Source organism: Pleurodeles waltl, chromosome 5 (genome assembly GCF_031143425.1).
Source record: "Pleurodeles waltl isolate 20211129_DDA chromosome 5, aPleWal1.hap1.20221129, whole genome shotgun sequence".
Classification (NCBI taxonomy): Eukaryota; Metazoa; Chordata; class Amphibia; order Caudata; family Salamandridae; genus Pleurodeles; species Pleurodeles waltl.
This window is the reverse complement of record NC_090444.1, coordinates 1456522120-1456594208: the sequence shown is the minus strand read 5'-3', so window position 1 is coordinate 1456594208 and position 72089 is coordinate 1456522120.

The window sequence follows — 72089 nt, the reverse complement described above, 5'->3', positions numbered from 1 at the left end:
ACCTACCTTGTGGAAGGCTGCGCTCCCTAGCAGTGCAGCCTCTGCCAATCTTTTGTGTGGTGGAGGTAGTAGCACTGGTTATTTACATACAGCCCTATCCCCCTCCTTGCTGGTAGCAGGCAGCAGGCCTGGCAGCAGGTACCCCCTGCGGGAGCATCGGCTGCATTGGGGAGTGTGCACAGTTGTGTGTGGTGCATCAGCCAGGTCCAGCACATTAGCCCGCAGCTGACACACCACTGGGCGAATATTCTCAACTGGGAGTGGGACCTCCTCAACCTGCTAGGCATCGAGATCCCAGGGCTCAGTGAGTATTAATTATATTATTTGTTGTGTTTGTTTTCTACAATGCTAAAATGTTTTACGAATAGTATGCTGCTCACACTCAGAGGTAAGTTACATTTAGTTTTTGTTAAAAATATTATTATGTGATCCAGTTTGAGCTAGGCAGGTTCTCGGTGCTACATTTGTGCTCACTTTGGCTGACAATTTAAGAAGCCATTGCTATGCAGACTCCCCTGTCCTCCTGTCACAATAGTGAACTTAATGATATCAGTGAGTTAGCATTATCTGTGACATTTATGTAGCTCGTCCAGTCCCAAACAATTTCACAGTGATGTGTAGCACTAGTATGCATCTCTGCTCTGCAAAAAAGGGAGACTGAGTTGGTTCATCAAAGGGGTTGAGAAATAAGAACAGAATCAAAGATCATTCATTGCTATGCATTAGTTCCAAATGTAGATTTTGTTAAGGAAATTTGAAATAGGGATTTTCGGATTAGTATAACCAACTCAGCGATAGTTGATACTAGCATCATAGGCAATCTGATTTAGATAAGGACACTGTTACTGCACCTGCCAGTTATAACAATTTTGTGAAGATTAACTGCACCAATAATCTATGCTATTTTTTTATCTTCTTTATTTCTTACATCAGCACCTAAGGGCAAGAAGAGCGGCAGAGCTGAGGTGAGTCCATGAAGAGCTTGGGAGGAGGAGGAGCTCACCACCAGTGACACAGCTGAGAGCTCTGCTCACCCCAGTAAGTCCTATTGTTTATTACTAGTATTTCTCTAACTTTTACCTCTGCCCATTACTATACTACTTTTAATTTTGCCTTCTCTATTTTTTATACTGTTTTTTTCCAACTCCTCTATCCCTATCCAATGTATGTTTAATTCCTGTATACCCTGTATTATCTTTTTTTTTTCCTTCTCTCATATTTTTATGTGGTAGCTGACTTTGTCCGGTCGGTATTAGCTTGTAGATTTCTTCTGCTAGGCACTCTGCTGTCTACCATGAAGATTGCCAGCCCAAACAATCTGCCATTTAAAAAATATTCACCATGATGTGTGTGTTGAAAAGGCTTCCTTGTTCTTGCTCTTGCTCTAACATCCAATGTTGTGCTATGTAATTTGTTTGTAGAGTATACCAGCAGATCCCATGACAGTGCAGCATTGCTGGAAAGTATGAGGTTCTATTGCATTTGTCAACCAACATCCTATGTCTTTCATTGGCCATTATTATTTCACCCCTTCATTGCTCTTCAATGATTCAGAGTCATCACCATCATAGGCTATAGCGCTGTCCTTCCATTACGAACATTTTTGGTTGTCTTGACTATCTGGTTTTTCTTACATTGTGAATCAAAACATTTCCAGAGTGATATTTTTATAGAAGATACTGCAGTGCTACCTGAACTGTAGTGAGTATTGTGGTTGTATTTTTCATATTACAAAAATTAAGGCGAGGCGTATCTGGCACCTAAAAAATGTATAATGCTTTTTTCTAGCCACGCAGAGTGCTGTCGGCTCAATGGTTTTTGCAAGAGGAGATTGGTAAGTCATAGTGCTTGCTTATTGACAATTACTATTATACTCACTAGCTCCATGACTCATGATTACGAACCTCCCCCCCGCTTTACCAGCTACAGTGGTGGTTGAGTTATGGCCTCTTCTATCTGCAAATCAGAAAAAGCTCACATAATGTACACTAAAAATAATGGCTTCATGGAAACAGGAAAGAACAGGAAGAATGATGGGATGATTGAATAGTTGCTTGGATGAATAAACAAGGGAGCTCTTCTGAGAGGGGCAAGCTGCTCACCTACTTTGCTAACTTTGTTTTATGGTTATCAAAGTTATGGTTGAAAATTGGGGATATTTAAATTTTTGATCTAATCCCTTGACTTACTGTATTTGTTAAGTGAGGCAGATATGCATCTGACCTATCGTCATTCATCAACCACCTCCCTACCCATAGCAGTTTGCCATCCATGATAGAATAAAGTGCTGTAGGGCTCAATTTGTGACAGCAGTGTTTGCTATGCAATGTGCGTCTCATTCAGTTGACAAGGCATGTACAAAGTTTACAATTAATTAAATTCTCTGACTCAGTCTCCTCTTAGTACTACCCTCCTTTATTAATGCTTCTCAGATTAAAAAAAACAACTTAAAGAGTCTATTGGAGAAAAGATCCAGACTAGATTTGGAAGCATTGTGAGTAGAAAATCTAATCCAAAATGTTAATACTGCATCTTCAGATTGTTTTTGTAGACTGAATTGTAACGGATAGAGCCTTTTGTTCTTAAGGCGTGCATTTGACTTTTTACAAGACTTCATTACAAGTTTGGTGGTCGGACCGCCAGAGCGCCATGTTGGTGGTCCTAAAAAGACCACCATGTCTTCCTGACGACCGATTTCTGAGTCATGCAAGCAGGACTACTGATCGCCAATGGAAAGAAGGGAGACCGGCATCTGTGCAGAGGTCTGGAAATATGCGGTCCGACCTCCAGTGCTGACACCACTGCATCTAACCACTGACCATGTTACAAGTATACAGTTATCATACCAAAGTAATGAACAACTGTACATTAGATGAATTTGAAAACAACACAGCTGACACACATTGCCTCAGTGGACAAACCAGCAAAGGACACTTTAAAACACGCCCCTTCACAGATTACAATCCTTTGCATTTACAATGCAACACAAAGAAGCTATAGTGATTTTTTTTCCACACAGTATAGTTACTGGGCACCACGTTTTTTCACCATCCCATACAAAACCCTGCACACACTTTTGTCCAGTCACACCATTTTGCACTTTCCATCTCTAGTAAGTCACTGTCACCCTTTTTTCCCACCATGGCACATTTAAAAAGTCCCTGTTTCTCAGAGGATGACTTAAGAGTTATGGTGGATGCAATCATAAGAGTAGAGCCCCAATTGTTTAGAGCACAAGTTGACTATACTCCTTTTAGTAGATAAATGGAAATGTGGGACAGAATCGTCGAGCTGGACACAACCACCGCTTGAAAGATTTTGTCCATGAATGTACAAAAATAAAAACAAAAGTTGACATATGCGACTGCAGCTCAATAAACGAATTGCAGAATAGTCAGTTTGATTACAACAAACGGCTACAGAGTCACAGCACAGATTCACTTTTGGATACAAGCTAACACATGTCACTGATGCTTAAATAGACATACTACAGCCACAGCCCGCTTAAAACGTGTAAGCAAAGTACTTCACCTGACTGAAGGAGTGCACCTTGCCGTTGTAACTTAAGGGGTCTTGCTCAAAAGGATTAACACCCACTGCAATCCTTTTCACAGGAGCTCCGGGCTCTTGCAGAATTGACACGCCCCTAGCAGGCCGTCAAAACCCATCTCACTCAATTTGTTAGTACTATAATTTTCACAATGATGCTCCGAGCGAGACGAGGAAGCAGAAAGGGAGAAGCCGTAGTGAAGCCAGCCTTCTGCAGCATCCAGCAGCGATGTCCAGCAGCAGGGGAGAGGGGTGGCAAAGTGCAGCCTAGCGGCCATGCGCTCCAGTAGCCAAGAGGAGGTGGCACTGGAAAAGTCAGAAAAGGTGCGGGGAGTTGCATAGAGATAGAGAGCCCTCACTCCCCACCACATTTAGCCAAGTCAGCCTGCCACAAGCTGCCACTTGCATTTTACTGCTCCCTGTTCTCTACTTTTGCCATGTTTGTTCTGACTGGTGGCCTCTGGACAGGATTTTGTTAGGTGCTCCCCACTTCCTGCTGTCTCACTTTTAACATTGCTGAGAGTCGGCAGACAAAATAGCTTTTGTCTAGTAGCACCAGGAGGCATTGTTGACCCACTGCTGCTAAGATACAGCAGTTTGCCTTCACTTTCCAGGTCTCAGTGGTAGGAGTCATTGGTGTTATTGGTGGCAGTGGTGAGGTTGAATCCAGGGTGGGACCAGGAGACCCAGGATAGGACCAAGTGAGGTGAGGCTCACAGCTGCGGGTGTCTGGTGGTGGGGCAGAAGTGGATGGCAGTAGGCTAGTGTGGCTTGCCCCCCAGGGAGGCCCACCCTCACTGGTCTTCACCGTGAGGTCTCACCTAAAGATAGGTGATAGGGGTTTTAATCATTCACCTAAATATTATATACATTGTTTGCCAGTTTCCTGCAGCACTGCCTCCAATTTGGGCTCGGACTCCGAGGATCCATTGATACCAGACTGACAGCTAGACGTCTTCGTATGGGCAGATGTCTTCTTAACAGAGCATGCAAAAACACAAAATCCAACCCATTTAGAAGCAGGGGCATATGCCAGCTGCAGATAAAACACTCTTATTATATTCTTTCCTTTTTACATGAGACGCCAGATAATCTAGTGGCCAAGAAGGTTTGACTGGTTGCGGATACTAATGCTAGGGGACCTGATTTTATTGGAAAACATGTCTCTCCTATCTTGCCTGCTGGAAAGCTTTTAACATCAGTGGCAGAAAAAGTGAGCAATATATGTTTTGTTTATATGTTCTCAGGCAACCCTTATATAGGGGACTTTACTCTTCCAGATATTGATGTAAATGTGGCTTTAGGTGCCAGGAGCTACCCTTCCTATGGTGGAACCAAGTCTCGAGTTGGTGCGAAACAGTCCTCTGGACTGAGGCTTTTCAGCAGCACACCATCTGATCGAGTGTCTTCAGCACTACAGTCAACTTCAACCCTAGATTTTACAATTCCTGGGAATTTGTCCTGTGAGCCCCCGGATCAAAATATTTTACTATCTGAGTACTTCAAATGTCCAGAAATAATGTTATTTTCTATCTTAGTGTTACTAGAAAAATCAGTGAATAACTCTGACCATACACAAGATATTTTATTGGTCATATTGAAAGTACTGATGGGTCAAAAGGAGGTGGGGTCAGCTCTGGATGAGAATTTTTTTGCCGTTAGCAATGAGGCCTGCAAAAAATTGGGGTGCCGAGTTATCAGCCCCCTTCAGTGGTTCAGGACATTTTCCCTGCAGTAAATTCTCAGAAGCAATTTAAATTTTCTGATCAGGGAACTTAGACTGTTCAGCCTCAAGTTCCTCTTAAGTCCACTTATGCTAAGAATGTCTCTCAGCAAGATAATGCTGTCTATTCATTAAAAAAATCTTTTCAGAATCCCGCCCACCCGTTGCACAGCTGACTGTGATATTCCAGACTCTGAAGTAGACCATTTTCCAATCTTTTGATCGACAGCTAGATTACACACTGAACCTGTGGCATTGGTAAATAATGGAAATTATGGACAGAATGCCAATAAAAGGAAGAACATTGGGAAAAAAGGCAAGCTGCACATTTTGAAAAAGGAAACAAAGGAAAGTTAGATTCTTAGAACTTGGAACCTCAGCAGCTTCTCCTCTAAAGAATAAACTTGAGCTGACTTCTACGCAAGAACAAGACATGTTACAACCCTTTCAGGAAAAGCTTTCCATCCGAGAGAGGGTATAATCTTCTTTGAATCCAAGTGCTGATTCTTTCTTTCTGGCTCCTAACGCTGTGAAGTCAAACATTGAGTTATCTGACTATTGTCTGGTCATTGGGAGGAGGAGACTCTGCATCCAAGGACGTTGGCTTTATATGGGCCACTGGGAATAATGTATGTTTTGGAGTTTATTATATTATTCGACTCAGATTTAATCTTGAACCGCACATTTTTAATATCTTGCTTTTCAGATAGTGATGAGCTAAAACTGATCAAAAGTAAAGATATTTCACATGTATATTTGACGCATACTCCAGGAATAGTGAAGACAAGAGTCTGGTTTCACTCTAAAATTATTGCAAAATTGATTCTAGACAATTGTGAACAGCTGAAACAGAGGTATGGATGTGATCCCTACATGGAAAGAAGAGCCTCTACTTATTAAATATCTTTCTTCTCCATCTCCACAGCAGTATGGAGGTGGGCTATGTCCTTTGTGAAATATATAATAAGATCTTCTTTAGAAAATCTATGGCCCATATTTATACATTTTTAGTGCTCCATTTGCGTCATTTTTTGATGCAAAAGCGGTGCAAACTTACAAAATATAATTGTATTTTGTAAGTTTGTGCTGCTTTTGCATAAAAAAATGACGCAAATGCAGCACTAATAAAGTGTAAATATGGGTCAATATGTTTCCTTCTGTAGTGGAGTAAGAGTTGTAAAACATGCGGCAATCACCTCTCCCATTGGGTAGAGAATGAACAGGAGAAATGGAGTTGGCTAGCTGGAGCTTTAAAGAGTTTCCGTGTGGTTTCCTGGAATGCAGCTGGAGTTGTGCAACTGCCTGATCATCTTTGCACTTTACAGGCTCATTTAATCTGCATCCTGGAGACTTGGTTTACGGATGATTTTTCTCATCCAGGCAATACGGTGTGCCAAAAGGCGCAACCCTCTGTGAAAAGTTACGCAAAAGGAGGAATCACTATGCTTCTCAGTAATAAATGAATATGGGGAAAAAAAAGTCTTACTGTCCTTGCCAATTTCTAGCACATATTGAGAGTTACTCCTATTATGGAAAGTAGTAGAAGAGTTTCAATGTTAATAGTGAACACATATATTCCCTCTGGAGTGTCATGACAAATCCTTAATAGACATGTTTAATTTTATCTCATTGATTGAGTTAAATGAGGTAGTAGGTGAGGGGCTTTTAATGGGTGACTTAAACTACAAAGCTGCTATCTATCTGCTTCTTTATTTTGCGATGCAGAGAGGGAATCCACTTTCAATATCCCGCCTTTATCATTCCCTTTAGGAATTAGACCCGATAAAAGGTGAAATAACATTTTAAAATGTATGAGGGAATTCAGCTATGTAATTCAACTCGGATTCACCAGCAGAGTTAACACATAAATCCCAACAGGGAGGCTCTATCATCGTCTATTTCATTGCCTCTCATGTTATGGCCCAATCTGCTGAGGATCTGACAGTTGTAGATATTATGCTTAGTGATCATAAGATTATTAAAGCTGAACATGTTGGCTATAGAAGCCTGGAATTTAAATGGCCTCAGTACTAATTTTAGCAGGAAAACAGGTAGAATCCACTGGTCCTCTTTAAAAATGTATATTTTTTTTAAAGTATCGAAAGGGCTATATTACAAATTGATAATTGGAGTACGGCCCTCCTTCATTGCTTTTCTGAATTTATGAGTGAAATAGTCCAGGGTAATCATTTAAGGCGTCCTAAGTTACTCCAAAAGAAGATAAGTGTAGGAGGCTGTCCTGCTTTATAGTGAGTACCAGGTCCAGTTATCCCTTATTAGTGAAATGTAGTCAGTGTCTAGCAGCTAGGTTGTCCAGAGGTAGCTTGTAGCAGAGCAGCCAATGCTGAATTAGGAGACATGAAAAGTTCTTGCAGTACCACTGTAGTCACACAGTACTCACACACGTGAAAGAAAATACTCAGTGTTACAAAAATAAAGGTACTTTATTTTGGTGACACAAATGCCAAAAATATCTTAGAGACTATACTCCTTTAAGAGGTAAGTAATACCCACAATATATGCACTAGTAGCCAACAACAGGTAAGTAAACAGTTAGAAAACAGTGCAAATAGGGAAAATTACAATAGGTTACAATGGGCCTAGGGGGGGCACAAACCATATACTGAAATAGTGGAATGCGAAAGTCAGTTTCCCACCTAGGCAAGTTTAGTGTGTAGAGGGGCACTGGGAGTGTAAGAAATACCAACGGTAAGTAAGAGATCCCACCCCAGAGCCCAGAAAAACAGGAGTAAATCACAGTAAGTTTCCTGAAACACACAAGAAGTTGTGATAGACGATTATACAAGAACCAGAAGAGACTGCATCCAACGATGGATTCCTGGACCTGAAGACCTGTGGAAGAAGGAGACCAAGTCCAAGAAGCACTGAATAATTCAGTGAGAACATAAGCCCCTGCTAACCCACATGAAGGTGCAAAAGAAGTACCACCGGTGAGAAGACACAGTCAGTTATGCATCTAAGAAGACAGATACAGGTTCCTGGTTGGTGCAGTAGATGTCCCACACCAGATGGATGATTGCAGTCAGGTTTGTATTGCTGGATGCTGCTAACAAGCCTTGGCACATGCAAATCTCGTAGTTAGCAGAAAATGTCACTGCCCGGGAGCAGGAGGGACCTGGTGGCCTCAACCCAGAAGGGGTAGGCAGAGGGCGCTCTCAGCAACTCAGAGAGCCCTCAGAAGACCAGGCAGCATGGGGACAAAGAAGGTGCAACCAGAGGCCAACACAGCATGACACAAAGGGATCCCATGCTGCAGGAGAATCACTCAGGAAGCTGTGCATCTCAGGATAGAGCGCTGGGGCCTAAGCTGTGCAATGCATGAAGAACATCTTGGAAGGTTGCACACAAGCCTGGGTAACTGCAAGTCCCTTGGTTCACGGGGGTACTGTCTTGTGTGGGGAGGCAAACTCTTACCTCCAACAAAGTTGGACAGCTGGACCTTGGGTCTGTTGGGGTCACTTTAGTTCACAACCCATGTTGCTGGATCCATGCTCGTCATCTGGAGAGGGGACCCATGCAGCGGTCACTGCTGCAGCGGTCGCCGCTGAAGAGAGGTGCTTGCCGAAGCAGGGAAGTGACTCCATCACTCCACAGGAGATTCCTTCGGCTCTTCTGGTGCAGGTTGAAGACAGGCAGTCCTCGTAGGATGCACGACCTGGAAACTGCTGCAGTTGCTGGCAGGAGCTAAAGTTACAATGTTGCAAAAGTCATCTTTGCTTCTTTGTTGCTGTTTGTAGAGCTCCTCGAGGGTTCAGCTGCAGTTCTATTAGTAGATGATGAAGTAAAGGATGCAGAGGATTCTTGCTGGAGTCTTGCAATCCGAATCTGCAGAAACACCCATAGGAGAGACCCTAAATAGCCCTGAAAGGGGAATTGGTCACCCAACCAGGTAAGCACCCATCAGGGGAGGTCTCTGATGTCACCTGCTGGCACTTGCCACTCAGATTCTCCCAGAGTGCCCCACCACCTTTGAATCCAAGATGGCACAACCCAGAGACACACTGGAGGATCCCCTGGAATGGTGATGGACAGGGAGTGGGTCACTCCATTTTCCTTTGTCCAGTTTCGCGCCAGGGAAAGAAACGGGGGTCCCTGAATGGTGTAGACTAGATTATGCAAGAAAGGCACCATCTTTGCCCTTGAAAGCATTTCCAGAGGTTCTGGGAGGCTACCAGTTCCATGCCTTTAACACCTATTTCCATAGGGAGAGGGTGTAACACCCCTCTCCCAAAGGAAATTCTTGGTTCTGCCTTCCTGGGCTTGAGATGCTCAAGCAACAGGAGGGCAAAAACCTGTCTGTGAGTAGGCAGCAGCTGAGGCTGTCTGGAAAACCTCAGAAGGCTGGTATGGCAGTCATGGGGGTCCACCGTGGAGCCCACAGAGTGTATGGGATTGTGCAACCAAAACTGGAACCAGTATTGGGGTACAATTCCCAGTTGTTAGACACCTTACATGGCCATATTTCGGGTTACCTTTGTGAAGCTGGACATAGGTATTGACCTATGTCCAGTGCACACTTAAAATGGCATCCCTGCACTCAGGAAGTCAGTGAAAATGGTTCTGGACGATGTTGGGGTGCCCTCACACACAGGTACTTTGCACCCAGCCTTCAGGGTTGGAAGGCCTGGCATAAAGGTGACTTATAATTGACCTGGGGCAGTGTAAATGGCTATGAAATGGTGCATGCACCATTTCATGCAGGCTGCAATGGCAGTCCTGTAGAAGCCTTTGCATGGGCTCCCTAAGAAAACACTTGTAAATACTGGGCAATTATTTCAGAATATTGTGTGTTTTGCAAATCTTCTTTCGGCCCCCCCCCCCCCATTGCTGAAACAGGATGGAGAGATTATGTACTTTCCCTTTATTCTAAAAACTTGGAAACTGAGCTGAGTGAATGGATATTCGGCTAGATTATGATGCTGATACCGACAGTTATGACCCCCCTACAGTGATGGAGATTGAAAAGTTTATAGGAACCCTGCAAGCTTCTGGAGCAATGGGCCCTGATGGGGTCCCTATTTCAGTGATTAAACAGGAACCCTTGCTTTGGACAAACATCCTTCATCCTGTATTTCAGTTCTGTTACTAAAGGGTGCAGTACCGGTGTCTTGGGTTGGGAGTGTTATAGGCCCCCTATATAAGAAGGGTGATAGAACTTCCTCAGTAAGCTACTGGCATATTGCCTTACTGGATGCAGTCGGCAAGGTATTTGCTAAAAGTCTATTAGAGCATTTAAAGTCTTGGGATGAGGAAAATGCCATACTTATTATGGAACATGCTGGCTTTAGGAAGGGTCATAATTCTCTAGATAACATTTCAGTAATGCGGCTCTTAAATAAACAATATGTACAGATTCGGGTGGTGTTGTATATGCTGTGTTTATAGACTTTTCACCAGCCTTTGAAAGGGTTGATCGCAAGATGCTGTGAAGGAAACTATTTATTCTAGGTATCCCCATAAATCTGTTATGCTTGATCATAGCCTTGCATTCTTCGCATGGTGTAAAGTACTGTAAGGCGGGGATCGGGATCTGTCAGTTGAATTCTCAACTAAAAATGGATTCAAGCAGGGGTGTCTTTTGGCACCGCTGTTATTCTCATTGTACATTGATGACTTGCCTGTCGACTAGGGAAAAACTATGGCTTTGCACCTAAGATCGAAGGGCGCCAGATATCTTGTCTATTGGATGCAGATGACATTGTAGCTATTGACTTCACTATGAAAGGATTGAATAATCGCCTGGCAGCCCTTAATTACTATGCTGATCAGCATCATTTAAAAATTAATGTCATGAAATCACACTTAGGCCCATATTTATACTTTTTTAGCGCCGCATTTGTGCCGCTTTTTGATGCAAAATTGGCACAAACGTACAAAATACAATTGTATTTTGTAAGTTTGCATCGCTTTTGCATCAAAAAATGACGTGAATGCGGCACGAAAAATGTATAAATATGGGGAAAATTATGTCTAATTAACTCAGCGATCATGAACATGTATCTAGTAATGTGGGAAAAGCACAAGGATTAAGCACATTTTATAAGGCAGTCGGTCAGCAACACTTTGCTCATCAGACTGGTTAGACAGAACAGAAGGGCAAATCTTAAGAGGCTTGATTCCCTGCAATATCTTGGCATCTACTGCTGCTCTAAGGCTGGATTTTAGCTTTAAGAGTTCTTTTGTGCATGGTTTAGCACAAGGTTCGGAGGGCTTTTTGCCTATGTCCCAATGATGAATTTTCCTTAAGGCATCTTGTTTATAAAGAAGTTTATGGAACATTGAGAGAGAAATCTCAGTTTTTCAGAAGTTATAATTATATGCCTTACAATTGTTAGAGCCAGACTCTAATTCAACTCGGACTCTATTGTCTCCTCAATTCAAAATGAGTTTAAAAGAGGTTACATATGCGAAGGTTTTCATATATATATGGAGCTTTGTAGCCAAAAGAGGAGATTTGATGTTTTGATTATTTCAGCGATTCCAAAAAAACACAGCCCTACATTTCTTGGAACCTTTCACAGGGGGTGATAAGTTTTTGTATTCTGCTGCAACTGAACATACTGCCAATAAAAGACTTAACCTACAAATGGTTTGGTACTTGGAATGTGTGTGATTTGTGTCACGGGAACGTTCAGGACCATAAGCATGTCTTATTTGTTTTTCTCTCTTTATTATCAGAGAAGAAAACTTGGCTGAAACCCTTCTTCTTTAAATTTAAGATACACTCAGCAGGTGAAGCTCTCAAACTATTGTTTAACCCTCCAAATGAAATATTTCATCTTAGGATTTTTACATTTTTTAAAGCTTTCCTAAATTTATATTGATTGTTTTATAGTACAGGCAGTTTTATACAAAGAATGTGCTTTTATTCAAATAGATTCATGGAGTTTATTAGATTATATACTGATGGACTGTATAGAAAATGTACTGGAACACACCTAAGTGAGCTGATATATGGATGCACTTTATTTGTAAATAATATAGACTATATATTTTTGGCATGTAATTTGTATGATATGGTAGATTTCATTCTATTGAGTATATTTTATTGTTATTTTATATACATTGAATTGTTTAAGTGGACCTCTTCTCATGAATAAATAAAACTTGAAACTTGATCGTCGAAAGAGTCAATGCTGTAGGCACCACCCTGCTCACGAGGAAGGACATTAAGAAGAGGAGGAACGACCTCAGGGGCAGTGTGCATTCCCAGGCCTCCAGGCACCAGCTGCAGGCCAAGAAGACTGGTGGTAGTCCTCCTAGTGGCCCATAACATATTTTTCCCTTGGGGGAGAAGGTCTTGCCCAACCTGCATCATGAGTGCTTGACAGGAATAGCTGGGGAAGTGGAGTCTGTTAAGTCACAGCACAATAAATGCCACAAAAATCATGAATACTCATATTTCACCTTTCGCAACTCTGACTGTCACTACACTCACCAGCCCAGTGTCCACCAGTCCAAAGTCCTCTATTTGGCAACTTACATTTGAAGTGTACTCACTTGAGGAGATGACATTTCTATAGTGTGTGTAGTACAGGGACTGACATGACCCCAACTCCCAGCAGGCACTGTTCTATAACTCCAAACACCATACCAGTGATCACTTCTTTAAATACCCCTGATTGGTACCCATCAATTTAAGGGTATACACCTGGGGAGATAACATGTGTCTAGTGTGTGCAGTGCAAGCACAGACATGACTACAACTCCCAGCAGGCTCTATACCTGTATCTACAAACAAGAGCACAGTGGTCGCATGCTACAGTACAAATGTTAGCAAACTCTCAATTGAAGTGGACTCACTTAGGGGAATAATATTGGTCAAGTGTGTGTACACTAGAGAGAGTGACATGACTGCAACTCAAAGGAAACACTGATTCAAGAACTCCAAACACCAGAACAGTGCTCACTTGTCCAAAGACCCCTGTCTGGCAACTCACAATTTAAGTTTGCACAGTTGGGAGGATAACATTTGTCAATTGTGGGAAGTACAGGGAGTGACATGACTACTAAGGTCAGAAAGGCCCTGTGTCTGCAAAACCAACCTTCAACCCAGTTTTCTCTTGTCCAAATACCATTGTTTGGGTCTCTCTATTGAAGTGGACTCACCTTGAAAGATAATATTAGTATAGTGTTTGTAGTACAAGGAGTCACGTGGCTGAAACACCAAGCAGCCCCTGTGTCTTTAACTCAAAACACCAGCAGAGTTTTCAAATCTCTCCAATGCTATTCACTCACCTGGGAGTACATCATTTATCAAGTGTTGAAAACTAGAGAGAGTGACATGACTGCAACTCCCAGCAGGCTCTGCATCTATAGCTTCAAACACCTGACCAGTGGCCTCTTGTCCAAAGACCCCTGTGTCTTAGCTCTCAATCAAAGTTTACTCAGCTGGGAGGATGATATGTGTATAGTGTGTGTAGTATAGAGAGTTAAATGCCTGCAACTCACAGGAGGCATGAATTCACTAACTCAAAAGCCCAGTCTAGTGTCCTCTCCTCCAAAGACACATGAAGTGTACTCACCTGGGAGAATAATATTTGTTTAGTGTTTGTAGTAGAGGGACTGACATGACTCCAACTCCCAGCAGGTCCTGTTTCTTTAACTCCAAACTCCAGCACAGTGGTCACTTGCCCACATACCCCTGTTTGTCATCTCTCAAATGAAGTATACTCAACTGTGGGGAGAATATTGGAAGTGTGTGTGAACTAGATCAAAATAACTTGATTGCAACTCACAGGAGGCATTGTTTCAGCAACTCAAAACCCCAGAGTAGTGTTCATTAGTCGAAAGACTCCTGTTTGGCAACTCTAAATGTACGTTTACTCAGCTGGGTAGATACCATTTGTATAGTGTGTGTAGTAGAGGGACTGACATGGCTGCTAAGTCCAGGATGGTCTGTCACTGCTACTTCTGTTGCTGTCACTGTTTTCCCCTTTGCCGACTCAGTCTCCTCTTAGTACTACAATCCTTTATTCTTTCCCATGTTCTTCCATCTCAGCCTACCAAAATAATTGAAAAATACATTCTTGGCCTGTGTCACATTTTTATGGCCATGTAAGGTGATTCCAAAATATATTTTATGGTTTCCCATAACAGATTTATTTTAGACCTGTTCAGATTGTTCCCTTTAGACTTTCATCTATTACAGTGACTGAGTAAGCCAAAGCTTAAGCACATGACGAATTGATGATCAGTGACACCCCTCTATTCTATAGCAAAAGCTCTACCTACCCTCTTAATCCCTCTACTTTACCCTCAGTAGAGTAAGTCAAGTTTTTTTCCTTACTGCCCAGTGAATTACTTTTTGGAAATAATTTTGGGTGGTAGGCGAGGCCAGTGAGTAAAGTGGGACTAACTGCCTGATTTGACTTAAAATTTGGCGTAAGTGACACAAAAGTGTCAAATACAATCTATACAGCCCATGCTTTTTCCTGTAGTGCAGTGCATTATTTTTTTCTCTGTCTACTTATGGCAGACAGGATAACAATATCCACATTTTACAAGTGACGTACTACATTATCTATCATTAATCTTCTTGTTTGGAGTTAGGGAATAAAGTGAAAGGCCTTTGGAACAGAGCAGGGCCATTGGAAATAAAGATAGATAATTTTCCACTACAGCTGCTTCAGCTGCAGATAGTAGCAAAGTTCCTGTAGCATAGGCTAGCATTCCTCTATTAACTTAGCACAACAACTTGTACACCATACTTAGTGCATAATGTCTTTCCAACAAATGAGAGGTAATTTATTTTTATTTTTCCACTTAAAGTGCCTGTTTAGTTAATAGAAAAGCCTTTAATGGAAAATAAAATAAAATCACTGTTTTTTGATCTGGTATTATTCTGCCTTAATTCTTTTCTACCAGACAATCAGTGCTTTTTATGTGAGGCAGGTGTGGGTAAGCAAATAAAATTGGCATGGTGACTCTTCTAATGATAATTACACAAAATTCCAATGTCCCTAAGGGACCAGAAATGTCCTGCTACTGTGTCACCCACTAAATGTTGAAAAAGTGTTTGCACAAAGCATTGTTTACAATTTCTTTCTTTTAGTTTTTCTCAATATAGCTACTCCTGCTGGTCCACCAGCACCACCCACCAGACAGGAGATAGTGGCCCGTCTGCAGTGGCAAAATACTGGCAGCTAATGGTCCTGGAGGATAAAGATGGCAGAAATAGGGTAGAAATAGTTCCCTCTGACCTGAGCCCCAGTTCAGCAGCACGCAGTCCCAGCCTTCAGCCTCCCAGCCAATATATCACCGGTGCCACTACCAGTTGTCAAAGGCCTGACTAGAAATGCTGCAGCCCCCTGTCCCTTTGACAGGGTATTGCTGGAGCGCATCCTGGATGAACAGTATGGCGAGCTGGCTCTGCACGATAGAGCAGACCCTGGACAAGCTCTGGACCCAAACAGACAATGCCCTCTTCTGTGCCCTTTTGTATTTTTTTTGTTTTGGTGGGAGGGACTTGTTGTGGGTGGAGAGAATGTTAATGGAGCTGGGACCGGGTTTCACTTTGGACTTTTGCTGGACTTTTTGGGATGCGCCCATTTGCATGAGGAGAGGAGTGGGCCTGTTGTGGTTATAAAGGGTGGGTTTTCTATTAGTAACAAATAAAAGTGGATCATTTATTTTACTTTATTTATGCCTCATATGTTTATTTCGGTGTTTTAGTTTGCACTGCTGTCTTTTACTGTAGTCTGTTTTTTTGAATCTGCTAAAAAAAGTGTATGCCCTTTACTTATACTTCAGTAGACGTTAATAACTAACCAAACAAGTTTACTTCAATCCATAGTTCCTCTCTTACCTGAATAGATGAAGTGATGGCTGATACCTGAGTGTTTTTACTGCAGGGTTAAGGAAGTGTTAGAAGTAGAACAGGCCAGAGCACGAACAAGGAAGACAAAAGGGGCCCGATTTAATAAAAGCGGTGCTGCATTACATGTAGCGCCACTTTTTGTGTGGTCCCCTATGCCCTATACCGCCACCATGAGTGCACCATATTAAAATACGGAGCACCATGGCATAGGGTAGGGGGCAAAATGTTGGTGCTTACTCTGAACAATACATAAGGGCCTATTGAAAACAATGGCATGCCCCCTCTTAACACCTGCTCTGAGCTCTGAGTTAAAAATTCTGAACAAATGAAGCAAAGAACTCTTTAGATTACTTTGTGCCATTTTTTCAGCCCCCTTAATGGGGGAAATGCCCCCTTCCATACATTATGCCTGGTGCAAGCAAAATGTGGTGCAAGGGATTACAAAGTGGCACAATTCATGCATTGCACCACTTGGTAAATATGGTGTGGCAGTTTTGGCCTCGTTGGGCCACATTGGCATAAAAAAGAATGATGCTATGTGGTGCAAGGAGGTGCTAGGGGCTCCTAAATATTCCCCAAGGTGCCACTCCCACCTATGCAAACTCCAACTGCAGAATTAATCAAAGGGTTATCCATCACTGTCAGTTAGTTAGTGGGTCATATATTATATCATAACTGTAGGAAGACTGAGACCAGACTACTAAAATGACAGTATTTGATACACAACAAAGAAGACCTGATATGATATTAAAATCTAGTAATGTCAACTTCTTCTGAGGAATTTAGAGCTAGTATTTAATAAAAATTAAACTTAGGAAATGAAATCCTTGAGTCAGGAGAAGTGGTCTCAAAGTCAGGAGTGGTTGGACGGGGTTGAGCGTTTACATAGCACAAGGCCTTGATGATGATGATGGGGCTGTTTGGAATATTGCTCAGATAATAGAAGGTTATGCAGTAAGTTGATGTCGCTTTCACCACATCCTCCCTAAGAAGTGTGTGATCCATTTATGTTGTAAAATTAAGTCACACCTCAGAAAATCACATGGCCCAGGGGAAGTGGGTTAGGGGCTTGATGAATGGATGGAAAAAGGTGTGACAAAGACAAACACTACAAAAAATAAATCACAGCAATATTCACTGAGGCACAGACCAACACGCCATCATCAATCTGTTGTGGAAAAAAAACAATGAAGGGATAAGTATGACACAGCTAAATGCATTGTAAACAGTCCTTCTGCCACAGAGAGACCCAAGATAGTACATGTGATGCTTTCTACATTTGAAAAAAACAGATTATGAAGCATTGAAGTTAACCCATCCAGTTCTAAAAATTGTGATTGTTTAAAGGAAAATGATACTGTATTGCCAAATTGGGCATTGCAGCTCCATTCTTCTTGGAATGTCCGTCACTCATGGGTGCCTGGCTGAACCTGTCCAGTAGGTAAGCTGGAGTGTTGAGCTTTCCCCAAGTTTAGTTCATGCATGAGAGGACTAGAAGAAGGCCTGATTATTGAAAAACAGTAAATGTATTATAGAGTAAAGGGGAAGGACAAAAGGAAGCAGGGTAAACTTCATGAGGAGCCAGGAGTATACCAAGAAGACTCAGAGGCAGAGCAAGAACATAAAAAGGAGTTTCATGTTTGAGCAAGAAATGCAGCAAACATTTACCCAGAAAGAGGCGGGGCTTAGCAAGATGGCCACCTAGATGCATCCGGCAGAAGCCTCCGTCCCGATCAGAATATTTTGCCATAATCTTTTGCCCCCTGGCCCCCTGACTTATTATTAAAAAATGGCAGATGGAGTGCCTGCATCCTACCCATTGAACCTGAGTCAATTTCCCCCTCCCACCCCTGATCTGAGGGCGACACCCACGGGTCGATGAAGATCGCACATGCCCCAGGGCAGACCAATGTGAAGGCAGAGAACAACTAGGAGTGGCGCTGGCGATGGTACATCGTCAGGCATGTTACCATGGTGCCTGCCTTCAGAGGAGACTAAAGTCACAGCACAGTCTGTGAATTGTAGGTTGGGTGACTGCGGTAGGTGAGATGAGGCGTGTAGCAGCAGGCCGAGTACATCCTGAGGCCTAAACAGAGGTGGGGCCCCTGCAGGGCTTACCGGCCCGCTCACAAATGACCAAGACTGAATAATAGCAGTGTATTGGGCCGGGGCAAACACAGAAGTGCTTTCGGAATAGGGGACCCTGGCCCAACTCTCAGCGCTCCTGATGCACCATCAAAAAAGTTTGCAATGGAGTCCTGCCGAACTGCATGGCAATTATAAGGTGAGCAACACAGAGCGACAGGTGAAACCTATGTATCCATGGGCTATAGTGGTGGGACAGAAACAAGATTTCTTGCACAGCCACATATAGTCTCAGAGGGCTAAGTGATAGTGAGAAAGGATTACCACAATGGATACTTGAAATGGCGAGATGAACTGTGCGGACTTGCAGCAAGCTTGGACAGTTCGCAAAAGAATGCTGGATAGTATGAGAACTGACTCCACCCCCTCCAAGAAGGAAGACATTCCCTCACTGGGAAACGCAGAAGCCCCTGTTTCCTGCATTGCAATGGTAAATCTTTTCACAGGTGAGGTGCTAGCAAAAACAGGGTTTGAGGGCTTCTGAGCTGTAATCAGGGTTGGGAAGCCCTGGTGTGAGGTCTAGGCAATGAGTCCTCCTATAGGACAGCAAAATGCAAAATAAAAGAGGGGAAAAAATGAAAATAATAATAATAAATAGTTCTCCATTATGGCACAGTGACAGTTCCTCTGAGGAGCGTGCCTTTGATTTGGCACGGAGCATCCACCATGGACAAAGAAAAAACAACCAAAGGTGTTCAATTAAATAAGATCATGCAGAACACTACCCTTCGCTGTGGACTGGGCACTCTGGAAGGGCAGGGCTCCCCAACAGGGACCTTCACAAGACACTGCCAAATTACTAGAGGCGATAAAGGAGACCCGAGAGGCCCTTGAAAATAAAATGGACACTATGGCAATGGACATAAATCACCTCTGACTCAACCTCTGCAAAGTGGCAGCGAGGGTTACCAACATGGAGGGGGAGGTGACTACACTACCAGCCATGGTTCCAGAGCTATACACAGCAGCATCCGAACTGAAAAAAGTGGTCATCGAAACCACGGAGAGACTGGGAGACGCAGAAGGCTTGTCGCACTATAATAACCTCTGAATAATGGGGTTTCCCAAGCGAGCGGAGGAACCATCCATGAAACTCTTTCTTGAAGGCTGCTTTGCTACTTCCCTGCAGCCTACACAACATGGTGGAGAGCGCACACAGGGCTCTGGGCCCAGTCCCGATACTTGGTGTGCCACAACGTGCAATTAGAGTGCGCTCATTTAACTACAAAGATTGGGATTTTATCCTATGACATGTAAGATACTGAGGCCCCCCAGGCTACAAGGGATCATCCATATTTATATTTCTGGATTACACAAGGAGTGTCCAGGAGCTCTGGAGAGATTTCCTGGGTGTCAAAAAGAGATTGAGAGAGAATAATATCAAGTACAGTTTTCTTTCCCCAGCTAAACTGTGGGTACAACATGGTAAGGAGGTGCACTTCTTCGAGAATCTGCAAGAGGCCTTCGATTGGGTGGAGGCACAAGGCTTCTCACGAGGGGACCATTCTTCTGGTTGGAGAGCCTAAGCAGGGGAAGGTCTGACAGCCTTACGGGGATGCGCGACTACACGCTGACGCTGTGAGGAGGAGGAGGGGCAGTCCCTGAGGCCGGGAGCCCTTTAAATTGTGCTTTTGTGCTCCCGCTCGCGGGACGCGCCCGGGCGAAGCACGGGCCAAGGGCGGGCCTGTCCTTGCCCGTCATTGCCAGGAAGAGGCAGGGCCCCCCCCCGATATCCCTCCAAAGACTTCAGGATTAGGCGGCACATAGTAGCGTGGCTTCTTTTGCCACCCTGTGATTGGACCTGACTTTTTGTATTAAGTAAAGCAAAACTAAACCAGCAGCATTTAGTTATTACAACTAGGTCAGGTTGGATTTTCATATATTGCTGCAGTATTTATATCTTCTTCTTCGCCCCTTTTTCCTTTTGTGACAACCAACCTGAGGAATTCTAACAACCTATCAGGATGGGAAAGAGGAAAGCCAGTAGTAATCCCACTGAGCAGAGAGGGGCAAAGAAAGTACCCTGACAAGCTGCCGAAAATTGTACACTGACCCAAATTGATGATCTTATAGAGGAAGTGGAGAGTTTGTTAGCTACCAAACCTTCAAAACCCCACAAGAAAGGTGTTACGGTTACTACTAATGACATAAAATCCTTTTTTGCCCCTGTGAGTAGAGAATCACAGTTACTTGTAGAATCTAAAAGGTCAGAAAATCCAAACAACCTAAGAGAGAGCCCTAAACTGAGCCTGCCTAGTCAGCAGGGTGGTGTGTCCCCCCTTATAAATTGCAATAACCGTTTTTCACCTCTTGCCCTATTGGCGCCATTTGAATCAGAGAGGAGTATGCCAAGGGAGATATAGGAGTCAGTACCATTTTCAGCTATTCAGAAGGAACATCCTGCTGAATCACAGCTAGTACAGATAAGAGCTGAAACTCTGAGTCTTAGAGAGTACCTCACATCCTTTAGCCATATGATGTATGAGAAGTTGGACGGCATATCTGCGGTAATTGGGGACATAAGGAAATCATCATCAAAACCTGACCCTAACTCCCTGGCTAAGCCAACCCAATTAGCCGAAACATCTATGACAGGGTTGTGTAGGGGAAAAAGGGCTGGAGTGGTAACCCAGAACATTTATGGGGGCGATAGTGTACCTCCTGTAGTGGGCGTCTCTAACAAATGCGATAAAATTCTGAATAAGTGAGCTAACTGTGAGGTGCATAGAAATGAACTTTTAGATAAAAGGTCTATATGCCCTTTGAGAAATGCCCCTCTAAGTCAGATCAGACATAGTGATTACGACATATACATGACAAATGTCCCCAAGCTAAGCAATGGTCAAAAAGAGCAAGGGGATTCTCTTAAAAACAAAGTAATCCATTGGATAAGGGGGACAAAGAAGTGCAGGTCCATTATAAGGGACAACATAGTTACCGCACAGAGATACACAAGAGTAGGATTAACAACAGATCTTATAGGGTTTAAACTGACCAGCCGGAGCCTAGTAAAGGGCCTTCTGGCACTTGATGCAAGAGTGAGACCCGGTACCTCATCCCAAGTGTCACTTGCCCAAAAACTCCCCCAATAACTGACAAATCTGTTTTTCCAAGAGAGACATAATACCCCAACGCCCAGCACATATGTACTCATAGAAGGGATCAAAAGAACAGCCCAACCTCAGCTATAGACTGATGTGAAGCCCCCACAGTAAAGGCTGGGAGAGATGGTATACCCAGTCTAGACCCCTCTACATCAAGCAACTGGATATTATACACCCTGGAAGCGGATTCAAAAGCACATTGCAGTGATTTAGTAGAGGAGAAGGACCATGGCGTAACGCCTCGTCTAAATGAGACCAGAGAAAAGCTGCTAGATATGGGGGATGGAATCAATCGACCGATTAGGTTTCTAACTTTGAACGTGGCATGGCTGCTTCAGAAAACAGCTAACCATGACTGGTGCAGTTTTATAGATCAACACCATATTATTTTACTACAGGAGATATGGGTTTCATCTGCAATTAATGTAGAAGGCTATTGGACCTTCCAGAAGACCGCGCTTCCATCACCATCTAGCAGGGCTTCAGGGGGTTTGATAATCTGGTTAAAACATGATCTGTTCCCAAAGGTGAAGGAGTTAGCAACCCCTATAAGGCATCTATTAGCTGTCGAGGTTGAACTTAGCATTGTTAGAGCGCCCGTTAGTATAGTAATTGGAAATATATATGTCAGACCTGGCACCCAAAGGACTCAGACTGTTCTGATGAGTATGCTAACAGACTTCCTTAACTGTCTACCCGGAGGGCAGGGTTTAATTGCCGCAGGAGATTTTAATATGCAATTGAATTGCAGAGATGACAACCAGCAAAGAGGAATCCAGTTTGCAGATCCATGGGATAGATCTGGGCCGGTTCGAGTTACAACTAAGAAAGAAGTGGGAGCATTAGATCTATTAGAAGATCTAATAAAAACAAAGGGGTTAAGAATAGTTAATGGGAATACCAGATCAGACACCCCGGCGTCGCCTACATATAGGAGAGGTCCATACTCTAGCCATCTGGATTATGTTTTAGTAGATGACGTTCTCTGGAAATCTCTTATCGACATGGTTGTTCTTCTTCGTAATGATAGTGACCATGAAGCTCGGAGTACCTCCTTTTCTACTACTCTATTTAGCTGTAAAACATTGACAACATGGGCCAAAAGCAAAGTCCTAGCTATGACCAATGATTATAAAAATGTGAAATGGGAATGGGTGGAAGATGATGTAAACTTCCAGTTATTAATTTAAAGAATATTTGTAACAACGCTTTTCCCACTGAAGCATATAAATATTATATTGGTTGATTTGATTAATTTGCATAGCATTTTGATCAACCGGCTAAAACCACATTTTCAGGTAGCAAGGAGGCGGACAGAGACTAGAACTAGAACGTTGAGGTGGTTTTCTAACTCTTGCCGTCAGGCCAAAATACAGCTATTGGGAGCACTGAAGGCAGGGAACTGCTGAGAGATAAGAAAATCCAGGGCTGCATATAAAGTTGTACTAAAAAACGCTAAAAAAGAGTGGGAAACTAAATATTGGAATAGGCTGGTTGATGCACTTTATGAGATGGATTTTAAACTATTTTGGAAACTAGTGGCAGACAAAGGTAGCTCTCAAGGTGTGGAGAACTACCCCGTAATTCAGCCAGAAACTTGGGTGATGCATTTTAAAAATGTATACAGAAAACCTCAAATTAGTAGTACCACTATTCCTCCATTAAAACCTAATGAACTTCTTGCCAATACTTCAACTGATGGGAGAGTTATGCTACCCAAATTCGACCTGGATCGTTTCTCCCTAAAAGAAACAACTCTGGCTCTTCAATCAATACGTAAAGGGAAGGCCCTTGGTCTGGATGGCCTCCCAGGTGATTATATCTGTCCCGACCGACAACTTGGTCTCTGTATCTAAATGCGCTCAGTAATGAGATATTGAGGGGGGGAGGACTTCCCCCCACGTGGCAAGGAGCAACCATAGGCCAAGGGAAGAACCTACCAACTATAGGCCAATTAGTCTAATTGATGTTAGTCAAAAAATATTCAGCAAGCAGGTATTGAATAGACTAAAGGCATGGATAGAGGATTCTTATATTCTCTCCGATTTCCAGGCATGATTTAGAAAAGGAATGAGCACAATAGATCAGGTATTTAGGTTTAACCTTCTCTGTTGGAAATATTTGTCACTTAATAAGAGCCATCTGTATGTAGCTTTTATTGATTTAAAAGCTGCTTTTGACATGGTACCACGGAATCTATTGTGGAATGTTATGGAGAGTTATCAACTTGATGGAGAACTACTAAGACTGATTAGGTATCTACATGAGGGGACTTATGCTCAAGTGCGTTGGTCACAAAGTGGCGATCTGACGGAAGCTATACCTGTCAATAGTGGGGTTAGGCAGGGGTGTATTCTGGCACCAACATTGTTTAATCTTTATATCAATGGTGCGGCAGACCAACTGTTATACTGCAACCATGATGCTGCAAAGCTAGCTGGATCCTCTGTCCCCATTTCAATGTTTGCTGATGATGCCTTATTAATCTCGAGAACCCCCATGGGCTTACAAAATGAACTGGATGCTTTTTATAACTTTTGTTTTAATAGAGGACTTGAAATAAATCCAACAAAATCAAAGTTCATGGCTTTTAACCCGCATAAATTGTTTAGGGGGAAAATGACCATAGCAGGCCAATCAGGGGAGAGAGTCAGCCAATTCCACTATCTGGGGATTAGGCTAAGTGATGACTAACATTGGTCGGCGCAGATTGGGAAGAGTCTGACAGCTCTTAGGCAGAGGTCAACAGTGATAGGGAGGAAAATTGCTAATATTTCGGAAGGGGAGATATCACCCGCCATCACTGTTTATAAAGCAGCGGCAGTTGCAGCTTCAATCTATGGCGCTGAGCTTTGGGACACACTAGGTGTTTGACCACGGTAGAAAACCGTTTCATAAGTAATTTTCTGCAGCTGCCGATGAGTACCCCTCTCACCCCCCTTAGATTTGACCTAGCCTTAAATGAGATCCACAACAAAATTGCACTAAGACCACTCATGTATTGGGTTCGTCTTTGGACTTCGGAGTATCTGTCCACCCTCCATGTAGTATTAGATGAGTTTCTCGTAGGTGATTGTGCATTAAAGATCCCTTGGTTTAGACACATCCGAGATATGTGTAAACTCCTCAAAATGGAGGAGGTGTGGAGTTCTCCTCATAACCTGACCAAGGAAGTAAAAGAGCGTATAAAAAGGTGCTACTGGGAGAACATCTTGGTTCAAATCTGGTCTAAAAACCAAGGCAGTCGGACCCTACAGTTCCTAGACCATAAATGTAGCCCCAAATTTGAGGCCTATATGGACAATGTAAACCCTCCCTACACCAAAACACTCTTTCATCAAGTTCAGATTAGGAATCCTCCTGCTCAAGACATTTACAGCGAGATGGAGAGTGGAGGATTGTAATTCAATATTCTGTCATCATTGTCAAAAGACAACAGAGTCACTTGCGCACTTTATGTTTTTTTGTCCTAGATATTTGGTACCTAGGAAGAAGTGGATTGCTCCGTTATGTAGGTCAATGGGGATTAGGGAATGGAATATAGCATTACGCCTTTTGACAACTGACACAAATGATAAAATAGTTTTTTCAGCAGCGAGATATTTGCAAAGTACATGGGCTATAAGAACCAGAGAATTGCCATAATTGTGTGTTTTAACATATTGGTCTTAGATTATATCTATTTAACATAACAAATTTTTAACTGCTTGGACTTAAGATATAATGGCCTAATATTTTATATTGAATATCTTGAGATTTTAAGATTTTAAAAACAATGTTTGTTTTGCCCTGTTTTTACAACTATGTGATCTCATAACTTATTCAGGGCTCTTAAAGTATAACGTGGCATTTCTTGTTTATTTTCTTTTATAATTGACATGTTGCTCAATCATGATATGGCGCTTTATTGTTTACTTTTATGGCTTTTAGCCGAAATAAAGTTACTATTTGATTTGATTTGACACCCTTACTGTTCTTCTCATAGAACTAAAGGCCGAGACCAAGCACCACCACAAACTGAGGTGAACAGATTACTGGCAACAGAGGGCGGAACACTCTGTACTGAGATTGATATTGAAATGACCCTGTACCTCTTCCTCCCAGTGACTCACCTTTCAGACCCTCAAGACACTGATCGTTTGTCTGAATAACTACTAGGGGGGTGGAAGTGACTTACATTTATCTGACTCCTGCTATGGGGGCTGCATTGTTTGCTATACATAATTACCTTTTCAGAGATTCCTGTATGGTATAAATATGAGGGCAGCAGGGGAGCAACATACAAAATATTCAGGATGGGTTCAGGTTGGTCTTGTAACGAAGGGACACGAGTGGTCCTGGACAGATTTTCAAAAAACATACTTTCTATTGCATAGTTATAGTTCAAGTTTACAGGAGGGCTACTTGGGGCAGGGTTTCTGATCCTCTTGGTAATTGGTATACCGGGAAAGCTCTGCGACGACTGCCTGTAGGTGGGGGAATTGTGGTACTGGAAGGGAGTTTTCATCCCCAAGGTTGTTAAGGGTTTATACTGCTCTTTCTTAACAGATGCAGGGTGGTTCCTGTTGTTACTACCAAACTGGGCATAATACAGCATGGCGTCCATTGGAGAGAGACTATCCATTGGAGAAATGTACATCCTCTCCTCCTCCCTGTGTACCCCACACAGAGGGGGAGGCCACAATGCTACCTAACTACACATGGCAGGATTAGGTACTAGCTATAAAATCTTGGCAAGGAATGTGCAAGGTATTAATAACCCCACTAAGAAAAGAAGGATCTATGTCTTTGTGAGGCTCTACAGGGGGGCTATAGCTCTCTTACAAGAGACACAGCTCTGGGGAGACTGTCTTACATACTTGCAGAGAAGATGGTGAGAACAGATTTTTGCCACATCACATTCAGGATGCACGAGGGGAGTGCTCATCTGGGTCGCACCAGGAATCCCCTTTGAACTATACACATTGCTATTAGATGAGGGGAGACCATATGTCATACTGTAATGTTTGTTAGATGCTCATCATACATGCATTGTTAATTTCTATGAGCCAAATATAGATGATGGAGAATTTTTGGGCTCACTGTTTGGGACAGCCCAGATTCCGTCCTCGACTGAATTAATTATGGAGGGAGATTTTACTTGCGTGTTCAATGGCAATATGGACAGATCACCCCCTAAAACTAATACTATACCTCATCTGACTGCCTCACTTCAGCAGGCCATACACATGATTGGATTGATAGATGTGTGGTGCCAACACCACCCGCACACAAGAGCCTACTCATGCTATTCCCCACCAATAATGATGTACAGTCGCATATATTATTTATTTATCACTGCGACATCCTGCCATTATATAACGCACGTGCATTGTCTTGCAAGGTACTTCTCTGACCACTCGCACTTGCTATTTATACGCTAAAAAGAAAACACTCAAGGGTGCCCTTATGGCGATTACAACCTGAATCCCCAACAAATCACGCCTCCCGAACTACAGTCTAAGAGACATTAACTCAATATTTTTATGACCGTAGGCACACTACTGAAAGTCAAGCAATTTAGTGGGATGCTATGAAGGTGGTTCTCCATGGGGTTTGCATGGCTAGCTCGATGGGCGCGTGTCGAGTGCTTGAAAGGGAATAATCTAATCGAGAAAGGGACCTTGAGAAACTGAAACGTAAATTGAATGAATTTTATCTCCAACTAGATAAACCTAATAAAACAGCCGCTCATACAAGGTGGTACCTCTAGGAAAATAAGGCAGGGAGGATGCTGGCCCATCTAATCCAAGCAAAAAAAGCCCCCAAAACAATGCTGTCCTTATGAGACCGAAGGGGTCGAGAAATGTATACCCAATAGGCCATTAACAGTGTCTTTCTGGAACAACTATTAGGGATATACTCAACCATATTCTGACTCCGGTTAGGCATCCAGACAAGCATACTTGCATTCCCTGCCTCTGAAAACTGTCACAGCGGTGGACTGCAGGCATCTAGGGGGCCCGGTCAGTAAACCAGAAATCTTAGAGGCTATCAGAGCCCTAAGGTTGGCCAAAGCCCCTGGGAGTGATGGCCTCACACCAGAGTCTTATAAAGCATTCGTGGAAGTCTTGGTGGAGTGACTAGTGGAAGTATTTGAGGAGGCGTATGAAGCTAGACGTCTCCTCTAGCCTATGACGGAGGCACTAATTACAGTAATGCCTAAACCTGGCAAGGATCGGTTGGACAGCAGTTCCTACCGACCCATATCATTTCTAAATATCGACATTAAGATTCTAAGCAGTATCCTGGCAGCAAGTCTGCTTCCACACCTCCCAACCCTTATACACAACGACCGGTTGGGGTTTTTCCCACTTAGAAACACCCTCTGTAATATGCCCCTTTGCACATGTGCTTCTTGATCTGTAGCTCCAGCATGACAAATATGCTCATTCTTTTTAGACATTGAACAGGCCTTTGACTCCATCAGCTGGGATTATGCCTGGTATGTGTTGGAAAAAATGCAATTGGGCCATCAATTCATTCAGTGGATCAAACTACTGTATACTCAGCCGAGAGGTAGGGTCTGTACTGGCCACTATGTTTCAAACTAAATCGTATTAAAAAAGAGGCACCAGGCAAGGGTGTCCCCTATCGCCTTTATTATTTACAATTGCAATGGAACCCCTGGTGTGTAGATTCGGCCAAGTTCTACAGGGATGGGGAGTTCACGTGGGTCTTAAGGAACATATAGGCCCTCATTATAACATTGGCCGTATATATCGCCTACTGCCCCGGTGACGGCCGCCAAAAGTCAGTTGCCGCGGTTACCAGTTGTCAGCCATCAGCCCACAGCTGTATTATGACTGCAGCCGAATCTCTTCCAGAAGAATGGTGGAAATACAGCTGTGGCTATGCCGGCGGATGGCGGTGAGGTGGCACTGCTGCCAGCAGCAGCGCCACGCCAGTAGACCGCCGCAGACTGTATCATCACCCATGATACTGCCTGGCGGTGTTCTGCTGGTGGATGCTGCTGCTGGCAGCAGTGCCCTGTCCCGTCTCCTGCCAGAGGACCCCCTGACATCAGGTAATTTAGGTGCTCTGACAGGGGAGCGGGGTGTTTTTTTTTTTGTGTGAGTGTGGGGGTGTCTGTGCGTCCGTGTATGTGGGTGTGTGATGCGTGTTGTATGTGTGTGCATATATGGATGTGTGAGTGTGTCTATGTTGTGTTGTGTGCATGCGTGTGTACATGTATATGTGTCAGTGTGTGTGGAAGTGTGTGTAAATGGATGTATGCATGCATGGATGAATGTGGGTATGAGTGTGTGAATGCGTGTGTTTGTTAGTGAGTGACCGTGCGTGTATGTCGTGGGGGTCTGGAGAGGGAGGTGGGGTGGGGTGGGAGAAACCTGGGGAGGGGGAGGGGGCAGGGATGACGCCTATCAGTGACAGGGAAGGAGTTCCCTGTCACTGATAGTGCCTACCGCCATGGTTTTGATGCCGGTAAGGAAACCATGAAAACCATGGCAAGGCGGAGTCGTAATCCTGTGGGTGGGCTAGTGACGACCGCCTGGCTAGCCCGGCAGTTGTTATTGCCGTGGCAGTCGGTGTTGTACATTCCGCCATTGTCATAATATGTAGAAAAGTACAACCAACCTGTTGGCAGTACGTTTCTCCATTTTACCGCCGTCTGCCAGGGTCGTAATGAGGACCATAGTCTCCCTCTACACAGATGATGCAGTGAAAACCATAGATATATACATATATCGGTCCCAATAATGATATATGTCATGGACAAATTTGGGGAGGTGTCTGGCCTATGGGTCAATACGAAGAAGTCCACCTTGTTCCCACTTAGACTACTGACACATGAACCCCTCAAAACTCTCACCAAAGCTGAACTTCCATGAACGTTAGAGAAGGTCAAATAGTTAGGCCTGTATATAATGCAGGACCAAGATGTGTTCTATGCCGATAATATGGCGGGAGTCGTGTCTGGAATGTGATTGCCCAATCACTGCGTGAACACCCTTAGGGGCATATTTATGCTCCGTCTGCGCCGAATGTCCGTCCAAAATTTTGACGCACATTCAGCGCAAACCTTGCCCCATATTTAAACTTTGACGCCTGAGCCCGCGGATGTCATAATACTGCCGTGTGCGTCATTTTCTGGATGAGGGAAACCGCCTTGTGTTAATGATATGCAGGGTAGGCGTTCCCGTAAAAAAAATGACTTAAACGCCCGTGCGTCGTATTTATGCTACCAGGCAAAAATCCTGCACGGCTGGGAGGCGGAGGCGGAAAATTACGCACAGGCCGATTTGAGTCAAAAATTAACGCCTGGGTCAGGGCAGGCATTAAAATGGGGCAAAGACACCTGTATTTAATCAGAACACACAGAAGCAACAGCAGAGCAGCAAAAGGAAGACATGGAGGGGCTTCTCATCCAGCGTGCACGCAGACTCAGAGCACAGCAACAACAACAGCATCTTCCACAACACCAGCAGGGACCCCAAAGGCAACACAGAAGGCAGGAGAGGATATTCCACACCAGGTCAACCCTTCATGGCCTCAGGCAACATGACATCCTCCAAAGGTACAGGTTGAACAGGCAAGTCATTCAGTAGCTGCTCTCAACATTGAGCCACAGTTGGCACCCAGCTTGCTGACACCCCGCACCATCCCAACAGAAACCAAGCTGCTAGCTGTTCTACACATGTTGGCAAGTGGCTCCTTTCAAACCACTGCCACCCTGGTTGCTGGGATCTCACAGCCATCATTCTCTGCCTTCCTGCCCAAGGTACTGGATACCATCATCAGACTCACACCCCGCCACATCTGCTTCCCAAACACACAGCAGAAGCAGCAGGAGACAAAACAGGGGTTTTACCTCATTAATGGATTCCCACCGGTCCTTGGTGCCATTGACTGCACAAATGTACGCCTTGTGCCACCTGCTGCAACTGAACATCTATACCGCAACAGGAAGCACACAGACTCCATCAATGTGCAGGCCATTGTCGATTACCAAGGATTGATCACCAACATCGTGGCAAAGTATCCTGGGAGTGTACATGACTCATTCATCTTCCGTCACTGGACCATCAATCAACTCTTCCAGGACGGACGATATGGCAATGGACTACTTGTTTGTAAGTACAGAAACCTACTTATATACACAGTACTCAGCAACCCTCTAGGACAAACAATACATACACCACAACAGCAACTTGTGAACAGGAACACACTGAGGTCGTGACACTACAAGACATGTTTGATAGGTCTGCAGTGAACCTGTCACACATCTGAAATTAGCATACAGTCAAATGTTAAGACGTCAATGATCACAACATATGGAGAGGTTTGGCTAATTGTCACCTTGCAAAATGTAAGCGTCTCACTGATGTTTAAATTAATCCATTGTATATGTCTAAAAGTATGAGATGTCCAGGGTACATACATGCTAACGTGTTACCACCACTGTCAAACTGAATTTGTGTATGGAACTATCATCGCACCCCCAGTGAAGACACAGGAACACCTGTATCACAAGTCACAATGCTAGGGAGTACACACTGTATTGCAAATCCCAAAACATACTGCTGACAACCGGTCAGCAGGCAAACACTCGTTCAGCCAAGGAAACAACCCAATGCAGATGGTACATCCTAGAAGCCTAGGAATCAACACAATAACACCAAAGAGTCACAGACAACACAAGACAACTACTGCCATGCAAGCTGATATTAATGGGGCAAGCTTCATCAACATGATCTCAATCATTTTCTCTTTCAGCTGATCAGGGGTATGGGATCCAGCCATGGATTTTGACACCATTTTGGCAACCCAAGCATTGCTGCAGAGCGTGCCTACAATGAGGCACATAGGAGGACACGCACCATAGTCAAGAGGACCTTTGGCATCCTCAAGTCGAGATTCAGGTGCCTCGACATCATTGGTGGCAGCCTCCTATACTCACCAGAAATGGTCTGCAAAGCCTGCAAGATCATTTTAACATGTGCCATCCTGCAAAACATTTGTGTACAAAGGAACATTCCCCTATTAGAACCAGAGCCACAAATGCCTGAAGAGGAGGAAGAGGAGGATGCTGGCCTGCAACATGAGGGGCACCAACAAAACACAGCTGCTGGATTGCGAGGGCGCCAAGATATTGTGAACAATTTCTTTTGAAACAACTCACCATCACCACTGTATCAACATATGTAAATAAACACCTATAATAATCACCATATCATGGTCTGGGTAATCATTTTTGCTCACCTTTATCTCTAACTATCAGAATAAGAGTGTAGCCTCATGGAGCATTGCTGACATACCGATCAGGACACAGAAATTTCCAAAGCAATTGTGATGCGTATTATACAACAGTCACATTCACACACGCTGTATATGGCATATATCCTGTACATTTCACCTTTGAAGGGCAATAGCAGAGGACCACACCTGTTTCACACATACATGTTGGCAACATGGTTCATCACAGCATATGGCACACAAATAAGACACCATCAGTCAAAAAGGGAAAAAAAAGCCTCATAGATGAGGCAGTTGATGTGCTATTGCATTGGTAACAGGAATGTATGACCAGACCCTTGTCAGCAGTAAGTTGTACAGCACCTATCTTTGCAAAGACTATCTGTGACTAGAATTCCATCCAAGCAGAATATAGACAAGCATTGCACACATGACATTCCATGTACATGTCAGCCCATGTCCTAAGTCCTGACTTGCTCCTGGTCTCACCCCACCTATCTTAAGAGGTCCCTGGAATGGTAATATGTGTACCCAGATATTACCTTCTCTACACACATACAGATTAACAATAGTAATCCAGTGTGCTTCACCCTTTAGTATGGTATGCCATAGTCATTGTACATCTGTCTGCATGGACGTCAGGTTAAATTATGCACTGGTTTGTAGTCTCTAAGCCCTGTTATTACCTGTAGTTTGCTTCCCATGTGAAAGTTGGCCATTTGAACTTGAATCTTACCTACAGGACTTATGAGAAACTGATGCAGCACACACCTGTGAGCACCTCCATGCAGACGACCCATTTGAACATGCACTGCCCTTGCAGATGCTTGGAACAGCATAGAAGCTGCCATTTTGTCAATTACACTGTTATGCATTGCCATAAAAATCAGCTGTGTAACACAGCTCTTGGGTTTATGTGTCATCTTCCAAAACACAGGACAAACACAGTTTTCCATGTCAACTGTCTTGTTCTTCCTCCGACCAGTCTTAGTCAGACCACTGAGTATGTACCTTGTGAAATTGCTGGATCCTGATTGACCCTGCATCCTGTCAGCCTGACTGGCACCTGTCTGTGCGTTACCGTAAAGGTTCCTTGTGGCTACATATGTATCATACTTGCTTTCCCAACCCTCACATTCCTCCTGGGGTATTTTGTCAGGTAGGTCTTCAATGCATACTCAAATACATTGTTTAGCATAATCTGCTTATTTATCGTACGATAATTGGGAACTTGTATCCAAATACCCAAATCATGGCCTATCCCTTGTCTGGGTCTCATGCATGCATGAGCACCAAAGTGTGACAGTGTACCATGGCCGTATGCAGGGATTGGGTATGGTGCCTCCAGCAGAACCAGCAACATCAGATAATGTGCATGAAAAGTCCACACATGTTAGGACCCTGACAGTTCACACGCTGAATCACATTGCTCACAACATATTAATGGGCTGTGCGTGCTGAATAGCTGCAAGAATAATCAACACGGAGGCTATGATGTTCCCAGATGCAGTGGGAACTTTACAGGCCAACCTGTGTACAAATGTTGCAATGACACCTGTCGGAACAAGACTCCTGAGATATGATCTCACTCAGCACACCAAGGTTGCCCTGTTGACAGTCTCATAACACGTCTGCAGTGACAGGGTGGGACCATCCCCATGTAAGTTCTTATATCCTCATTGGCTTTACTTCCATAGATCTCCGAAGGATACTCAGTAGATACAGGAATAGCCGCCACTGACTCATGATGAGACCTGGACGTAACTGTGACAACATAGACCCCTAAAAATATACAGGATCAACATTGGACCACACACATGAACCATACACATCTGTGCAATTGATCACTGGAAATATGTGGCCACATGCTGCTTCGTCTGCTGGTCCACCACTGCCACAGGAGAGTTGTGGCTCAGTCGTATGACCACAACTGTGGCATGATATTACATTTGTGGTTCACCTTTGGCTTTCTGTGTCAATAACATGGTACCCACTTAGTCTGTACATGTTCCTGACTCACGGTGGGTTCACCAACAAGTGCCTAGGAAGCAGAATCCAAATTTCCAGGACATATGATGGGCATGTTTTGGACCATTGACATGAACAAGTGTCTGCTGTCTATCCGGTGCATGCTTTGTCATTTGTGGTGTTTACGTTACCCAAAAACTAGGAAGTGCACACAACAGATGTTGCTACATGTATGACTAACACATGTCCTCTCTCATTCCCACACTGACTTGCATCTGAGGGCTGGACAAATTGACTTCATATTCATACAAGCATATTTGCAATAATGCATTCATGTGATACTCACACAGTGGGTCAACAACTACATTAGTAGCCAATGCACACACATTGAGCCATAGGCATTGAGGTATAGTACTTATGTGCGTCACCTTGCTATCCTCTCCTGATGCCAAACATGCCCAATTTGTGCAATACAGATATGTAGGACACACATTTGGCCATCTAGTGCGTCAGTCAAGAGTGAAAATCCTGTACATGAAGTAGCGGATCATGGTCCACAGTAGTATGATGTCTCACATGTGCCGATACACCGTCATGACCAAAGTGGGTGTAATCAGCCTTTCTCAGTTTTGTCACAAATGTAATATCACATTAAAATTGTAAAATGACCTAAACCCAGTTTATGCCTGAAATGTTGCCACATACGTGTCAAAAAATGATGCACATGCGTCAAAAAATGACACTTATGGCAAAAAAACGATGCATAATGCCCTGAAATAACCATTGCCCCTGAGTTGTACCTTCCACACTGTACCTCAGAAAATTGGTTAAGTGTAAAACAATTTCCAAACATATGGATGCGGGCTCAATTCTACTCCTGTGTGTTGAAAAAAATGACGTTCAGACTGTATGCGTCAAAATATTTTGACGCGTAATGATAAAAACGTCCGCCATTTTAGACAGGAAATTATGTAATAGGATATCCTGTTTACAGATTATGTACAGTGGAAGTACTTTTACTTTCACTTTGCAGTCTGTGATACTTCCTGACTGTGTGGCTGTGTTGAGAGTTTTGTCGGGTCAAATTGTGCTTTTGTCTCCTGTGTGGTCTATTTATTGTCTTTTTGTGAATAAAAACTTGTTGTTGTATCCTGTCTGAGTGTTTTTTGTGTACATTTGTGTAGTAAAGTATTGTCTTTGTTTTGTTGGGAGTCTGTTGTGGGTAGTGCTAGTTTGGGTGGAGTTGGGCTGTGTTATTTTTTTAGTTTAAGTATTTCCTGTTATACTTTCCACCTATTCTCCTTTGTTACCCTTTATCTCCTATTTCTCTGTTGCTGCTAAGATGTTGGGTAGGCCTTGTCTTGGCAAGATGGATGAGGAGGAGCAGGGTGGATTTACATGGCTGGTGTGCCATTTCCTACCCCTAAGGATTGAGGCAGGTGGGCGGGTGATACAGGGGTATCACACTGAGGCATGGAGGCTCAGATGGGCAAAGGTGTTGCATTATATGCAACGGATTTATCGGACTCCAAAAACGACTACCAGCTGAAGCACCGCTAAGCGGACCTTATCTCCAGGGAGCAAGATCGCTGGACCACCTGGGGATTGTGATTGGTGGCCCTGTTGGTGAGTATAAATCATGTAAATGTGCATGTTTCAATGCTCTGTAGTGACATCAGATGATTTTTACAATATCTGCCGGCAATGTTGTTGAGTGTGTGGAATGCTACTTTTATCATACAGGGTCATATATCTACTTTCTTAAGGACCACAATTGCTAGCTGTTAGGAAGCAAGAGCTCCGCAAACTTTCTGAATACTTTTGCATTATGTAAGTTTGTGCCACTTTTGTGTTAAACAGCAACACAAATCAGGGGCCAATTATTTATAGATATAGGCCACAGTTGCCTGTGAGGTATAGGAATTTTCAAATAATTACCAACATTTGTTAACGCAACAGCTAGACTGACTTTTGAAACACTACATGAGGCTGAAATTGAGTGCAGCCTTCACGTCAATTGATGATAGCAATGTGTCCCGAACATATGTCTCATGTGTGTCTGGTGAGTGTGTAAGGAAACTGATCACGGAAAATCCAAAAATCTTAGGGATTATTGTGCCCCTCCTACATTTCGGACACATGTCTGATCTGGATTTGGACACATAGGGAACAGGTTCTAGCTGCGCTCAGCTAACATCTTAGACTGGTATTTGGAGTTTGTAGTGCCACATTTCGTTTAGGGATGGCTGGCCAAAGGTATGTACATGGGTTCATATCTCCATGGCTGGTGCAACTCATCATAACAGGACCACATCAAATGAAGACACTGCAACAACATGAGGGCTAACAACTGTCCCTGGTCCTCTGTACATTGTACCTGTGTGTCATAAATTTGTCATGGTCACAATGGCTGGTTAACTGGTAATGCAGTCTTCACAGAAAGTGGCTTTGGATGTCTCTCTTGGATACACATGATGAGACGAATACACTCCATTATTATGTCTGCTCACTAATGAAGGAGCATGTTTGCCACCACATGATAGTTAGGGCCACTGCATGTGTGCAGATATGTGTGTAACACTCACTGGAGACCCATGGTATGTACATGTTAGCCGTGCTATATCGGATGTAGTATCATCATGTCTGAGAGGCTTTACTTTCTTATGTAATCTGACACATAGGGGGTGATTCTCACCCTGGCGGGCGGCGGAGGCCGCCCGCCAGAGTTCCCCCCTCCAGAATACCGCACCGCGGTCATTAGACCGCTGCAGGTATTCTGGGTTTTACACTGGGCTGGCGGGTGACCGCCAAAAGGCCGCCCGCCAGCCCAGTGTAAAACATCCTTCCCACGAGGACGCCGGCTCCGAATGGAGCCGGCGGAGTGGGAAGGTGCGACGGGTGCAGTGGCACCCGTTGCGAATTTCACTGTCTGCAATGCAGACAGTGAAATTCATTGTGGGGCCCTCTTATGGGGGCCCCACGACACCCCATACCACCATCCAGTTCCTGGCGGGCGAACCGCCAGGAACAGGATGGCGGTATGGGGTGTCTGAATCCCCATGGCGGCGCAGCGAGCTGCGCCGCCATGGAGGATTCAGAAGGGCAGCGGAAAACCGGCGGGAGACCGCCGGTTTTCCACTTCTGACCACGGCCGAACCGCCGCGGTCAGAATGCCCTGCGGGGCACCGCCAGCCTGTTGGCGGTGCCCCCGTAATTTGAGCCCTGGCGGTCGACGACCGCCAGGGTTAGAATGACCCCCATAGTATTTGTCTTTGGAATTGTTGTACAGTGCACAGACATTGAGCACATTTCTCCCTTCCAGGTAGACTGGCACCCTACATTGTTGGCGAGGTGGCTCGATTCGAGGAATCAGACAACTCCAGTAAGTGTTCATATGTCTGTTGTGTTTGCTGGTGATAGACTCCTGTGTGTTGGACATGTAGCAAGGTGTGATGCGCTGGCCAATCTTTTGTTTTGTTCCGTGGGTGGAATATCATTTTATCACCATCTTTGAGTTGGACAATCCTTATCCTATTGTCTTATTTAGTGATTCTAGGTCAGACCTGTAGGCCCCGCAATGTGAATAGGGATGAGTCATGTGGAAAACACTTGAATCAGAAAGAGTCACACTGGACCTAATTTGTGATTTAGTCAGCCAGTCAGACCCAAATTCTCCCAGAATGGGGCTGCCAAATGCTTATTCACAGACTTCTGCTTCCCAATTCACTAATGTACTTATTAAACTGTAGGTTGAACTTCCTAGCAGCATGTAGGTCCACATGTAGTGCTACGAGTATGTGGCACTTGAGTGCAATGGCCTAGGTGTGCATGCAACTCATGGCCAGGGGTGTTCTTGCATCTCTGTGTTTGTTGTAAGTCATGGCTTACTGGTAGTAAATGATGTGGACAAAGGTCTGCATTTCCAAACATGAGTGGCGCTGGGATTGGTCAAGGGTTTGCTGTCTCCTATTTGGAGATCCTCCTTACCTGTGGTGTGTGTGTTGAGCCAAACACATGTCCAGCTTTCCTAAGCTTCCTGGGTGTCCTTGTTGTTTGAAATTGTTAGTTGTTAGTCCACCCCCCACCCTCAAACTCAGGCATAGGTTTGTGACTAGTGTACAAAGGACTGATGATACAAGTTTGGTACACAGACATGTAAATCAGTGAATCTTTTGTCTGAAACTTGTATACACACTCATGTTTTACAAATGAGTACTATACTAGCAAGTCCATTTACAACTTGCAGATCATGTGGCCATAGATTTCCATCCTGTACAATGACATTTGTAGCCCTGGCAGTGGTGGAGGATGTGCAGCATCACTGATAGCTGACAACTGGCAGAACATATATGCCAAAATCATTCCAGTTGTTATTCATCTTGTAGGGTTTGGATGTGCTATGTGTGATAGGACCTTTGTAGGCTGGCTTGCAATGTACTTCCTCAGGGACAATCAATGATCTGTATGATGATATGAGCTGTTACAAGTACAATACATGGATTGTCTGATTTACTTATTGTGCCATTTCACACAATGCAGTACCTAATGTTAGATGTTCTATTTGTCTTCACAGCTGCAAATATGACACCCATCCAGGTCAGGGAGTTTCAACGGCGGGCATTGATGTATCAACACATAGTTCAAGTCGAGTCTGGGTACCGGAAAATGGCCCACAGATATCACCATAAACAGACCTCCGGAGCCTGGAGGGCATTTCCACATGGCGACCCTTCTTTGCTCACCACAACCACCACCAGCACCACCACCACTTCCACCCAGGTGGCACCACCAGCAGCTGGGACCGTTGCAGGAACATCCTCAGCAAGTGCTCCAGGCCCAAGCACAGCACCACCTGCAGGGCAGCCCACAGACATGGACACTACACAGGCCTACACTTCCTCGGCTGGCATCCAGACCACCCCAGCTGCAGCCATTGACCCTGCTGCTTTTGGACATATGCAGCGTAAATTGGACCGTGTCCTGCAGAAGATGAGTCGACTGCGGCAGGAGGTGCAACATGTCAACCGGCGGGTGCGGTCAATCAAGAGGACCCTCCAGAGGGCCAACCTGTAGCAGATTAGACGGACATGATTTCCCTCCCCTCCCTCCTCTTTCCTGGTTCTTATACTTTGTGGGTTTAGGGGGCTTAGTCTTAGTGTTAGGTTAGTTTAGGATGTTAGTTTAGTTAGTGTTAGTGGGTTGGGGTGTGGGGTCCTGAATATTTCTACTGTTTATTTTTAAGTGTGTGGGTGGGTGGGTGGCAATGTTGGGGTTCTTGTGTGTTAAAAAAAAAACTATATATATATATATATATATATATATATATATATATATATATTTGTTTAGTATAGGATAGTATGTGTTTAGGTTAGTATCTGTTGTCCTCCATGTGTCCCGTCTCATAAGGGGGGATGGGGGTTGATGTTTAGAACGTTTCGTTAAATGTGATAAGTGAGTTTAGCTTAGGTTAGTTAGGGACAGTTGTGGGTAATGAGTAGTTAGAGTAGATTAGGGTAGGTAAGGCTTTTCCCTGAGTTTACACTTTTTTTTACTGTTAAATAACTATGTAGGTAACCCTTTACAGTATGTGTGACATGCTTGTAGATCAGGGCCTTGGCATGAGTGTACAGTGTTTCTTTTGTATTACATTTTGTGTCATATGCTGCTAACAATTCCCAACTGAGTTGTAACATTGGCAGCTACCCCAAAGCTACCTTGCAAAGATTAGGCCATTCATTGCAACCACCAATCACAGTTACTATGGATCCCAAAGTGTGTTTTTTTCATAATGTATGTTTACAATGTCACAAACAGTGCTTCCAGATTTATGATTGGGGACACTGCGTTATGTCTGACTGCAGTCTGATGTCCAAGGAAACCCTTATAAGGTGAGTGGTAGTAAGCTCTCTTGTAGAATAGTGTACATAACTTACATAGATCATTTGTTACACTGTTCAGCATGATTACTTGTTTGGATGTAAACTCATACACCTCCATTCATTCAGTTTGGTGAATGTTTGCTTATATTTGTGGGCAATGTTACATGTGTTAGTTTTGCATTGAAGCAACATTTTGTAGGCACCATTTTATGGTTTAGTTTTCCCTTGCGGAAGGGTTGATCTGTCCAACACAGCATTATGGTGTATAGTTGATCTTTTCCTCAGACATTACCCTCAGGAAGGGCAGAGTATGGTAGAATCCAGGCCACTGTGCATAGTTATCAGCCTACATTATTTCACAACAGTTGTATTGACAAGCTATGATATTTGACAGGAGGCAAAATTCAGTGATCTACTGCACGGTTGATGTGTCACATTACACAGAGACAAACAGGTTTTGTAAGTGCTATTTATTGAAAAGTGCTGTAGTGCTATATGTACATTGTCCATGATTGTGAGTCCATTATAGTGACATCTTCTATTGTGATCCTACACAAGTGCAAAAGGACTTTTTATTGGACATGCTGGGGTGAAGTGTCAGGCAGTGCAGAGGGACAGGATTTGCCAATGAGTTAGTGAGAGACAATCACAGGGCAGGCTGACAAGATAGACAGTGGTTTGCAGAACAGTGCTTGAGTACAGTTGTTGCAAGACTGGCATGTTACGAATCGCTGGACCTTGGTAATAGGTGGTCATGTGGCAAGGACTAGTTCTTCCGAGTACTTTTACGTGGGAAGGTGATCTGTTCCTGGTCTTCATTTTCTGATGTGTGTGTTGCCTCCTCTGCCCTTGTTGGTGGTGGTTGTGAATGTGTAGACGTGGAGTCAGACATCCCGCTAGCTGTTACCTGTGGGGGTCTTAAGGGCAGTACTGCTGCAAGGAGGATGTTGAAGAACCAGAACCTTATGGGCCTGGCGGCGCAGGGTACACCTGAAATCTCCTTGGATTCACCTGCCTCAACTAACAGAGACACGGGACACTCTGTCAGGCGTAAAAGATCGGATTTTATTAGCTGCAGCTAGTACAGTTGTCCAAGAAGTACACAAGGTATGTTCTCAGGAGACTGCCACTTTACTTTGTGGCGCACAATCTTATATACCGTATAAAAACCATTTATTAACTACATACACTCCCAGAACACATAGAAAGGAGCCAGTAAGAATAACGTAAAGATAGAACAGAGCCAATAGAAATGTCGGAAAACAAGACAGCACCAATAGAAGGAATTGGAAAACAAAGTATCAAGTGACTTAAGGTTGCCTCCCCTCCAGCTGTGTTTGTCACCCCTCCCTTGAACTAATTCATTAACCGATCCACAACGAAGTTGCATGTGGTGCGATAAGTTTGTGTGCGTTTGGAGGACAGTTGTGAAATGAGAGAATACTAGCAAAGGACAGCGAAGGCCAGACGATAAGATAAGATCGGCGGAGAATAGTGTGAGCCTACAGATAGTTGAAACAAGGATTAGAAAAACAGACAGGGATTAGTGTACTCGGTCAGACCTTAATACCAGCCTTGTAAAGATAGAGGCAGAAGGCTGTTTTGAACACCATGTTGCAGAATAAGCAGAAAAGGCAGAATGGACTTCGTTCGCTGTGCTGCCTGAGTGAAGGCAACATAAAATGGCGGCGGGCCACAAAATGGCGGGTCGATACGATCGTATTAAAAATCGAATTTCCTCAGACCCTCCTTTTGCCAGAACTCAGGCAAGATACACAAACTCATGTTAATCTGAGTCGATGTCTATGGCCATGAGGTCATCAAGCTGTTGCTGTACCATCATTTTGATATTCTCTGCTCTTTGTGACTTGGGTTTGGGAATACATGCAGTAGCACATAGGTTACAGATGGCAGGACCGCAGTGCATACAAAGACAACAAGAGAATATAAAAGCTAAAATTACTCCAAAGAATGTCAATACCTTCCAACCCCATTTGGACAGTAATTCCCAAAACTACTCTGAAAAGGACCAATCTCCTTCGTCCTGATGAATAGACTCGGAGATTATGTGTAACTTAGAGATAGCTTGGTATACTGTCGGAGCGTCATTAGGTATGAAAATACAGCAACTTGATCCGATCAATTTGCATACTCCACCACGGTCCGCAAGAACAAAGTCTAAGGCAACACGGTTCTGCAAGGTCATAAGACGATCAGCCTGTAGTTCAGCTGTAATGTTACTTAAAGCTCCTACAGTGATGTCTATGGTGGTTTCTACGACACGAACCAATTGCCTTATATTTCTGCTGTTGGCCATTGGACCCCAGAAGGGAAGAAATCCTTTGAGGAAATCTCCTCCCTCTTGTCCTGCTGTGTCTTTCGAATCCACAATCCCTCTGCCATATCTATTTTTATGATGGTTCGCAGGAGCGGTGTATGTAGGGGGAAGAAGAAAGGCTATATAACAAGTACCAGAGAAATCAGCTGGCAACCATGTATAAGCCCTATCGTGGCAAACGAAGTATGTACCTTGAGATGGTACTAACGGCAGTGAATTCAGGGCTGAATAAACATATGTATGGGAACATAAACTTTCTCTTTGTCCGGTGTTTGGAGTTCTACCATTTATTTGCAGACAGAAATTTCCTTGTTGGGGTATGACCCGTATCGGAGGAGATTTTCCTTGCTTAACCTTATCATTGAGGCTGGAAATGTAATTAGTTATGTTCCAATTGGTATATGCTTTTCTTTCATCTATGGAAGCTTCACTTTTTTCCATGATTTTAGCCATAGCTACCATTCCCTTTATCAATAAACTATGACTGAAATCTGAACCAACACTATGTGAACTGAGAGGTTGTTTAATTTTACTTTGATATGCATTATTGAAAATGACAAAATAAGCCCAAGCGGAACCTTCATAGGAGAATGGAAGAACTAAATATGGCATTCCTTTTTCTACCGTATGTGGTATGAGTCCACACACCCAACAGTCAGTTGTATTGATCACTAACTGATGTTGATGTAACAACTGGACGAAGGAATTGTTAAAGTATTCAGTTCTTCTGATGAGTTCATGCTGGGGAAGAGTGTGAAATAGGTGCGGAGAGATAGTAGAAGAAGATGTAGAGGTAGGAGAAGAGACAACTTTTTGCTGCAGAGTAATAATGATCCAGTTTACAGATGCCAAAAGAATACACGACAATATAATGACGCATAGAGCAATACTACAACGACTATATATTTCTTTACAATTATTCTTTACATTTTTACTTTCTCTTTTATCTAATGTAGCCTCCATCTTTCTAAGTGGATGCTCACGGCAATCTTCCTCAATCACTGTAGTCACGATTATCTACCGTCCTATGACACTGTGAGGTCCTGCAGGCCTATTGCCACTTACTCAGGTCGTAACTAAGACTCCTACCGTGACCCTGCAACCGGGATAGAGTACTACATAGGAGAGAAATTTACAAGTTCTTTGGTCTTGGTCTCAAATTATAGCGTTCCTGTCCAGAGGCAGTCTGGTTTTGAAACAATGTTCCTGGATTTGTCGTGTTCAAGCGACGATGCGATGGTATTGCTTCTTGAAGGATGTCGTCGTCCTCTTTCTCAGAAAGTGTTCCAATTAGACGCGCATCACTGAATGGTACAAATTGCGGAACTTTCTCACTTTCAGAGTCACTGATGCCTCTACGGACCCACTGATCGAAAGGCAAGGGCAAAGGCACTTTCTTGCAGTGCACGGCATGCACCCAGTTTTTCTTTCCTTCGACTTTAACTGCTGTTCTTGTGGTCAAAAGAACCAGGCGTGGCTCTCTCCATCTGGGCTCCAAATTTCTCTGTCGTTGGAAATTTTTCGTGCAGACCCAGTCACCTGGTCGGATGGAATGACCTGGGTCTGTGGAAGCCTCTGGTAGAGCACTCTGAACCTGTTGATGAAGAACACGCAATTTAGTTGTAAGGTCATGCAAGTAGTCAATCAACATCGGGTATGGCAAGTCTGAGTATTTCTTAGGGCGAGGAACTCCCCATACATTAGCTGGGCGACCAAATATCACTTCGTAAGGGCTAAGCCCCAAACGAGAGTGTACTGCTGTTCTGGTGGACAGAAGAGCCAATGGTAAAGCATCAGGCCAATTAAGTCCTGTGCTAGCTTGCACCTTAGCAATTTTAAGCTTCAAGGTTCCATTGTAGCATTCTACTAAACCAGCCGACTGTGGGTGATTCGCCGCGTGGAACTTCTGTTTTATGCCAAGACCTGCACAAACTTTTTGCATGACTTGACCCACAAATTCGCTCCCATTGTCACTCCAGACAATGCGCGGCAAACCAAACCTAGGGAAGAATTCTTTCAAAAGTATTTTGGCAGTTGATAAAGCAGTATTGTCCTTCAGAGGGTAGGCTTCTACCCATCTAGAAAAAGCACATACTACCACCAGAACATATTTGAGGTTGTTGCATCGTTCCATGTGAATATAATCGATCTGCAACACCTCAAATGGATATGTTGGAGGAGCAAAATGACCTGCTGGAGTTGGGGTTCCCTTTCCCGGATTGTACATCAAGCAAACAATACAATGTTTTACTACATTATTTGCACACTTTGGGATCCCCTCATTTTGCCACACTGGAGCCAGAAGTTTACATATTCCTTTTGCACTTAGGTGAGCTGGACCATGTGCCATAGTAACTACAGGTAGTACATAAGCATCTGGTAACAGCCAACGTTGATGTTCTGATAATTCAACCCAACATCCCATCTCATCTAACATTCCTGTACTTTCCTTCCACTTTCTCAACTCATTCTCCGTAGCCTCTCCTTGAATTGATTTCACACTCTCTACTGTATCTTCACACATTCCCTTTTCTCTTACGCAGTTTGCGGGACCTGCAACATACATTCGACTTGTGTTGTCTCTGGCTGTCTTTTTCGCTACCTCATCTGCAAATGCATTTCCTCGACCAACATCGTCCACAATCTTTTTGTGTGCACTACACTTCACGATCGCTATCTGAGTAGGCATTGTAAGTGACTCAAGAAGTTCAGTCACTAATTGACCATGTTGTATCTTAGTACCATGGGAAGTAAAGAATCCTCTTTCCTTCCATAAGCGCCCAAAGTTAAACGCTACACCAAAAGCGTATTGGCTATCAGTGTACACGTTTACTCTTTTTCCTTTGGATAACACACACGCTCTAGTTAAGGCTATCAATTCAGCTGCCTGAGCTGAATTATGTCTAATGCGTGCTGTCTCCACAATCGTATGCAAAGTAGTAATAGCGTAGGCTGAAACTGTATCTCCATTCGGGAGCTTGAAACAAGAACCATCTACCCATAGTGTTCCATCTGGATTCACTAATGGCGTGTCTTTTAGGTCAATTCTACCCTTAGTCTCTTCTTCAGTACGGAGAAAACAATCATGCTGTTCAGAGACATCTCTCTCTTCTGGAAGAGGCAACAAAGTAGCTGGATTCAGGGTATTACATCGTTTGATGTGTATGTGACTAGCCAAAAGCGTCAGCTCATATCCGGACAACCGAGCACTCGTAAGATGCTGCGTTTTTGTCCTATTTAGTAAAGTATCCACTGCATGTGGCACCATAACAATGAGAGTATTATCTAGTACTACTCCAGCAGACTGTCGAATAGAAATTGCTGCTGCCGCTGTCGCCTTAAGACAACTAGGCAATGCTTTAGCTACTGGATCTAACGTAGCTGAGAAATATGCGCATGGTCGCTGTTGATCTCCAAAACGCTGCGTTAAGACTGACAATGCACAACCCTCTCTTTCGTGGACATAGAGCGTAAAGGGCTTACTGTAATCAGGAGTACCCAATACAGGAGCAGAACACAAAGCAATACGCAAATCAGTAAAACTCTTCTGACATTCGTCAGTCCACGGAAGAGGCTGAGGCGTATCTTTTAAAGTTAGCGCCAACAGCGGTTTAGCCAATAAAGAGAAACTCGGAATCCACTGTCTACAATAAGAAGTAATGCCCAAAAAGGCACGTACCTCTCTTTGTGTGGATGGCACTGACATTTGTGCAATTGCCTGAATTCGTTCGGGGGTCAATCGTCGTCCCTCCTTTGACAAGAGATGACCCAAATAAGTCACCTCGCGACAGACATATTGTAATTTAGAAGGAGAAACCTTGTGATTCAGATCAAACAAATGACGCAACAGTGCAACGGTCACGTTTTTGCAAATCTCCTCTGAATCAGCGGCAACTAATAAGTCATCCATGTACTGAATGAGAGCGGCACCGGACGGTAAGGAAAAGGCATCAAGATGACATTTTAGAGCTTGACTGTAAACAGAGGGACTTTCACAATAACCTTGAGGTGCGCGTTTAAACCGGAAGCTTCGGCCTCCGAGGGAAAAACCAAAAATATCTCTACTCTCTTCGGCGATGGGAATACTCAAGAAAGCATTCTTTAAATCAACAACTGAAAACCAAGTCGCTGTAGAAGGTATCATCGTCAACAGAGCAGTGATATCTGGGACTACAGGAAACTGCGGTACGACAATCTTGTTTACCTCCCGAAGATCAATTACAAAACGATAAACAGGAGGCTGAGAAGGATCAGTGCGTTTAAGAACCGGAAGAACAGGACTGTTACATGTATTTCCTCTCGTTTCCTCAACCACACCCTTCTGAATCAAATCATGGACAATTTCCAGAAGTGCTTTCTCACCTTCAGTAGAGATTCTGTATTGCGGAATACGTGGCATTTCAGCATTGGGCTTAAGAGTAACAACATAAGGTGGGATCTCAAGACAACCAACGTCATTCGGACCCGTAGCCCAAAGCGTTTCGGGAAGAGAAAGCAATTCAGGTGGGAATTGATCTTTTGATAAGTACATTGGACTAGTCATTTTCTGTCCTAGAGTGAGGTATACACCAGAAGGTGAACAATATATCGTAGCATGCATTCTTTTTAATAGATCTAAACCCAACAGATTTTCACCACAACCATTCGTCAGAAGAAGCGGAGCTTCTAAATCATAAGGGCCTATTGAAACAGGCAAAGGGCAAGAAACTGGATTGCGAACAGGGGCGCCAGAAAATCCTACAGATACATTCGTTAAGCCAGACAAAGGTGCGCCAGGGAGTTTAGAATGAATGATAGAGCTTCTCATGGCACCAGTATCTAAAAGAAATGGCTCTGAAACACCCATTGTAGTGACATTAACATAAGGTCCATTCTGATCCACTGGAATTGACGTAACCCCCTTACTTTGTCCATGGCTGTCCTATTCAAAATGAAGACTTTCATTCCCTCCTTCAATATACTGATCCTCACTGTAATACTGTGTAGACCTAACATTTTGCTGGTCAAAGTAATTTCCGGAATTTGGAGGAACAAAAGAACGCTGCTCTTGGGTTAACACACCTCGACCTCTACCTCTATTTGCTGACTGAAGACCACCACGACCTCGTGAAGCAGATGTTGCTCCATTACGCTGCAACAATGCCGGACAATTGTTCTTAAAATTACCTTCCTCCCTACAATAAGCACATTGATTGGGACCTAGCAAAGGTCTTGGAATGAATGGTTCAGGCTTTTGATACAACCTCTGAAACTGCGGAGGCTGTTGAAACTGAGGCTGAACATAACGAGGAGGATAAGCCTGTTGCAAGAGAACTTTAGTTTTTAATTCTTTCGTCTTTTTCTCTTGTTTTTCCCTTTCTTCTTTGTCTCTATTTTCATAATATTGTGCAGTAGCCAATATCTGGGCGGAAGAAGAAACTGCCCATGAACTCTCGGAGTCTTTTAGCTTGTGTGATAGTTCAGGAAGCAAGTTATATACGAACTTATCCACAAATAATCGCTGTCCCCCTTCTGTAGCCATATCTTGACCACTGTGATCAATGAATGTCTCCTCGAATCGGGTAAAGAAATCGGAAACACTTTCATCTTTCTTTTGTTTACATGCTGCTAGCTTATCCCAATTAACTCTCAAAGCAGGCATCATTGTTTTCATTAATGTAGTAATCCTACCAGGGAGTTCTGAGATCAAAGCGTCGGGCTTTGCACCACCTACTTGACCTCTATCTGCGGCAATAATAGCGTTCCAATCGCCGCCTAATTCTTGAGCGTGATCCTCTCTACGAATTTTAGCCCATATTGTCTGTGGAACTACATTTCCCATCAACATGTCAATATCTGCTAGATTCATAGTACATGCATCAACTGTTTGCGACAACTCTTTATAGTAACCAGCAGGATTTTTGCGTGGATCTGGTAGTGACTGTTTAAGTGCTAAAACTTCAGACCTTTTCCAGGGGACATGTATCCATATGCGCTGAAAATGCGCAGGAATAGCTGGATTAGCACCTGCTGCTGCAACTTCTTCCTTCCATATTGGAGAAACCTCTCTCATGGGATAGTTTTTCAGTGCTGTCCTAACTGAAGGATCAGAATCAGGAAAAGTCTGTGAGAACAATAGGGATCTGAAAGAAATAAGTGTTCTGACAGCGTTTTCAACCTTAGGACCCACAATAAGTCCTTTGTCAAAGTCAGCCTGAACATCTAACAGATCCTGTGGGACCGAACCCAAATTCATATCCTCCCATTCTTTAGCGAGAGTATCGCACATAACTTTAAAAACATATCTCTGCGTAGGTGCATTCCATTGCAGAAAGGTGGACATAATATCAGACGTACTATATTGGGGACCCTTCTTGATCCATCTACAAGCAAGTGAGTCCAATTTTTCTCGCTCTTCGGAGTCTGGGAATTGACTACGAGACTGTCTTCGAGAAAAAGCTGGAGACACATTTAAAGCTTCAAAGAAAGGTGATAAGAGACCAGAGACAGTATCGGCAAATCGCTTACGCATAGATGGAGAATTTGACATAAGGATAGGGGACAAGGTATTAGGTGAATTAACTAAAGGAGCATTAGGAATTGCCAAAGGAGCAGAAGGCAAAGGAGTTAAAGGCAAAGCTGGCATAGGCAATACTTGAGGAGGCAAATGTGGAAAAGCTGGAGCAGGCGGAAGCACAACTGGCGGCTAAACAGGCTGTAACATCGGGGGTGCATTAGCACCTTGTACATAGGGCGGAGGCAATTTCAATAAGTGGGACATTAAGGAATCTTCCTCAAAATCTTTTCTCTTATCAAGGGAAGAGATAGGCAACGTCGGATAGCATTTATCTATTGCCATTCGATGCTGTCTGTCTGAAATTTCCATTGCATTATCTATTTCATCATCTTTGAATTGCTGAGCAGCCTGTATAATCGCCATTCCCTGTGTTTTCCTATCTCGTTTCGCTTGTTTAATTTCTCTCTGTTTGGCTTCCTTACGCCAAAGGCGAAAAGAGTCAAACATTGCCGGCCGGGCTTTTCTTTTAAATAACGTTGCTTCTAAATTATCTAGCACATCAGTTTCGAAACTACCATTTTCTGGCCATTTTAAAACACCATCTTTCTTTGTATATCGGGTCCATGTCTTATTAAAGGCAATAGGACCAACACCATGTTTAGAATAGAGCTCATATGTGGGAGTTCCAACCGAAGGAATCGGACAGGAGTCCTCAAGCTGGGAGTCCCTATTACAACCAAAGCAACAAAGTTTTCCAAACTTAGTCAGACCAGACATCTCACGATTTTTACTGGCTGTTCACAAACATCAAGGGGGTAAAACTTTGAGTTTACACAGCACAAATGCACTTACCCCTCGGCTTTGGCCACTGCAATGGCCAAATCTAAGAACCTAAGGACAAAACAAAGACCAAAATTTGTGGGCGCGACCCACCAAATACTTAACTAAGGATGTCTTCTTACACCAACAGAGGCCCGTCTATCGTCTCGCTTTACCATACATCATCAAAGAAAGGGCCAAGGCAGGGCGGCAGTCAGGGCAGCAGTCGTCAGTAGCCGTCAGGAAGGAGTAACCGCGCTGAAAAAGACCTTCGGACCACTTCGACATACAGGGGTCGCTTGACGTGGCTCGCGATTCCTCCAGAATTTTCTTGCGGGGTTCCTCACGACCTTCAGGCAGAACCGGTACCGCTGAAGCCACCCCACGTTGGGCGCCAGTTGAAGAACCAGAACCTTATGGGCCTGGCGGCGCAGGGTACGCCTGAAATCTCCTTGGATTCACCTGCCTCAACTAACAGAGACACGGGACACTCTGTCAGGCGTAAAAGATCGGATTTTATTAGCTGCAGCTAGTACAGTTGTCCAAGAAGTACACAAGGTATGTTCTCAGGAGACTGCCACTTTACTTTGTGGCGCACAATCTTATATACCGTATAAAAACCATTTATTAACTACATACACTGCCAGAACACATAGAAAGGAGCCAGTAAGAATAACGTAAAGATAGAACAGAGCCAATAGAAATGTCGGAAAACAAGACAGCACCAATAGAAGGAATTGGAAAACAAAGTATCAAGTGACTTAAGGTTGCCTCCCCTCCAGCTGTGTTTGTCACCCCTCCCTTGAACTAATTCATTAACCGATCCACAACGAAGTTGCATGTGGTGCGATAAGTTTGTGTGCGTTTGGAGGACAGTTGTGAAATGAGAGAATACTAGCAAAGGACAGCGAAGGCCAGACGATAAGATAAGATCGGCGGAGAATAGTGTGAGCCTACAGATAGTTGAAACAAGGATTAGAAAACCAGACAGGGATTAGTGTACTCGGTCAGACCTTAATACCAGCCTTGTAAAGATAGAGGCAGAAGGCTGTTTTGAACACCATGTTGCAGAATAAGCAGAAAAGGCAGAATGGACTTCGTTCGCTGTGCTGCCTGAGTGAAGGCAACATAAAATGGCGGCGGGCCACAAAATGGCGGGTCGATATGATCGTATTAAAAATCGAATTTCCTCAATCTGCTGGTTCTTAAGAATAGCAGCCACATCACGATGGTAGGCAGCCAGGTCGGCCCTGAGGGGGTCATGATTGCATTCGTGCATGCAGTAGAAGGTTTGGGGTGCGAGGTGCTGTGACAACTCCCTTACTGCAGTGGTGAATTCCTTTACAGTTTGTTGTAGTCCTTGCAGGATGGATGTTAGCGCTTGCATGGCTGCTGCCTGATCTGCAGATGACATCATGCACAAACGCATCCCCTCAAGGCTGGCTGCCATATTTTGCATCCCCACCCGCACCTCCTTGGCCAGCTCCCGCTGTACTCCCACTACAGTTCTCTCAAAGCTGGTGCCTGTGTCGTTAGAGTCCTCAGCTGTATTGTAGCTGGCAGGCTGTACAATTGGGGTGGTGGGTGGATCCTCTGTGATGGCTGCTTGTTCTGTGCTCCTCCTTGTGACTGAAGGTGGGGTCTGGTGGGTTCCAAGGACATCTTGGAGGGTCTGGTGACTGATGATTGTCAACTCGTCATCCATGTCATCAGGGTAGTCCTGGACAGGCATATCCGCAGGAGATCCATCGTCCTCTGCAATGAAATAGGGTACAATTAGTGTGTCTGTGTTGTGGCATTTGTGATGTGACATGCCTGCCTTGTGATGAATTCACATTGTGATCTTGGTTCCTGTTCATTGATCCAGTCTTTCAGATGGGCATTCTCCCAGGCCTATGCCCCACCTGCATGTCACAAGTTTTGTGGTCAGTTAGTGGACTTGTCAGCATCACATCCTCTAGGTGTTGGTTTTGGCCAAATAGTGAATTGCCACCTTCTTGTCCTACTCAACCCTCCCCCTACTTCCATTCTCATGGTGAGACCTTTCACTGGCTGTGGGTGCTCTGATGGCACTAGCAGCTCACTTAACAATCTGGACCTGCCCCAGTCTCTGATCTTTCACATCCACCTATATGTAGTTGAAATGTAGCGTATACTATGCATTGCATTGTTATGGCACGATATGGATGTCAGCATTGGTAATGTGTGCAGCTGATTTTGGGGAATGTTTGTTACATTGGATTGCCCTGATTGTCGTAGCAGTGTCCTATTTCCTCCTCTGACTGTGCAGGTGTATTTCAGTGAGCAGTTACATGTGTCCTCCCCCTCAATGCTGTTGTCTGAGCAGTATGACAATTGGGATGTTGCATTGAGATCCAGGCACGGGTGGACCCTGACATATGCAGCATGGCTATGACATTAGTGCTGTGTACCTCCTAATGTTGATGACATTGGCTGATGTTTGTGGCAACTATGGGCATTCACATTTGACAGGACTGGAACATTTGTCTTGTTTCAGGGGATTGTTAACGTTGTCATACTAAACCCTCTGATTTAGGTGTGTATGATCCATGGGGACGTTACTGCCATTGGCTACTTGACCAGCACACACAGTGGAGGTGGTAGTGGCTACTGTTGTGAATGTTACATTCCAGTTGTCGGTATGGCCAGAGGTTGTTAATTGGGCCCTAGTTAATGTAGGGGGTATAGTGGCTGACGTGTGACGGGATGCCAGTTTCACGTTGTGCCCTTCCCTCCTGGCGTGGCTTTACCTTTGCAACATCGTGGGCATGGCAGCATACCCCCATGGAAAGGTTGTTGGTGTTGTGTTATGGTGTGCCCCAGCTTTTCTCTGAATGGGCCATTCCCCCGTGCCGTACCCCTTTACCCATGCCACTCCATGTATATGATGACTTACATGCATTGTGTAGTAGGTATTCCCCCCCCCAGTTGCAGTTAACGTTAGTGCATTTTAGTTCCCCATGCGACTTACCCTGCATGTAGGTTGTCTCCTGGTAGTCTGCACTGTCCTGTCCTTGAATCCCTGTAACGATCTCCTCAGGGATGACGGCTGCGACCATCTCCTCCATGTGGTCCAGGGCCTCCTGTGGTGCTGGACTCCCATCTCCAGTCTGCAGTGCTGCCTTCCTGTTCCTGGCCATCTTTTCCTTGGTCCTGCGCTTGCAGTCATGCCAGTATTTCTTGCACTCGATGACTGTTCTGCGTACTTCTGCCACACTATTAATCTTGTCAACAATTTGTTGCCATATTGCCTCTCTCCTACTGATTGGCAACTTTGAGGTGACAAACAGTTGGTCCTGGTGTTCCATCACCTCTTTCATCAAAATTTCCTGCTCCTCTGCACTGAAGCGACACTTTATTTTCTTCTTCTCCTTGTCGTGGGTCTTGTGTGGGTCCTCCTGGCTAGTTCCTGGTCTGTTGTCATCTTACTGGGGTCTGTACAGGCATCTGAGATCCATTTTGGCTCTCCTCTGCTGAAATGGCTTTGTTTGCGGTCATTTTTGATGCTATTGCGTCAAAAAACACTGCATATCCGGTTTGCGGTGTCATAAATCGGCTCACAGTCATTTCCACCTCGTTAACGCCATTTTCCTTTACAATGTGACGCTGCGGTGTGCGTAAAAAAAATTACTCACACCTGTGATTTGCGCTGCCGTGCGTCAAAGTATAAATTTTACGCCCGCACGGCGCACAGAAATGGCATTAGCCGGCAGTAATATTTGTGACACAAAACTGCGTCGGCGCAGTTTTTCGTCAAAAGTATAAATATGGCCCTTAGGCTTTCTCTGTTGGGGAAAACAGCTCTCATGAATACGGTCATCTTACCCAGATGACTCTACATTATGCAGGGCTCCTACTTTGAAATCCCAAGGGTAGTGTTCTAGAGATGCTCTTGGTGGAGTTTCTATTCAGGGTGAAAGATGCCAGGTCAGTTTAGCCACCCTGAGGAGAGAGTGGGCTAGGGGTGGCTTAGACGTCCAAGATCTGGAGTTGTATTGCTTTGGTGCTCACCTTCAACAGGCTATTTCCTGGCCAGATCGGGAGTGGAACTGGGAGAGCCATCTCTTCAAGCGATTACATGCCCACTGGGTCAGGTATGGGAACGAATGGTAAAAACAGTCCTGAGGCAAGCCCACTTTGCCTCAGATTTAGATATCTGGATAATCTATCAGTTCAGGTGCATAGCCCAAGTGATGACAACTGATAAATGGCACGAGGGGGTTGCATAGTGCTAGCTGATCTTTATCCTGATGGCTGCTTTATATTCTTACAGAAGGCACAAACAAACTTTCATTTGGGAGGGGACAATTTCTCCATTATGCCAAAATGTCTGCCACAGCATGTCAATTAGGACCTACATTCCCCAATGCACCAGACCTCACCCACACCATGGTCACACTCTTAGATATGGCAGGGGGGAAGACGATTCATTACACATTTATATCACTCACTTAGGGCAGACCAGCACCATCTGCAGCTAAAGGTTGAAAAAGTGTGGCAACAGTACAGTGTAGAACAGATTTCTCCTCCGGACTGGACTAAAATACATGAGGGGGTCCGTTAGATGGTCATGTCTGCTAGATTTAAATAAATCCATTATAACGTTATTTATATAACATATCTTTCCTTGGAGTGCCTCCACCCCTTTTACCCCTCTAGATCTGGGTCCTAACCTCTGTGTAGGGCCCCTGGGGCGAACTTTGTCCATATGATCTCGTACTGCCCAGAAATATCAGAGTTTGGACCAGAATCCTAGTACATCTTAAGTTGGTGACGGGGTGGGACGTTCCCCTAACTATTAAAAATTGCTTGTAGGGCCACCTGCCAGACACCCAAAAATAAACTCACTAGACGATATACGATCCTTGGTCTAGTGGTGGCTAAAAGACGCATTGCCATACATTTGCTCAGCCCTCATCCCCTGATGGATGCATCCTGGAGAAATGATCTCCTAGAGTGGGTGGTTGCAGAGGAGGTGCAACTGAGGAGAACTAGGACTGATGCAAAGGCAGAGGAGGCACTGATTACATGGGTGGCCATGACCTAAACACTGCTACATGTCCACTCACATGGCCAGGATGCCATACTACAATTAGACTCAGACAGTGAATAGGCTACTAAAAAGGCCCAGCTAGATTTCCATGTGTTAAGGCTTACTCCTAATCAGTAATTAACCTCTTAGCTGCTGGGCCTTCCACCCCCCCGTGCTGAGCCCTTTTTTGGCTATTTGGGGTAGTTCGCGCTTAGGCCTTCATATCTTTTTGTCCACATAAGCTATCCACGCCAAATTTGCGTCCTTTTTTTCCAACATCCTAGGAATTGTAATGGTACCCAGAGTTTGTGGTTTCCCCTGGAGGAGACCAAGAAATTAGCCAAAATACAGTGACTTTTTTTTTTTTTTTTTTTATTGAAAAAAGGGCTGCCGAAGAAGGCTTGTGGTTTTTTCCCTGGAAATGGCATCAACAAAGGGTTTCTGATGCTAAAATCACCATCTTCCCACCTTTCAGGAACGGGCAGACTTGAATCAGAAAACCACACTTTTCAACACAATTGTGGCATTTTACTAGGACATACCCCATTTTTACTATTTTTGGTGCTTTCAGACTCCTTCCAGTTAGTGACAGGAATGGGTGTGAAACCAATGCTGGATCCCGGAAAGCTAAACATTTCTGAAATCTAGACAACATTTTGAATTCAGCAAGGGGTCATTTGTGTAGATCCTACAAGGTTTTCCTACAGAAAATAACAGCTGAAATAAAAAAATATTGAAAGTGAGCTGAAAAAAACAGCAATTTTTCTCCATGTTTTACTCTGTAACTTTTTCCTGCAATGTCAGATTTTTTAAAGCAATACACCGTTACGTGTGCTGGACTCTTCCGGTTGCGAGGATATATAAGGTTTGTATGTTCATAAAGATCCCTAGGTACCCAGAGCCAATAAATGAGGTGCACCTTGCAATGGGTTTTCATTCCATACCGGGTATACAGCAATTCATTTGCTGAAATATAAAGAGTGAAAAATAGGTATCAAGAAAACCTTTGTATTTCCAAAATGGGCATAAGATAAGGTGTAGAGAAGCAGTGGTTATTTGCTTATACTAGCATGCGAATTACAGGGCATTTCTCAAATAGACATCTTTTTTACACACTGTTTTACATTTGGAAGGAAAAAATGTAGCAAAAGACAAGGGGCATTAACACGTGTTCTGCTATTATGTGTTCCCCCAAGTCTTCCAATAAAAATGGTACCTCACTTGCGTGGGTAGGCCTAATGCCAGCGACAGGAAACGCAACATGAACACATCACATTTTTACATTGAAAACTGAAGTGTTTTTTGGAAAGTGGATTTTGATCTCTAGCTCAACCGGCACCTAGGGAAACCTACCAAACTTGTGCATTTTTGAAAACTAGACACCTAGGAGAATCCAAGATGGAGTGAGTTGTGAGGCTCTCACCAGGTTCTGTTACCCTGAATCCTTTGCAAACCTTAAAACTTGGCAAAAAAACACTTCTTCCTCACATTTCGGTGACAGGAAGCTCTGGAATCTGGGGGAGCCACACATTTCCTTCCGCCCAGCGTTCCCCCATGTCTCCTAATAAAATTGATAACTCACTTGTGTGGGTAGGCCTAGCGCCCGCGACAGGAAATGCCCCAAAGCACAACGTGGACACATTCCATTTTTTGACAGAAAACAGAGGTGTTTTTTGCAAAGTGCCTACCTGTACATTTTGGCCACTATCTGAGCCGGCACCTAGGGAAACCTACCAACCCTGTGCATTTTTGAAAACTAGAGACCTAGGGGAATCCAAGATGGGGTGACTTGTGGGGCTCTGACCAGGTTCTGTTACCCAGAATCCTTTGCAAACCACAAAATTTGGCTACAAAAAAACATTTTCCTCCATTTCGGTGACAGAAAGTTCTGGAATCTGAGAGGAGTCACAAATTTCCTTCCACCCAGCGTTCCCCCGAGTTTCCCGATAAAATTGATACCTCACTTGTGTGGGTAGGCCTAGTGCCCGCGACAGGAAATGCCCAAAACACAACGTGGACACATCCCATTTTTTGACAGAAAACAGAGCTGTTTTTTGCAGAATGCCTACCTGTAGATTTTGGCCTCAAGCTCAGCCGGCACCTAGGGAAACCTACCAAACCTGTGCCTTTTTGACAACCAGAGACCTAGGGGAGTCCAAGATGGGTTGTCTTGTGGGGCTCTGACCAGGTTCTGTTACCCAGAATCCTTTGCAAACCTCAAAATTTGGCTGAAAAAAACACATTTTCCACACATTTCGGTGACAGAAAGTTCTGGAATCTGAAAGGAGCCACAAATTTCCTTCCACCCAGCATTCCCCCAAGTCTCCCGATACAATTTATACCTCACTTGTGTGGGTGGGCCTAGCGCCAGCGACAGGAAATGCCCCAAAACACAAAGTGGACACATCCCATTTTTTGACAGAAAAATTAGTTGTTTTTTGCAGAGTGCCTACCTGTAGATTTTGGCCTCTAGCTCAGCCGGGACCTAGGGAAACCTGGCAAACCTTTGCATTTTTTAAAACTAGAGACCTAGGGGAATCCAAGATGGGGTGACTTGTGGGGCTCTGACCAGGTTTTGTTACCCAGAATCCTTTGTAAACCTCAAAATGTGGCTAAAAATACACTTTTTCCTCAAATTTCGGTGACAGAAAGTTGTGGAATCTGAGAGGAGCCACTAATTTTCTTTCCACCCAGCGTTCCCCCAAGTCTCCCGATAAAAATGGTACCTCACTTGTGTGGGTAGGCTTGGTGCCCGCGACAGCAATAGATCACACAACGGTCAATGTTGGTCCTTACATGAGGCAGCTGTTGACCCTGGGGTGATCCATTCCTGACGCAGGCACTAGGTTTAGGCACTCAAGTGGGGTAGTGTTTTTATCAGGACAGGTGAGGAATCACTGGGTGGTAGGAATTTTGTGGATCCCAGCATATTCCTGTAGTTTGTGTGACAGAAATGCGAGAAAAATAGAGTTTTTATTCAACATGTCAGCTTTGCAGGGTATTCTGGGTAAGAAAACTTTGGGGAATCCACACAAGTCACACCTCTGTGGACTCAACCGAATGTCTAGTTTCCAGAAATGTTTGGGTTTAGTATGTTTCTCTATATGGCCGCCGAACCCAGGACCAAAAACACAGGTGCCTGCCTTACAAAACCAGTTTGTTTTGTGATAGATAATTTTGATGTCTCCACAATACGATTTGGGCAGTGGACCCTGTTGCACAGACTGTGCTTGCGAAGGGACAGCAGGACTGTCCTCATCACCTCCCTCATAATTTACTGGAAGAGGAGTTATCGAATGGGACTCCTCCGACTGAAAAATCACTCCCAGAGTCTGCGTTATTGTCCTATCCCTCAGATGCTGTCTCAGTATCTGATGTCTCAGTCTCTGATCCTATGTCAGAGCGGTCCTCTATAACCCGAGTGACGGCAGCAGTCATCCATCAAGATGCCATCTCTGCTATTGGCTAAACTGTTGCTCTAAAACACTAGCCTACGTAGACCGTCACAAAAATCGATGGTGTGTGTGAGATACGTGCAACAGTAGAGGCCACCTTACCTGCGCTTCTTCCCTCAATCAGCATGTTCTTTCAAGACACTCAAAAAACACCTTGTCACATACCATTCGTCACAGTCTTTAGCACCTCCTGCGCCCAGTCCAACAATCATTATTGGCGCTCCCACTCCCTCCTCCTCGGATTCCCTCATTACCACCCACCAAAAGTGCCCTTGATCTCTCCTCAGCCGCCCTCCACCCCGCACATACATTTCATTTGTATTATAGTGCAGGTAATATGGCTGACTTTACTAATATACTCAGCTATTTACATAAAATACAGATTTGCTCTTTGCAGTAGGCGTATAAACCTACTGCGATTCTTTATGGCACTACAACTGTCACTAGACAAAAGTCTGATCCTTTTGTAGCGGAAACATAATCACAATACTTACTTGACTTTTTTATTACTGCCTAAAAGCTACCGTTGAAATGCGTCAGTTGAAGTATGTGCACTGCTTTGAAGACGCAAGCTGCAACTGCAAGACAACTGGTGGCAAATATATATATGTATATATATATATATATATATATATAGATCACTTTTATGTGTGGGTCTGGTTTTCCTGGGGGCCGATCACAGCCCCCAGGGAAACCACACATGTATTGACAAAAGTGATTTATATACATACATATGTATATATATATATATATATATATATATATAACCTTAGACACTCCTTCCAATATCAGGAGAACCAGGACACCTCCAATATGAAAATTCAGTTTATTTCAGCACAAAATCCACCTCTCCATATCTTAATATACATTGAAATAACACCAACACTACAAAATACTATTGTGGTAAAAAATGCTCATTGTACTACAAATCTCCACATATCCTCAAAATATATTAATTACTCTAGATGGATACTCAGTTCCTCACTCGAATTCAGCCCTACAGGTTCCAATGTCTCAAACTCAATTATGTATTTAGACTCCAAAGTACGTAACGTCCTTACTCTATTACCGCCCCTTTTGTTGATCTTGACTTGATCAATGACCACAAATTTCAATAAATTCTCATTACCAAAATGTTGCTTAAAGAAGTGCCTCGCTACCGGATAGTTTTTATCATAATTCTTGATAGCTCGTCTGTGTTCCAGAACTCTTTTCTTAGCACTATGTATCGTGCTCCCCACGTACAATTTGTCACATGGACAAATCAGACAATAAACACAATAAGTTGTGTTACAATTAAAGTTCCCCCTAATTGTAAAACTGTCTGACATCCCTGGAACATTTAGTGTTCTACAATTGTTACTAGTTCTGCAAGCTTTGCATTTCATACAACAAGCAAAACCTGCCACTTTAGTATTCTCCATATATCCCTTCAATGTTACATCATTGCGACATAAATTGTCTTTCAAAGATCTATTTCTCCTGAAGGTTATTTGAGGATTGTCACCAATCCAATTGTTTATAGTGGAGTCAGTCTGTAGAATGTGCCAGCTTTTGCTAAGAATAGACCGTATTTTATAAGACTGGTTGTTGTATGTCGTAATGAATCTGATTGGGTCATTGTCCTTCACCTGACTCTCATTCGTCCTATACAAAACATCATCTCTCTTCAAGGACTCTACTTTCCGTCTAGCTTGATTAATAACTTTCACCCCATAGCCTCTACTTCTAAATCTTTCACACATTACCTCACATTCCTGTTGGAAATCTGCTGTCTCACTACAGTTCCTCCGGGCTCTCAGCAATTCCCCATATGGGATGCTGCGTATCAGGGTCCCCGGGTGTGCACTATGGGCGCAAAGCAAGCTGTTACCAGCTGTCACTTTCCTAAACAATTTGGTCACCAATCTGTTATCTCTTACATAGACTTCCACATCAAGGAACTCAATACAATTTGGATTCAAATGTTCAGTAAATCTCAAATTGTAATCATTATTGTTCAAGTCTTGTACAAATTGTCTAGCTCCTTTCTCATCACCCTTCCAGATTACAAAAATGTCGTCAATAAAACGGCACCATAGGACCACATTGACATCAAATTGAGTGATCACTTCAGACACCTGTTCCTCCCACCAGCCCATGAACAAATTGGCATAGCTGGGGGCGAAGCAGGTGCCCATAGCTGTCCCTTGCAACTGTTTGTACAGATGATCATCAAAAATAAATAAATTATTCTTGAGACAGAACTCAATCATAGTACATAACATTTCTGAGTGAAAAAGGAAAGACAAAGATCTCGCTCTAAGAAAATGTCTAATAGCTCTTACCCCTAAGTCATGATCTATACTTGTATACAAGCTGGTCACATCTAGGGTCACTAATAAAAAGTCATCATCCCATTGAATGTCCTCAATGATTTTTAGAAAGTGTGTAGTGTCTCTCACATAGGAGGGTATTGACTCAACAAAGGGGCGTAGAAAATAATCGATATATTTCGATGTATTTTCCAAAAGAGAATCCATAGCCGAAACTATAGGTCTCCCCGGTGGACTAACCATATCTTTGTGAATCTTCGGAAGGAGATATAGCACTGGGATCTTCGGATGATCACACTTAAGAAACAGGAACTCGTCCCATTCTATCATACCCTGATCTTTCCAATCTATAAGCATGGCATGATATTTCTCATTCATTAATCTCACATCACCCCAGCTCACTTCCTCATAACATTGGACATTACTGAGCTGTCTCACTCCCTCTGCTACATATTTAATGGTATCCTGAATAACCACATTGCCCCCCTTGTCAGATTGTCTAATGACAATAGTGAGATCTTTTTTCAGTTCTTGGAGAGCTTGCCACTGCTCACCCGATAGATTGCTATTTTTCACATTCAATACACCATATTTCAACTTTTTCAGTTGTTTAGTCATTTCTCTTTCAAAAACATCCAGAGCATCACAATGGATGGCAGGAAGAAAGTTCGATTTCGGTTTAAAATTGCTAGGACATGTATTGTCTAAGGCGATATCTAATCCCATCAAATTTAGAATAGGATCCTCATGAGCATCCACCCCCTCACACAAATCCATTGCTGTGTGAAGTACATCAATATCCGAAATGCATAGTTTACTCTCATTATCTCTTACCACCACTTTCTCATCACTTTTAACTTTAGTGTGGTACCACTTTTTTAATTTCAATTTTCTGATGAATTTGAAGGTGTCAATCCTAGTTTGAGTATAGTTGAAACCACCAGTTGGGCAAAAGGATAAGCCAAGAGAAAGGAGATCCTCTTCAACAGCAGACAATACTCTGCTGGAGAGATTAACGACATTCATAGTTTTTACTTGCGTGCACGAGTTACCACTCCCAAGGGCCTTGCGTCTTCTCCTGCGCCCCCTCTCCTTGGCTTGTCTGTTCCTCTTCCTCTGACTCCTCGTCCTCTGCCCCTCTGGGGATGAATTCCTTTGTGTTGTTCCAACCTTCCCTGATTCAACAGTCTGAATTGCTTTAAAAAATTCGATCTATCCTTTTCTTTGTCTGATGTCAAAGCCCCAGACAAAACCGTGTCAGGCACATCCGAGAGGTTCCCATCCGAAATGTCACTTTCTTCTTGTTCCTCAACTAGCTGACTTACTCGTTCAGTATTCCTTACCTCAACATCAGTGCTACTCTCATACATATGGTCATATTTTCGTTGAAAGGTTAAGATTCGACCAGCCTGATAATCTTTAAAGTCTCGTATATATTTTCTTTGCTTCTTGCCAGTGATCTCTTCCTCTAGTTTGCACAATTTCTTCTCTAAACCCTTCATATACTCATCAAACATTTCTTGCGTAACCAATGACAGTAATTCTAGTCTCACTTTCTCCATCTCCTCCAGAAGTTTACTTCTATCCTTTATTGCATACTTAATCAATATACGCATCATGTTGAGTGAGCTCTGTTTCGAATTTTCAGCCCACTCCTCCAACATTTCTGGGTCGGGATCCTCATACGTTGGTATAGTATAAATTCTCAAACCTCTGGGGACACGCCCTACATCAATATACCTTTGTAATGATTCCACCTCCCACCATTTAGATAATTCCTTTCTGTGCAGTTTTTCCATTTTGTCATATAGGGTTTGCAACTTCACTTCTACCTTCATATTACAACCACCCAGCTGAGCATTGGATCCATCCTCCATCTGAGCAAAAAATAATTTATCCGATTTCTCCTTTCGTCGTGCTTCCAATCCGGAAGCCATACTTGCTGAGACAAAATGAATAATTTCCTCCAAACAAATAAACGCTTATATCTCTGTTGTTATTCTGGATGTGGACAATACAACTTCAAATCTGATGCATTGGCCACTCTGTTCCTGTAATCTGCTGCAATTAGGGACTGATTCACATCAAGGATGTTTAAAACACCCCCAAACATTCATAATACGGCCGAGAGTAAACCAATTGTAACTAATGATTAGGTGGTAAAGAGTGTGCCCTCTCCAGAAAAGATTCCCACCTTCATTCACTGCTTACGTCTTTAGACTAACACAGTTAGCTTCTCCAGATTGTATATACCTCACATTAACGGATTAGTGGCAATCTTTTTCTGATCATCCAATTTTCCACTGGTATGTCGATAAATATTATTATTGTACATTCACAGCCGCGAAACCACCTTCGTTCACTTACCACAGCAAATGAACACCTCACTATGATTAAATCCTTCAATCGCTCTTCAAACAGCGAACGCCTTCACTCGTGACGTTTCTCTTGTAGAGAGATCTATCTCTATAAATATCTATCTACATAGATATATCTATATATATATATATATATATATATATATATCTATATATATATATATATATATATAGATCTATATATATATATGGCCCCCAGGGAAACCCTACAACAACAACAACAACAAAAATATTGCCCCAATAGGGGGTCACCCTGCCCACGGGCGAACCCCTGTCCATTTCTTTTTTTTTTTTTTTTAAATACAATTTAGCCCCTGGGGGGGCACGATCGCGCTTCCCCCCCCAGGGGACACCTACCTTTCAAAAATATATATATATATGCCCCCGGGTTCCCGTTTTCTGAGGGGTGCCGACCCCTCCAAGTGAAATCCCTGGTGTCCAGTGGTGTTTCCTGGCTCCCGATCGCAGCTTAGCTGCGATCGGGGGCCAGGAAACCCTTTCAGGAAGGCCTCGTAAGAAAGGGGAGAGTCTCCCCTTTCTTACAAGGCCTTCCCGAATGTGGGGAAGGCCACTTGGGGCCGTGTTCCCCATCGGAGCAAGGCCGCTTCCTGCTCCGATGAGGAAATCAACAAAGTGACGTCAAAGGGGCGGGTGGGGGGCGGGGGGAGACACGGAAAAGCTTCTGTGTCTCCTGGGGTTTAAAAAAAAAAAATCGCACCCGAGGATTTATTAACGTCCTCCCTGTTGTCGGCCACTGGTCGTGACCTGCACCAGGGAGGTAGTGCGGGCATCGGCCAGTGGCCGACACTCGCACCCAAGGGGTTAAGGCATCTGATGGGGAAGGTGGTATTTACCTTTCCTAAGACACAAAGGCCCATATTTATACTTTTTTTGTGCCGCCTCTGCGTCATTGCAGGCACACTTGTGCCATGCTGCATGGGTGTATGTGATACAGGCAGGTTTATTTTTGTGCAGAGATACCATTCTTCACAAACAACCCCTCTTTAGAGGCATATTTATCTTTCTACATTTGATAGATAGTGCAGCAGAAATGTAAAGAGGAAGTACCAAGGAGAAAATGATGATATTTCTCCTTGTTACACCTCCCTTATGTAGGTACACCATTTTGGTACAAACCTAGGTTTAGAAGTGTTTGCAAATCTCAGTTTGTATCAAAATGCACAGGTGGATGCACTGGAACATCAATGCTCCATCAATGTAATGCTTACCCTACGCAAGGTAAGGTAAGGCAACTCTATGCACTGCTTTACTTTGTATTTACTAGACCACACAAAGCAACACAAATCAAATTTGAAGTTTTCAGTAAATGCCAAAATGGATTTTGTGTTAGGGATATGCCACGAGAGTGATGAAAAGTATTAGTAAATCTGAGCATAAGGGACTAATTCACTAAGGCAATTATAAGTATGTGGACTAGTTCTCCAGTAGTACTACTTCATGTATTCATAAATGCCTCTCTGAATTGACCTGATCGTTTGAAATATAGATAAGCATTAAAATGGTTTTCTTCCTTGACAAAAATAATGCTCATTAATGATCCAAGCTAGCAACAACAAAACATCAGAACAAGGTTGTATTAAAGATGTTGGGGCCATTTTATAGAGGAATTTATTATTCAGGGCATTAGTAATCCAGTTCATACTTATGATTCCCTCTGAGAATTGGTCTCATTCTTTCAAAAGATGAAACCAGAAAATGTGTAACTTTCTGGAAAAATACATATTTTTAATGTCTTGTTTTTTCACTTTAGCGTTGATATTCTTTCACATCATCCTACAGTGCAATTACCTATTCAGAAACATGTTTTTGTTTGGCTCAACACAAATCCTTTATCTGCTCTTTAATATGTAGAAGAGCCAATGTTCCTCAGTGCCAAGCACATTCATCAACAGTAATGACAGACCACTTTTTAACCACCAACCTTTGCATTGTCTACATTTCGGTACATACGTACAAGAAAACATAATAGTGCATATAAGAATCAGCCTCCAGTGGATGACCGCGAGAAAAAATAGCAGCCACAGCATATTGATTTTAACAACATTTAAATCCCACACCTGAGCACAATGTCTGACTCAGTCACATGCACCTCAAGCAGTCCATACTACAAGGGGAACCTTGACTCCAGTGAGAATTATCGTCATATTACCACAATCGCTATAGAATATACTGGTCAAAAGACCCCTTATTCATGTCAATAATTATAGTTCTCTGAATTGTTTTAGAAAGATACACATGCACCTCCTACAACTTGTGGCTGGTGGGGAGCTTTTAGAGAAGTGCACAGCAGAGACAAGAAAAAGGCAGAGCAATAAAAAACAAAAGAATACTTCGTGAAACCCCCCAAACTTATCCCCTGTACTCGTGCTGCCTTCAAACAAAAGCATATAGTGTGAGTTATGACTATTGGCATTTCCCAGGAGTCTGTGTTGGTGGAAACCAAGGTCAGTCCTACAGAACGCAAAACAGTATCAGGTATTTAGGGCAAGTCAGTTCCCGGAAATATTTAGATAAGAGTGTAATGTAGGGTTTCCACAGATCCCAGTGGGCGTCCCCTTAAGATGTGACCCCCTAAAGTTAGCTTTTCCATCCTCAAAACATGCCAAAGACGCTGGAGCCATGATGTGTGGGTCAGAATTCTGTCCGTCCCCCAATGGTACAGGATCGACTATAGGGCCGCCTCAAGGTCGATGCTAATGTGCCAACCCCTCTGGATTTTAAGTGGACACAGGAAGGCGTTTGGAAGGCTCAAGATTGTATACACTGGGAAACTAGGCAAGGGTGTCTGTAGGCAGTCATCTATATCATTCAGTACTCCTTCCCAGAAGGGAGCCTTTTTAAGACATTCAGAAAGGATGTGAAGTAAGGTGGCCACATTGCCGCCAACAGTCAGGGCTACGTGTGGGATTGCACCTCTTGATTCTAGCAGTTGTTAGGTACCAATTTGAGATAATGATGATGATGGTTGCAGTTTCTATGCACGCTACGTTGCTAGCCATGTGACGTGCCCTGTAATATATCTCTGTCCACTTCTTGGGAATGAGCTGCCTGCCAATTTCCTGTCCCATCAGTTTGATTAGGGGTTTTGAGGGCTGGTGTGGAGGTTAGAAGAACACCATAGAGATCAGTAATGAGGTACTCATCGTTAGGTTTTGTCATGAACCACTGCTCATAAGCCGTCAAGGGGCCACCTGCTGCCGCTCGGTTAGTGGGGTAGCTAAGCCAGAGTTGGATCTGCATATAGTGTAGGCATTCTATTTGGGATATGTCGTAAGATCTTCTCAAGCGATTGAAAGGGATGTGGCCTTCTATATCTAAAAAGTGAACCACTGCTCAGCAGCCTACCTTTTGCCATGAGTGAAATGCAACTTGGTCCATGCCAGGTGAGAAGTCTGTGTTACCTATGATAGATTTGAGAGTTGAAGGAAATGAGGTCAGCCCCTCTGTGTAGCTAAACCATCCCACTCTCATAGTAACAAGCCTGTAATTGGGGAAGAGTAGAGGCCCTTGGGTTTTTGCAGCCTCCTTAAGGCAACCTTCCAAAGGTGTATATCTGCAATAGCTTGCTCTATAAACAGCCAACATTTCTCCGATTATGGCTGGGACCATTCAATCATGTATCTGAGTTGAGCTGCCTGTTAGTAGGTTTGGAGGTTGTGTATGCCAAAGCACCCCTCTGCCCGTCTACGGTGACTGAGGTCCCTGCTCATTTGAGGGCACTTATCAGCCTGTACAAATTTATAAAGGGTCCTTTGCAGGGGCTAGATGGTCCCTGAGAGTGGAGTTACTGGGAGGGTCTGATAAAGGAACAGAACACATGGAAGGGATTGTCATTCTCACAGCGGAAACCCTGCCCAACCAAGAAAGGGGATAGGAACACCATTGCGCTAAGTTCCTGGTAACTTGTTGCTGTAGTTGTCCATAGCTTAGAGGGTCTGTGGCAGCTACCGATTCCCCCAGTTGAAAGTCTTGATAGGTCATTAACTTCTCAGCCCATTGTGTGGGGAAGGAGCGTGAAATCTGTTCCTCATGGTCTCATGAGATCGTTATGGGGGAGGGTATGTGATATATGGATGCTGATGAGGAAGCCAGCCACTGTACAAAAGCTGTTCACTTCCCTAAAAAAGACTGGGAGAGAGGCAAGGGGACAGCCAAGAACAACAAGAACATCATCCGCATGGAAGCTGATGAGATGTTCTCCTATGCCGAAGTGGACTCCCCTGATATCTGGGTTGTCACTTATCTTTTGACCAAATGGTTCCATGTACAATGGAAACAATAAGGGTGACATGGGAGGACCCCTGTCCTGTTGTATGGAGAACACAGGGGAAGTATGGCTATTAACTCACACCGTGGCCTTGGGGTGACTATAGCGGCTTAGTATCCAGGAGCAGAAGCATTCACTGAAGCCAAAGTGGGCTACGGTCATCATCAGATAGGGCCAATGTACTCATTTGAATAGTTTTGTGGCATCTATTGATAGGATCTTGGTTTGCCCTATGGAGCACTGGGCTTTGTCTATGAGGTGGAGAAGTCTTTTGGTATTATTGATGCTATGCCTTTGTAGTATAAACCCGGCCTGATCTGCTTCTATCAGGTCTGGCAAAAGCAGATTCAGGCATGCCACTAGAATGCTTGTGGAAAGCTAATAGGCAATATTGAGGAGAGAAATGGTTTTATATGACCCACATTGACGTTTTCCTTGCCTGGCTTCAGAAGAACTAAAATGGAGGCTTCAACCATCTCTGTGGGGACTGCTATAGGGTTGGTAAATTAGTCAAATAGTCTGGTCAGTATTGGGCCAAGATTTAGCAGAAGGTTTTGTAAAATTCATCCGGATACCCATTCCGGCCCGGAGATTTATGAAGTTTGAGTGTGCTATGGCTGAGATGACTTCCTCTGCACCAATCAGACAGTCTAGACCAGTTGCCTGGTCTAGGGTTAGTCAGGAAGTTGCGATCTCCCAGAGATATTGGGTGGGAGCGCACTCTGGAGGGATTAAGCTGAGTATAAGTCTGCGTAGAACCTCTTGGTATACTGACTTTAAGTTGACCCATAAAAGGGAAATTTGTGTTTGCTGTGTTGTTAGTCACCAAGTAAGTTGTGAGTGGTTTTTGGTTTATATAGGAGTGTTTTATGCAAGTACCAGGGGTGAGGGGAAGGGTACCAATGGGGTAAGGCCAGGTCCAGTGTGTGTGGTGTGTGGTCTCACAAAGAGTGGGGTTCTATGTCCACCAACTTAATCATGTCCTGTTTCTCTTTTTTCCAGAGGAAGTGGACCAGTCTTGCTTAAGTTTTATGTGCATATGAATAAAATGTGTAGGTCCTAGTGGTCGGGTCCCCAAGGACCAAATCTGACAGCCATTGTGTTGTCTCTTTAGATAGATCCCTAGTGCGCCTCTGCCATTGTGCGGAATGGTCTCACTCATTATTGAAGACTAAATTGAAGTCTCCCCCTACCTGACCATCCTGCATCTGGTATTAATTACCTCAGCTATTGATCTATGTTGGGGGCATATAGGGATCACAGTATATATTCCTGGTCTCTCACATATACCTCGTAAGCCAGGAGCCTCTTCCTGATCTTGGCTATCTTGGCCCTGATAGACCCTTGACATCTGCTGGCGATTAACATCCCCACTCCTGCTTTCTTAGTGGGGCCAGAAGAAAAGAACTGTTGCGGGAATGATCGAGATCTGATGCAATGCCAATTGATAGCTACTAACTGAGATTCTTGGAGTTAGTATATCTCCACCCCGTCTGCTGCAGATCAAGCAGATTAACCTGGTTGTTTAGCCCGTTTGTGTTGACAGAGAACATTTGTAATCTATCAAGAGTGGGAGGCATAGTGACGATAAGTAATGTGGAATACCCATCTCGTAAGCCCCCTCCCAAATCAGAGGTATAGTCTCAAGGCATTGTTACCAACTACAGTGAATGTTCTTCTACTTGTGAGTTCAAAATAAAGGCATGAGTAACCCTCCCCTGTAACAAAACAACATAGGAACAGTAAACATATTGCCCCTAGTAGACCAGGAGCCCAGAATGCTTCACCTGGCCCTACAGTGGAATCACTGAGATCAGGTTTGTCGGTCTGGCAGTGTTCAGTCTTTATCTTATCTCTTCAATGAGAAGCAGTCCCCCTCCCTCTTTCCCCCAGGCAATGTCATTTGAGGGGATGGACCAATGTAGAGCTTCATTTGTTGGTGTCCTAAGAGATTGTTTCAAGAATTCCTTTTCTCTCCTGGGTGGTAGCCTTCGGGTCAGGATGGAGAGTCGTAGGCACTTCCAGGATGGCAATGAGCTGTGAGAACGGGGGCTCCAGTATAAGTCTGTGCCTGAAGCAAGATGCACACAGTAGAAGGAGATTCACCAAATCTGTATGTGTGTCCCCAAGCCGAAGGAGCTCATCCACAGCGAAATCCTATCTGTCACCTACCCACTCTTTATGTGGAGGGATGTACTATGTCTGAGGTCTTTGCTCGTGGTCAAGCTCTGCGTTTGATTTTATAGTGAAGGTTGGTGCTGATCTCCCCACAAGGCCGATCCGGTGGAGCTTCAGGACATTGTGCCCCTGTCGGAGCATCTCTGGTGCAGTCTCTGGGGCCCAGGACCCTTAGGTAGTTGAGATGATGAAAGGCACACACTTGTGGGGGGGTCTTACTTGTAATGAGCCATAAGTGCAGCTGGTTTTAGTATGACCTCCTTGTCCCCGGTAGCACTGCAGGCATATATTCCATTGGTCGGTGGCATATTGGAAGGGTAAGGGAGGCACAGTATGTCCAAGCCAGATCTAGCCGTGGGTCTATAGTCCCACCCATGATCGAGCCCCTTCCAGGATCCCAGGACCTCCATCACTGAAGAGGTATGCGTTGATTACCTAGTCAGGGGGCAACAAGCACCTACTGCTCCAAGAGTGGGGTTTGTGGCAAGTTCCTATGCCCCCTGTTAATATTTTTCCCAGGGCAGGTAGGGTCACCATCCACCCCCGCCCCCTCCAGACCCAGACCAGAAGTCTGCAGTCTTTCGGTCCCCTGGCGGTGCCCAGAAGCTGAGAGCACTTCCTCACTGGGGAACAGCCACCCATTGGTGAGGAGGGGAGGCTGGTAGTCGGGAGGAACTCCCTGCCATTTGGTGCAGGCAGGAGGGTCCCTGATACAGTGGCAGCTGCTGGAATTGCTTTTCTCTCTAATCCTTCTGTTCAATGTTACACTGACTTATCCAACTCAAACTCCCACTTGCCATCAATTTACATCCAGTTCATTGACCCACTCTTCTAGAATTCATTCTGCTTACCAAACCTTCCATATCTTTCTCTAACCTGATTCCCTTACCCAAATTGATTTTATCTCCTCAACTAATGCTATCCCCTTGTACATATGTTCCAAACATCTATGCTCTCTCCTGTCACTCCTCAATGTCACCCATTTGTCCTTTTAATGCTGCATAATGTCTAGACACCCAACATGTTATTCCTAAATCTCTGCTTTTCAAATTCATTACTATCCCAGTACTGCAGAAATATTTTACACCTTGCTTTAAATTAAGCCTGTCCGCTCTGTACCATTGCTACCACGGGGTGGAGCTCAGGTTAATTTGGTGCCATTAAGGGTTTCCCCTGACAAGGTTGTTTATTGTTCCTGGAGATGGGTAGTCACACCCCCCTAATCTAGTTCAATCTTCCTTTGCCTCATGTAGCCAATTGTGAATCTGTTTTCTTGTCCACTCCTAGTCAATTGCTACCCCCGCCCCTATTTGCTAGCAGCCAATTACTCTTTCTGAAACCACCACCTGTCTTGCAATCTCCCCCACAATGGATCCAAGGACCATAACTGTAGGAACGCCCATGGTCTAAGCATAAAATTCCAGTAGAAGACACAGAGACAGACCCTCAATGTACAAGGCTGTACCACCAGGCTTTCCAAAATTTAAATGGTATGAAAACTAGCAGAGGGGTGGCAGTCTTTTAAAACACTTTTATACCAGAACACTGACAAGACCGAAATCATGACCTTTAGAAATAGCACTACTCCATGGGACCATGACAACACTGTAGTGCATTACTGGCATGGGTACTGTGGTACCACAGGGAGGGTAACCTGTTGTCTCCTGTGATGTAAGGTGCTGGTAATGTGTTACCTGCAGCCTGATTTTTTTAAGTACTGCAATTGTCTACTTATATTTTGCTGAACTCACAATAACTTGTGCCCTTGAATGCTTTGCTTATTACCTTACATATTACATACCTCATGACATGTACAGTGACATAATTGGCGCCATCACTGATGATATCTCTAAGGACATCGTATCATTGATGGCATACCTTATGACATCATCCTACTTACTGCTGTTTAAATTGCTCTATAGGCCAGTCCAGCATTTTCACATGAAAGTAGGAACTAAATTGCACAGAATTATGTAAAGCACAAATTAACTTAAAGACATACATGCCCCCTTTGGTTAACCAAGCTATTCAGGTCTTTCACCTGGTGCCCATCAGAACTATGACTGATGATGACCCCCACAACCCATGCCAAAAACTGTGTGATCAGCATTGACAGAAAACTCAACATGCCCAACCAAGTCAGTTCCATCACCGCCTCATGCTTCCAGTCCCTGAAGATGCTGAGGAAGCCTTCCAAATGGCTCCCAATCAGCACATGGAAAACTATCACGCAGACTCTTGTTACACGCAAGATGAACTATGGGAACATCGTCTATGCAGAATTAACAAAAAACGCACCTGAAGACTGCAGACCATTCAGAGCTCAATGTCCAGAATCAGTCTCAAACTGAAACACTGCACTCGCATTTCACTACACCTGAAGGAACTCCACTGCATCCCCATATAGAAATGAGAAATATTCAAAATTCTGATCCACACTATCAACGCACTATATAACACTGCCCAAGCACACCTCAACAACCACCTCTGCTTTAAAAAAAAACTTCCAGACACCTCAGCTTCTCTGGGCTCCTACTTGAACACATCTTATTGAAATGGAAAAGGAGATCTGGCAGTGGAGCTTTACCCTACATTACTCCTAAAGCATGGAATGACCTGCCACTACAGATAAGAGCCTCCTCCTCACTTCTTTACTTCTGTAAGATGCTGAAAACCTGGCTTTTTTAGAAGTCCCAGTAGGTCATTGGTTTGGCCATAGGATTAGCTAGACTCCTGCCTGCTCACCACCAGGATACCAACTAGAGTCTTAGTGCACTCTACAAATCTGCAAAACATAACATAACATAACATAACATAACATAACATAACATAACATGACTGTGACCGGGTGGCCCCGATCTCCGTGTCGGATCAAGAGGCCTCCCCCATGCCGGAGGAGGCCGGAACATCACTTCCGCGTTCCCACGTCACCATGGAAACGCGTTCACAGCGAGGCACGCATCGGGAGGTTACCGGGGCAACCTCCGATGACGAGGAGAGTTCGGATTGGCCAAGAGGGGAGGAAGGAGGCCAAAAGGGGCAGAATTCCCGTGAGAGAGGGAAGGAAGGAACGCGAGGCGGCGGCGGCGGCGAGGAGAAGCAGAGAGACAGAGAAAATTACCAGAGAGAAGAAAAGCCCCAAGAAACCCAGGACGAAGACAGCGGACCTCGGAGGAGCAGATCCGGTCTCGAAGACGGGAAGCCTGGACCGATCGGCAACCATACCGGAGACCGACGCGAGGAACTCCCCAGAGCCAGCCACGACCCCGGAGGGTCGTGGCTCTGGAAGGTACGGTCTTTGTGGGCA